Source organism: Bos indicus x Bos taurus, chromosome 11 (genome assembly GCF_003369695.1).
Source record: "Bos indicus x Bos taurus breed Angus x Brahman F1 hybrid chromosome 11, Bos_hybrid_MaternalHap_v2.0, whole genome shotgun sequence".
Taxonomy (NCBI): domain Eukaryota; kingdom Metazoa; phylum Chordata; class Mammalia; order Artiodactyla; family Bovidae; genus Bos; species Bos indicus x Bos taurus.
The window spans coordinates 45887152-45950750 of NC_040086.1; the positions used below are offsets into that span (position 1 = coordinate 45887152).

The 63599-nt window shown below is 43.4% G+C and overlaps 2 protein-coding genes across 2 annotated transcripts in view; both read left to right on the forward strand.

The window, feature by feature from the left end:
• Window positions 1-367: 367 nt before the first annotated feature.
• On the forward strand, window positions 368-36077 carry TTL (tubulin tyrosine ligase). Its single transcript, XM_027555450.1, has 7 exons — window positions 368-618; window positions 4618-4696; window positions 11819-12051; window positions 18701-18836; window positions 20474-20743; window positions 25217-25360; window positions 32405-36077. Exons 1-7 carry the CDS (start codon window positions 462-464, stop codon window positions 32517-32519), a joined length of 1134 nt encoding a protein of 377 aa, XP_027411251.1. The 5' UTR covers window positions 368-461; the 3' UTR covers window positions 32520-36077.
• A 6237-nt stretch (window positions 36078-42314) lies between these two features.
• The window catches only part of POLR1B (RNA polymerase I subunit B), a 22565-nt gene continuing 1280 nt past the window's right edge, over window positions 42315-63599 (forward strand). Inside the window, exons 1-15 of the mRNA XM_027555451.1 lie at window positions 42315-43093; window positions 44746-44913; window positions 45360-45506; window positions 47144-47276; window positions 48106-48242; window positions 49365-49588; window positions 50274-50445; window positions 52369-52540; window positions 53652-53933; window positions 54981-55114; window positions 57615-57785; window positions 58339-58495; window positions 61513-61709; window positions 62310-62563; window positions 63463-63599. The exon at window positions 63463-63599 is cut by the window's right edge and continues 1280 nt beyond it. Of these exons, the coding sequence (XP_027411252.1) occupies window positions 42917-43093; window positions 44746-44913; window positions 45360-45506; window positions 47144-47276; window positions 48106-48242; window positions 49365-49588; window positions 50274-50445; window positions 52369-52540; window positions 53652-53933; window positions 54981-55114; window positions 57615-57785; window positions 58339-58495; window positions 61513-61709; window positions 62310-62563; window positions 63463-63599 (2662 nt within the window). The 5' untranslated portion in view covers window positions 42315-42916. The remainder of the gene's footprint in view (window positions 43094-44745; window positions 44914-45359; window positions 45507-47143; window positions 47277-48105; window positions 48243-49364; window positions 49589-50273; window positions 50446-52368; window positions 52541-53651; window positions 53934-54980; window positions 55115-57614; window positions 57786-58338; window positions 58496-61512; window positions 61710-62309; window positions 62564-63462) is intronic.

Below are 63599 nucleotides of genomic sequence, written 5' to 3' on the forward strand. Positions count from 1 at the left end.
GGCCCGCTCCCGCCGCCGCGCTCCCCCTCCTCCAGCCAGCCCCCGCACCCTCAGGCTCAGGGAGCCGGCCCGAGGAGGGTGCCGGGCGAGCCTATGGGTACAATCCTCCACCGCGTAGCCAGCCGCAGGGCCGGCCGCACGGAATCACGGGGCGGAGGCGGGGCCACGCCGGTGGTGGGAGTGGCCGCACCAAGGATGGGCGGGGCCGCGCCGGGGGTGGGCGCGGCGTCCCGGCTGCGCTCGCGGCTCCAGCAGAGGCCCAGGCCCTCAACCTCGGGCATTCCTCCCGGACCCGGGAGTCGCTGGGGGAGGGCGTGGGGGCGCGGTCGGAGCGTGCGGGGCGGGGCCGGAGCGGGGCGGGAGCGCGGCTGGCGCCCGGGCTGGTCCCTAGTTGAGCCGCCGCCCGACCGGCTGGTCCCTGCGGCGGCTGCCGGGGCGGCCCGGGCGCGCGGCCTTTCGCCATGTACACCTTCGTGGTGCGCGACGAGAACAGCAGCGTCTACGCCGAGGTGTCCCGGCTGCTGCTCGCCACCGGCCACTGGAAGCGGCTGCGGCGGGACAACCCCAGGTTCAACCTGATGCTGGGAGAAAGGAACCGGCTGCCCTTCGGGAGACTGGGTGAGAGTCCCCGTTTTGCGCCCTCCTGCTCCTTCCCTCTACCCGTAGGACGAGAGCTTTTGTTTAAGGTCGGAAACCTTTTCCCCTCCTCTCGTCCCTCGGTCATATCGAAAACTGCATCCGTAGAGGGCCAGGCGCAGCGTCTATCTTGTCTTCTCGTGCCCTCGATCGAATTTGGGGCGGGAGTGGCTGTGCGGGCCCCCGGGACGGCAGCTGCCTCCTGACAATGACCGGTCCCCGCAGCCCCCTCCCCGCGGGGGCGTCGGTCTCTCCGGGGGTGGGGAGCCGAGAACGCTTGTTCCCCGGATTCTCCAGGGCCCGACACCCCCAAAACGGGCAGGTCGGCTGGGCGGATCGCCGGGGGGTGCGAGGCTCCGCGAGCCGGGGACGGCTGTCTGGCTGGAGTCCTCTTGCATATTTCCTCCTCCGAGGATTCCGTCCTGCCTGTGTGGGCTCGGGAGGGGTGCTTGCGTGTGTTGAAAGCCCTGAGGATTGAGCTCCCCAAGACTCAAATAAACTGTCAGGGGATTTGGAAAAGACCTCTGAATTCCAAAACTAGTGAACCCAGCCCGGCGAAGGGCGGAAGGGTGTCTGATTTTGGACCATTCCTTAGACCACCAAAGAACACGTTTCCACAGTTGCGTGTTGAATGCAGATTTTTCGTGACACTGGATTCTCTGCCCTGCTCTCTCCGAGGGAGTTCCCTTAGCGCCCATGGTTGCTGCAGGCAGCACCACATCTCCATATCCGCCTGTAGGAAGGGGCTGGGGAAGGAGAGGACCAGCGGCTCCTTTTTAGATGACGTAATCCAGAAGTTGTGCGGATCACTTCCTTTCACATCTCATTAACCTGAGCATAGTCTCACGGCCACTCCTCACTGCACAGTCATCCGGGAATTGCAGCCTCACTCGAGGTCGCCAGTGCGCCCTGCCAAAATTCCCCTGGGTTTGGGACCCCAACATATTGCCAAAGAATGGAAGGGGAGGACTGATAATGAGAAAAAGTCATCTGTGCCTTGGAGGGCGTCCCAAAGAGGGCACTGTCCTACCTCCAGTAGAGGAGACCATTTTTAGAAATAGGTGTGGTCAGAGGGTGGAGAGATGGAAGAGGCAAAGAATGAAAATAGCCATTTGAAACTGACTTGTCCTTGCTAAGGGCTTCCCTGGTGGCTCAGCAGTGAAGAATCCACCTGCCAATGCAGGAGACATGGGTTCAGTCCCAAGATGGAGAAGATCCCCTGGAGAAGGAAATGGCAACCCTCTCCAGCATTCTTGCCTGGAGGATCCCATAGACAGAGAAGCCTGGCGGCCTAGAATCCATGGGATTGCAAAGAATCAGACACAACTTATCGACCAAACAATAAGCCCTTGATGAGCTTACAGAGAGAGCACAGTTGGGTGGGGGCGTGTAGAATTGTAATGATCTGAGCAATGAAGGGGGTTCACCCTATCCTTACTGAAATTTCATTAAAATGGGACCACGAACAACTTTTTATTCTTACACAAATTTCTAATGTATGATGGGGACTCCATGGAAGAGCTGATTCCAACCCCCAGAAATTCTGGAATATAGAGAATGTGCCTGGAGATGGCCTTTTGTTAAACTGTCTCCCCAGGAAGCCCTCAGCAAGAAGAATGCCTTCCTTGAAAGAAAAAGACCTGCTTGTTGTTGAGAATGTTTAATTTCCTCCTTACTCTCTCTGCTTCCCTGCCTGACAGACTTTCTTCTTTGGACTGGATGGTGTCTAGCTGAAAGAGCTGAAATTGGAATCCTAAAATTAAAAACTGACAACAATCCTTCAATAAAAAATAAATAAATTAGAAAAAAGCAACTGATAACAGTGGCTCAGCGGTGGTGGAAGCAGGGGCCATCAGCACTGCTGTGGGGCTCAGCACTAGGCTGTTGAAGCAGAATTCTAAAAGGTCCAAGACCTACACTGGTACCATGAAGTCAGCAGTTGCTCAGTAAACATTTGGTTTTTATGAGAAAGCTGAGGGCTTCCTGGGGAGATAAAAGGCAATCTCTGGGCACATTCTCTTATTCTAAGATTTCTGGGGGTTGGAATCAGTCCTTCGATGGAGTCCCCATGATACATCAGAAACTTGTATAACTTTAACTCCCAAGTATCCTGATTGGGAGTTTGATATTAGCAGGTGCAAACTATTCTATATATGTATAACTGAATCACTTCACTGTATAACCGGAAATAACAACTGTGTGCACACGCGCTAAGTCTCTTCAGTTATGTCCAGCTCTTTGCAACCCTATGGACTGTAGCCCACCCAGGCTCCTCTGTCCATGAGATTCTCCAGGCAAGAATACTGGACTGGGCTGCAATGCCCTCCTCTAGGGGATCATCCCTACCAAGGGATTGAACCTGCAACTCCTGCATTGTAGGTGGATTCTTTACCACTGAGCCACCAGGGAAGCCCCAATTCAACTCTAGTCCAATATAAAATAAAAATTAAAAAAAGAAATTCTAAAAAAGTGTCAGCCAAAAAATAAAACAAACCCTTATACTTCAATAAAAAAATTTTTTTAAAGGTTAGCTTCTTAAAAGCAAGCCAAAAAAAAAAAGCAAAACAGCATCCCACAGCCAGGTCATTATATGACTTCATTGTTAGGGGTATTTATCTTTTGTACACAGTGCAAAACCCAAGGAGATGGCCCAGCTGGATAAAGGCCCAAGAATGCTGGTGCCATGGAGATGAGAAGGTGGGCAGTTTAGGTGTGAACCAGTCCACCTGTCTTAGGGAGATAATAAGAGCTAGTTAGCACCTGAAACTTATTTGATTATATGCTGTTGTCAGATGAATTATTCTTACATCTGGCATCTTCAATTCAAACTCCCTTTGTTTCATTCTACTTTTGTGTGGCTGAAAACTCAGTGCATTTTGTTAGGATGTTAAATATACATTGAGGCTTTTGTAGAGATTATCATATTGCGTGAAATAAGTCACACAGAGAAAGACAAATACGTATCACCTATATGTGGAATCTAAAAAAAATAGTACAAATGAATTTATTTACAAAACAGAAACTGACTCACAGACATAGAAAAGAAACTTATGGTTACCAAAGGGGAGGGAGGGGAAGGGAAAAATTAGGCCTATGAGATTAACCAATCCACACTACTATTTATAAAATAGATGAAAAAGAAGAGTTTATTGTATAGCACAGGGAATTATATTCAATATCTTATAATGGGTATGATTATTAAATACTTATAGTGGAAAAGAATCTGAAATATATATAGAGATATGTATAACTGAATCACTGCTGTACATCTGAAACTAACACAATATTGTAAATCAACTACTTCAATAAAAAATTTTTAATTGAGGCTTTTGTTTTTATTTGTATCCTTCTGCTTTAGTTTTATAGAGGAGGGGACATGCAGTGCAACCTACTGAAATGAGTTTCCCTGTGGGAGTATGCACAGAAGAATATTCTCAGGTCTTCTGAATTTATAGACACGACCTCTCCACCGTCCCCCCTAAGCTAGTTAGTGGTTCTCCTAGAAGCTTGCAGAGGTAGGCATGCTTGCAAATAGCAGGACCTTAGCTCTACTGCCTTCCTCGATGGCTGTCGAGAGCAAGGGTAGCAACATCAGAAGTCTGACCATTTGAGTCTTTACTGTATAGAGATTATTAAATCCATGTGTTAAGCCACGAGTGGGGTACAGTGGGAATCCAGGAGAGGTAAAATAGAAAATACTTGTCCACCCTAGGAACAAAGGCAGCAGTGGTCCTTGGCAGACCTATGATACTGGTATATTCTCCACTCTGGGAAGGGGGAGAATTGCCAGCCGAAAACTGAGCAAAGGGGCATTGAGGCGCAGGGCAACAGAATCCCTGTCTTTCCAACACCCAGTCTGATAACGGGGGAAAGACGAGCTAGGCATGACACGCTGCTCTCTGTCCTGTATGCGGGTGCTGACATTGTTTTCCATTGGAGAAACGGTCTGTTTCCTTTCTGAACCTCCTCTCTGCTTCACAGGTCATGAGCCTGGGCTGATGCAGTTGGTGAATTACTACAGAGGGGCCGACAAACTGTGTCGCAAAGCATCTTTAGTGAAGTAAGTGTTCTTTAAGACCCAGTGTTTTCCATTGTCACCTAAATGTGAGCTTTCATCCTGAAGCACTTAAGCAGAATGTGGAATTGTCTTTTAAGAGTGAAAATACTTTCATTTAGAAAGCAATCAAAGATCAGTTTTGGTGTGTGTGTGTGTGTGTGTGTGTGTTGCCACATTGCTGGAATCTTAGTTCCCTGACCAGGGATCAAACCTGTGCCTCCTGCATTGGAAACTAGGAGTCTTAACCACTGGACTGCCAGGGAAGTCCCCAAATATTAGTTTTGATTGTTATCCAAACTTTGCTGTTTGTGTCTGGTAAAGCCTGTCTGTCTCTTACATGAGGAGCTTCCCTGGTGGCTCAGTGGTAAAAAATCTGTCTGCTAATCCACAGGTTCAATCCCTGGGTCGGGACTATTCCCCAGGAATGGCAACCACTCCAGTATGAGAATCCCATGGACAGAGGAGCCTGACGGGCTATAGTCCATGGGGTCGCAAAGAGTCAGACAGGACTTAGCGACTCAACAACAGTAATAACTCTTAGGTGAGGATCCCTTGAAGCAGAGTCTGAGACAGGGCTTCTCATGGCAGTGATTAATGAGGAGCGGGCTCGCAGGAGAAACTCACTGAGAACCAGGGAAGCCCGGGAAGCAGCCAAGCCAAGAGGTGGTTTCAGCTGAAATCTCAGCTCAGCCTGATTCCATGGAAATTGGGAGCAAACTGCCCCTTGATAGTCTAGACTCTGATGTTGGTCAACCATGGGCTATGGGAGGACGCACCTTTCCAGCATTTCTAGGCAGCAGCTGGTCCCTAGAGAAGGGGTTCACATATGCTTATAGCAGTCAACTCTCAGCAGCCAGGGGCCCCTCAGAAGGGACACCTGGGGAGAATATACTGGTATCTACCACACTGCCCATCTCTGAGCAGTTCGCTCATGGCTTGCTGCCAAAAGAACAGCATCATGGGACTTCCTTGATGGTCCAGTGGTTAAGACTCAAAGTGATTAAGTCAGTCCAGTGTCCGACTCTTTGTGACCTATGTACTGTAGCCCGCCAGGCTCCTCTGTCCATGGGAATCTCCAGGCAAGAATACTGGAATGGGTTGCCATTTCCTCCTCAATGCAGGGAGCATGAGTTCCATCCCTGGTCAGGGAACTAAGATCTCATATGCCTTGCTGTGTGACAGAACAAAACAAAAAAAGAAGAGTGGTATCATAAGGTGGAAGGGAGCAGCCTGAGTCAGTGATTAAGATCTAGGATCAGCAGCTTGGGTTTTAATTTCAACTCTTCTTAACAGCTTAGGCAAAGTTTCTAACCCCTCTAGGCCTCAGTGCATCCTTCACAAAGAGGTTGTAATGTACGTAATGTCTGTAACAGTGGCACACACTGAGCATTTGACCCTATGCCTTAGTTTCCTTTTCTGGAAAATGAGGGTAATAATAGCAACTACCTCAGGGTTGTTGTAAGGATTAGTTGAATTAATTTATGTCAAGTCTTGGACTCATTCGAGGGTCAGAGTCCATACTGTATAAATGAAAGAGGGGTGGGGCCCCTAAAACCAGGTCTCCAGAATTCCCTCTACAGTGACTAGTGTGAATGCGTATGTAGCCAAACACATCACTTACATAAGACAACACTAAAAGGCGTAACTCAATGAAAATACTCTTTTCCCCAGTCATACTGCTTTGCAGGCTCTAGATATTTACTAACTTGTGTTGATAGGAATATTTCCACCTTTTGGCTCAGACTCACTGCCCCTCAGTAACTTACGTATCATCCTCTCCCTGTGATGGATTTTCATGATTTGTCAGCTACTTCTAAAGAACAAAGCTTCATAAAGTCTTCTTTTTACATATATTCATATTTATTTGTTTTTTAACATTTATTTACTTGACTACATCGGATCTTAGTTGTGACATGGAATCTTTGTTGCATCATTCAAGATCTTTAGTTGTAGCGCATGGATTCTCTAGTTATGGTGCACGGGCTTAGCTATTCCACAGCCTTTGGAATCTTAGTTCCCTGACCAGGGATCAAACCCACGTCCCCTGCATTGCAAGGTGGATTCTTAACCACTGGACCACCAGAGATGTCCCCTTATTTACATATTTAGAACTCAGAAGTTTGTTTCACAAGAGCTAGGAGTAGAAGTGGGATTGTTTATTGAGGTTATTCATTTAGAAATTTTGATAAAATGCTTGTTCATTCTATGATTTTTTCCCTAAAGATAAAGGTAGGATTTTAAAAAAAAAAAAACAGAGGATACTGTGAAAAGTAATGTTCTCTATGTTTGCATACTTGGTAGCTAAGATAAGATGGAGAGAGTTCAGAACTAGAGGCATGAGTAGATCTGAGTAAGTGTCTGGATCTCTGTGGCCTTGGACAGTGCCACTCAGAATCCCCATCTCCCATCTGTGGGGATGTCGGGGATCATGCCCGCTTTTTGCCTCCCCATGGCATGTGACGTGGTCTGTTACGGCATGCTATACGTGGCAACCTGACTTACTCGGGCTGGGGGTTATCGTCATCCTCTAAACTTCCTTCATTCTCTCAGGCGTCCTGTGAAGGACTGCGGTCATTCCCTTTGTCCCAAAGTGAAAGTAAAAGTGTTAGTTGCTCAGTCGTGTCCAACTCTTTGCGACTCCATGGACTGTAGCCCACCAGGGTCCTCTCCATGGGATTTTCCAGGCAGGATACTAGAGTGGATTGCCATGCCTTTCTCCAGGGGTTCTTCCTGACCCAGGGGTTGAACCCAGGTTCCCTGCGTTGCTGGCAGATTCAAAGTAAAGTAAATAGAGTGCTAGCTGCATGTATCATTTAAATTGCCTAGTAGCCCCGTTAAAATGAGTACAAAGATGGCTTCCCTGGTGGCTCAGTGGTAAAGAATCTGCCTGCCAGTGCAGGAGACTCGGTTTCCGTACCTGATGCAAGATCCCACGGGCCTCAGAACAACTAAGCCCATGTACCGCAAGTACTGAGCCTGTGCTCTAGAGCGTGGGAGCCACAACTACTGAGCCCACAGGCCCTATAGCCCTTGCCCTGCAACAAGAGAAGCCACCACAACGAGAAGCCTGCGCTCCACCACTAGAGAGTAGCCTCCACTCACCACAACTAGGGAAAAGCCCGCGCAGTAATGAAGGCCCAGACAGCCCCCCAAACTAATTATTTTTTTAAATGAGTACAAAGACATTGTACAATTTATTTTAGTAATATATTTTATTTAACCAAATAATTCTAAAATGTCAGTTTGACATGTAATTAATATAAAAAACAACTAATGAGATATATTATTTTTGTATTCAAGTCTTCAGAATCTGGTGTGTATTTTATATTTATAGTACATCTAAACTCAAACATTAAATTTTCATTGGTGTACTTCCCAGGAGTTGTAGTGGTTAAGACTCTGCTCTTCCACTGCAAGGGGGCACAGGTTCGATCCCTGGTTGGGAATTAAGATCCTGCATGCCTTGGGGTGTGGGGGAAAAAAAAAGAAGAAAGACATATGCAGCATGGATATAGGTGAAAAAGTATAAATCACAAGGCCATTTTTTATCTTTGATTATTGAGTGAAATAATAGTTGAAAAGAATGATTTGGTAAGCATTCCTCTTAAGAAAATGTGAATTGGAGTTAACAGTACAAGAATCCTGGTAAAATTCGCCTATCTCTCACTCAGGGGCATTGGTAAAGAACATAGTATCATTACACTCATCATCTTGTGTTTCTTCCATCCTTCATTGTATCATTTGCAAGTATGTACTGAACCATTTTAACAATTTATCCATACTGAGTACAAATGTTTTTAGTATGTGTCGATATGTATCATGCAATAGAATGTAGCAATAAAGCAAAAAAAAACAAAAACAAAAAAACCAAGCAAACATCAGTCTATTAAATCCCAGTAAATCCAGACTTTAACGCAGGTTAGCTGAAGTAATGTCTGTTATGATAGAAACTATTTTTTCACATATAGATGAAATTCATCTGACAAATATAAAAGATTAGAAAATATCTTTACCATGAGTTTCTATTTTAGGCTGCAATTTGACAATATTTTTTCATATATTTGGAAATCTTGAGGCAAAACATACAAATTATTAATTGGGCAGCTTCTAGCACCCAACTCATCTAAAGCTAAGGAAAAATATTTCAAAATTTTCAAATTTTGATTCAATCTTTGATATTGTTAGAAATGCTTTGTACTCTCTGGGCAGTTATTGATGGCTTAACTAAAGACCATTCACTTTTTGTAAAATATTTTTTTAGGCTTTCCTCAAAATTCTTTTACTACATTTCCATCTAAAATGACACTGTTTTTTTTGTGTAAGAATCCAAGCCATTTCATAGCTGAACAAAATTACAAACTCAGATCGTATTAAAAATGTTCTAAGTTTTTTTTCTGTTGAATTTTTAATTCTGATTTTAGCCACTAATTTCATTGTTTGTTTTTTGACTGTTGAAAGGTGAACACTTATCGAATTCCTTATGTTTCTTGAAAATGTCCCCTTTATACAACAAACTTCATTTTTCCTTCCACTGCTGCTGCTGCTAAGTTGCTTCAGTCATGTCCGACTCTGTGCAACCCCATAGACGGCAGCCCACCAGGCTCCCCCGTCCCTGGGATTCTCCAGGCAAGAATACTGGAGTGGGTTGCCATTTCCTTCTCCGATGCATGAAAGTGAAAAGTGACAGTGAAGTCGCTCAGCCGTGTCGGACTCTTAGCGACCCCATGGACTGCAGCCCACCAGGCTCCTCCATCCATGGGATTTTCCAGGCAAGAGTACTGGAGTGGGTTGCCATTGCCTTCTCCTAAACACAGCAGATTTTAATTGCCGTCCATGGTGAAATTTGTGACACACATTTGAATGTCTTCTAGTGCTTATTTTTCCTTTATTGTGTGGTTATGGCTCTAGCTTCTGCATCTCCACTCAATTTTATATCCGTAGTATACCTTTGTTTTAAATTGAAGAACTTGTCTGTACACATTTTTTTTTAATTAAAAAAACAATTATGCTTGTTTACCAATTATGATTACCTAGCTATTACTAGGGCTTCCCAGGTGGCTTAGTGGCAAAGAATCACCTACAGAAAATACAGGTTCAATCCCTGGTTCGGGAAAATCCCCTGAAGAAGGAAATGGCAACCCACTTCAGTATTCTTGCCTGGGAAATTTCATGGACAGAGGAACCTGGAGGGCCACAGTCCATGGGGTCATAAAGAGCTGGACACAACTTACTGAGTAAGCAACAACAACAAGGCTACTACTATAACTTGTGCTATGAGCATAATAAGCATGTTATAATGTTTCATCAGTGCCTGGAAAACAATTCACATGAATCCATCTATTGTCCACAAGTAGAACAGTGACGCTTTTATGTTTAATACCAGAAGCAGCATGTGCCCCCGACACACAGGCCACCCTCCAACAACAGCGTCTTAGGTCATCCAGTGATCAAAGGGGAACATCATCTTGCCAAAGCAGTACTGTTGTGCTTCATGGAAACATATCTTACTATGCTTCAACTTTTAAATTAAAACTAGACACAATTGGAAATTCAGTTCCTGAGTTGCATTGGCCACTTTTCAAGTGCTGCGAAGCACTTGAAAGTTCCATGTGGCTCATGGCCACCATATTGGACAGTGCAGATAGAGCCAAATGGTCTGTGAGTAGAGATGTATGGTGGGTTTTGTTTGTTTGTTTGTTTGTTTTGAGTTCTTTAAATTCCATTGCCTCTGACTTAAAAAGAAAGTGAAAGTGAAAGTCACTCAGTCGTTCTTTGTGACCCCTATAGTCCATGCAATTTTCCAGGCCAGAATACTGGAGTGGGTAGCCTTTCCCTTTCTCCAGGGGATTTTCCCAACCTAGGGATCGAACCCAAATCTCCCACATTGCAGGCAGATGCTTTACCAGCTGAGCCACAAGGGAAGCCCAAGAATACTGGAATGGGTAGCCTGTCCCTTCTCCAGCGGATCTTCCTGACCCAGGAATTGAACCGGGGTCTCCTGCATTGCAGGTGGATTCCTTACTGAGCTACCAGAGAAGAGCTTTATTTAAAAATCTCAAATTATAGTTTCTTTTCATTATTTCTGCTGTTGGCTCACCAGCTGAGTTTTGCTGATTACAGACCAGGCTCTGGCATTTCTATTTTAGAGAGACCAGGAAGTGCAGCTCAGGGGACACTTGTGAGTGTCTTTGGGTAGGTTCTTCCCTCCTCTGATTCCTGGGGACCAAGGATGGTTTTAGAGTTAGGACTTGGCAACAATTCAGGGCTTGCATCCTGCCTGTTCCTCTCTACCTTTATGATATTGGGAAATTCACTTCTCTGTGACCCAGTACCTCATCCATGAAAGGTGATGCTGGAGCCTCCCCTTAGGGATCTCACTGGGAAGGAGATGCCGAGGGAAGCCCTTGTGTTTATTAAGTGCCTGACATTATATCCCCCTTGTTATGTTATTTGGGAGGCAGGAGATGTGTTTAGTTATGACCACCAGAGTCCTGTGTTTCATTAGAAAGACTCTTCCTAGGAATTCCCTGGCAGTCAAGTGACACAGGTCGATCCCCTGGTCTGGGAACTAAGATCCTGCAAGCTATATGGGGCTGCCCCTCCCCCCACCAAAAAAAGATTCCTACTCTGCCACTGAAACCAGGCTGAGCTAAAAGTATTTTAATACTTTTTTAAATTAAATTCCAAAGTATTAAGCTTTTCTCTCCAGAGTTGGGGCAAGGTAGTATTTTGCTAGTAATCCAGATAGTTTCCTCAGTTCTCCACTTGGTTTTGTTAGTTCGGGTCTAGCTTGGCTATGGCATATTTGTTGGAAATATGTTGTTTTGGGATCACTGCAAATTAAGTTTCCTTGGTGATGCATTTTAAGAGGAGTTAAAGTTCTGGACATTAAGCCCCTTTGGAATTCCATGGAGTGTGCTTGTAAGGTCGTGTGTAACAGCTGTGTGCTGCTCTGTGGTCCATTGGAGGTCTGCCCAGTGAGGCCAAGAGTGAGGTGTGGGATAAGGAGACCAGCTCCGGGCCCTGGCCATGCCTCCTTGGAGAGCTGTGGGCGAAGCACTGGCTTTTCTGAATAGAGGGAGAGACTGTCCTCAGAAGAGAGACTGACCTTCTATCGTCTGCCAGGCTCATCAAAACCAGCCCAGAACTGGCTGAGTCCTGCACATGGTTCCCCGAGTCCTACGTGATTTACCCAACCAACCTCAAGACCCCAGTTGCTCCAGCTCAAAATGGAATCCATCCACCACTCCATAGTTCAAGGACAGACGAGAGAGAATTTTTCCTGGCTTCATATAACAGAAAGAAAGAGGAGGGAGAGGGCAACGTTTGGATTGCAAAGTCATCAGCCGGAGCCAAAGGTGAGTTGGCATCACTGCCCCTTCTCCTTTCCCTGCGGGGGTGCTTGATATGCTTTGTTAGATTCAACTGATGTCTTTAGGTGAGTGACTATTCTAATCTGAATCCTCAAGGATAGAGACCACATCTAGTTACACAATTTAAAATATCTAGGTTCTGATGACCTAGAAATGTGTATCTCCAAATCACTTACAGTAAATCCTCCATGTTCGAATTTGTTCCATTCTGAGAGCACATTCATAAGCCCAATTTGTTTGTGTGTGTGCTTAGTCACTCAATCGTGTCCAACTATCGGCAGCCCCATGGAAAGGCTCCTCTGTCCATGGGACTCTCCAGGCAAGAATACTGGAGTGAATAGCCATTCCTTTCTCCAGGGGATCTTCCCATAGGTACCCAACTAACACAATCAGCCATATAGTACTGTACTGTAATAGATTTATAATACTTTCCACACAAATAAGACATAAAAAAAAATAAACACTTTTCATCTCACAGTACAGTACCTCGAAAAGTACAGTAGTATAGTGCAAGAGCTGGCACCAGGGGCTGGCATCGAGTGAACAGGCAAGAAGAGTTACTGATGGAGGAGGGAGAGGAGGTGGGAGATGGTACAGCTGAAGGGTCATCAGCAGTAGGAGACGAAGGACAAGCTGCAGAGCCACCTGTAGGGGACGCAGCCTGTGACATTGTACTCCAGACACGTGAACTGCCTTGCATGATTTTGACATACAAACGCACGTTCTCATCTTTGAAAGTTTGCAACTTGAAGGTTTGTATGTAGGGGACTTACTGTATACTAAAGTAAAGTAAAATAAAATAAGCAAAAGTGTCTCTAGCTGAGGGCTTTCTCTTTAAGCCCAAACCCAATGGTAAGCATTTTCAACTTAATATGTCTGATGTAGAACCTTTCGTTTCCTTCCGAACTATACCCACCCCAGCTTGCTCCTCTTTCTGCCTGCTCATGGAGTACATGATCCCACTTTCCACCCGGCCTCTGAACCCCAAACCTGGGAGTCCTTCTTGCCTGCTCTTTGCTTTACAGTCAGTCTCTAACACATCAGCAAGTCTTGTTCACTCTACCTTTAAAATAAAGTCTCCAATAGAACTTTTCTTGCCATTTCCACTGTTCTCACTGGACATCAAAGCTCCTGTTCTCTCTAACCTGGGTAATTACAATGCCTTTTCATAGCAGTTCTCCTGCTTTCGGGCCCAGTGATGTTTTAAAAATGGAAACATGATCATATTACTCCCCACTCAAGATGTACCAGCTGCCTCCCCGAGGCAACTAGAATAAACTCAAGTCCTGCTGGAAGTCGACACCACTTGATATTTGCCCGTATCTCTGATCTCACCCCCTATCCTTGGCCTTGCTCCCTGTACTGTAGCCAGGAAGCCTGCCTAGAGTCCCTCAAATCCTTTAAATTCATCTCTGTACCTGGAACGCGCTTCCATGGGCTGTTTTTCGTTTCTCAGCTCAGATGGTGCCTTGTCAGAAAGGCTTTTCTGATCTAAAATAGCCTCTATGTCCATTGCTTTCTATCCTTTCCCCTGCTTTAATTTTCCATCCCTGCACTAACTTTTTCCAGCACTCTATTACTTATTAGTTTATCTCTTCATCTCCTCCATAATCCTGCAAGCTTCATGTAAACACAGACTTTGTGTATTCTTCATCTCTGTACCTTCCCCTCAGGCACTTAATAAATGTGTGTGAGTGAATGCACTAAAGGCAGAAGGTATGTCATAACTCAGGCTTAAAGTAAGGCAGTTGCCAATGTAATCAGAGAAGGCAATGGCACCCCACTCCAGTACTCTTTCCTGGAAAATCCCATGGACGGAGGAGCCTGGTGGGCTGCAGTCCATGGGGTCGCTAGGAGTCCGGCACGACTGAGCGACTTGACTTTCACTTTTCACTTTCATGCATTGAAGAAGGAAATGGCAACCCACTCCAGTGTTCTTGCCTGGAGAATCCCAGGGACGGGGGAGCCTGGTGGGCTGCCGTCTATGGGGTGGCACAGAGTCGGACACGACTGAAGCGACTTAGCAGCAGCAGCCAATGTAATGATCACATAGACATGGTCCCTCTCTATAACTATTATTATATGCTATCTTAAAAACCATTCCATTTTGAACTTACACTTCTTTGATTGCCTTGAAAAACCATCTGGCCATTGGTACTCATTTTTTTTTTTTTTGAGTCAAAATCAACTTCATTATTATTTCCAACCTCATTTCTGATCTTATAAATAATAAGGGTTCATTATAGAAAGTTAGAGTGTACAGATACTATTATTCCTCTATTACAAATTAAAACACCTATTATCATCATTTTGGTAATTATCTCTTTTTTAAAAAAACTTTTTATTCTGTATTGGGGTATAGCTGATTAACAGTGTTGTGATTTTCTAGTTTAGATAAACAACTAAAGGACTCAGCCATACAGACACATATATCCATTCTCCCCCAAACTCCCCTCCTGTCCAGGCTGCCACATAACATTGAATCGAGTTCGCTGTGCTGTATAGTAGGTCCTTGTTAGTTATCCATTTAAAACACAGCAGTGTGTACATGTCCATCCCAAATTCCCTAGCTGTCCCTTCCCCCCCATCCTTCTCCCTGACACATTGGTACTTATTTTTATCCCAGGTCCAGTGGACCTCACCTTCTTTTTCACCACTTGTGAGACAGAAGGGCATCACCTAGAATCTTCATGTGCCTCACCTACCTCTCCCTCCCCTCCTGTGAATTCTTCTGCAGAACTGTCCCCTAGCTTTGTTCCAATAGTAAATGGGGGAATTGGAAGAGGAAATAATCGTCTACAGTATTCCAGATTCCTCCTGTGGGTGGAGACTGGAGTCAGGTGGCCACCAAGAGGACATCTTACATCCTTATGTCATGGACTTGACTGGCATGAAACGAGGAGTGAGGCAGGCCTTGGGCAGAAGGACACGTCAGGTCATGGTGGTGATCCCACCTGGGTGGTCCCTGGACCCTCCCCAACACAAGACAGAGAGTGATGCTCAGCAGCAGACAGAGGTACAGAGAGAATTAATGCCAAACAGAGAAGACATTTTGCTTTAGGAGCTGAGGAGATTAGTGGTGTGGATTTGTTTTATTGGAGAATTACAAAATGAAATGAATAGCTGAATGAATGAATTGTATTCTTGTTAAACAAACATGTAGTACCTAGCATTCTGGGTGTAGTTGGCGTAACTTTACACTATATTCAGAGCAAGCCACTGTTTACCGTCTCCACTGCCCATCTTGGATCTGAGTCACCTTCACCGTCACCTGGAGCATTGCCCCCTGTCCTCCTATTCTTGGCCATTCTCCCGAGTCTCCACGCAGTACAGTAGACAGAGATCCTATTAGAGCAGGGTCAGACCATGTCATATTTGTACTCAGCACTGTCTCTGGGACCAGGATCAGATCAGATCAGTCGCTCAGTCGTGTCCGACTCTTTGTGACCCCATGAATCGCAGCACACCAGGCCTCCCTGTCTATCACCAACTCCCGGAGTTCACTCAGACTCATGTCCATCGAGTCAGTGATGCCATCCAGCCATCTCATCCTCTGTCGTCCCCTTCTCCTCCTGCCCCCAATCCCTCCCAGCATCAGAGTCTTTTCCAGTGAGTCAACACTTCGCATGAGGTGGCCAAAGTACTGGAGTTTCAGCTTTAGCATCATTCCTTCCAAAGAAATCCCAGGGCTGATCTCCTTCAGAATGGACTGGTTGGATCTCCTTGCAGTCCAAGGGACTCTCAAGAGTCTTCTCCAACACCACACTTCAAAAGCATCAGTTCTTCGGTGCTCAGCCTTCTTCACAGTCCAACTCTCACATCCATACATGACCACAGGAAAAACCATAGCCTTGACTAGACGAACCTTTGTTGGCAAAGTAATGTCTCTGCTTTTGAACATGCTATCTAGGTTGGTCATAACTTTCCTTCCAAGGAGTAAGCGTCTTTTAATTTCATGGCTGCAGTCACCATCTGCAGTGATTTTGGAGCCCCCCAAAATAAAGTCTGACACTGTTTCCACTGTTTCCCCATCTATTTCCCATGAAGTGGTGGGACCGGATGCCATGATCTTCGTTTTCTGAATGTTGAGCTTTAAGCCAACTTTTTCACTCTCCTCTTTCACTTTCATCAAGAGGCTTTTTAGTTCCTCTTCACTTTCTGCCATAAGGGTGGTGTCATCTGCATATCTGAGGTTATTGATATTTCTCCCGGCAATCTTGATTCCAGTTTGTGTTTCTTCCAGTCCAGCGTTTCTCATGATGTACTCTGCATAGAAGTTAAATAAACAGGGTGACAATATACAGCCTTGATGAACTCCTTTTCCTATTTGGACCAGGATAGCACCTGACAATCAACAGAGGATCAGTATATATATTGAGTGAATGAATGAATGTATAGATGGATGGGTGAATAAGAGAAATAATGAACATTTGGAGATAGAGATAAATGAGACAGACATGGTTCTCTTGCGCTCATGGACCCACAGTCTAGTCAGAAAGAAGGCTAATGATGCTAATTTCCAAAAGAGATGGAAACATTTTTCAAAAGTTTTTGAAAACAAAAACTATGATAAAATCTCCATAGCACCTTTATAAGACCCAAAGATATATGTATATGTATAACCGAATCAACTCTGCTATACCCCTGAAACTAACATAACATTGAAAATCAACTATACTTCAATATAAAATAGAAGTTTTTTAAAAAGCCAAACAACAGTGGATACAACCCAAATGTCCATTGATTGATCAATTGAAAAAAATGTGATGTAGCCATCCACACAGTGGAATATTTAGTCATAGAAAGGTGGAAAGGCATATTGACACATGCTGCAATATGGATGAAGCTTGAAAAAAACTATGTTAATGAAAGAAGCTAGACCAAAAAAGACCCCTTACTATTTATTTCCATTTATATGAAGTCTCTAGATTCAGCAAACCTATGGAGATAGATAGTAGGTTAGTGGTCATCAGAGGCTTGGGTGAGGAAGGAATGGGTATAAGTGCTTAGTGGGTATGAAGTTTGTAGGGAGGTGATGAAAACATTCTAAAATTAGATTGTAGTAATGGTTGCAAACCTCTCGAATATACTAAAGATCATGGCACCTGGTCCCATCACTTCATGGCAAATAGATGGGGAAATAATGGAAACAGTGAGAGATTTTACACTTTAAAAGGGTGAATTTTATAGTATGTAAAATATCTCAAAGCTCTTTTAAAATATTGCATCATTTATTTAATGTTGAGGGACACTTTTTATTGGAGTATAGTTGATTTACAATGTGTTAGTTTCAGGTGTACAGCAAAGTGAGTTGGTTATACATAAACATATATCCACTCTTTTTAGATTGTTTTCCCATATAGGTTATTATCAAGTATTGAGTAGAGTTCCCTGTGCTATACAGTAAGTCCTTAGTATCTGTTTTATATGTAGGAGTTCAGTTCAGTTCAGTCGCTCAGTCATGTCCAACTCTTTGCGACCCCATGAATCGCAGCACACCAGGCCTCCCTGTTCATCACCAACTCCCGGAGTTTACTCAAACTCATATGCATTGAGTCGGTGATGCCATCCAGCCATCTCATCCTCTGTCATCCCCTTCTCCTGCCCCCAATCCCTCCCAGCATCAGGGTCTTTTCCAATGAGTCAACTCTTCGCATGAAGTGGCCAAAGTATTGGAGTTTCAGCTTTAGCATCAGTCCTTCCAATGAACACCCAGGACTGATCTCCTTTAGAATGGACCAGATGCCATGATCTTAGTTTTCTGAATGTTTAGCTTTAAGCCAACTTTTTCACTCTCCTCTTTCACTTTCATCTAGAGGCTCTTTAGTTCCTCTTCACTTTCTGCCATAAGGGTGGTGTCATCTGCATATCTGAGGTTATTGATATTTCTCCCGGCAGTCTTCATTCCAGCTTGTGCTTCTTCCAATATGTAGGAGTATGTACAGGTAAATCCCAATCTCCCAGTTTATCCCCCTCCCCTTTCACCCCTGGTAACCATAAGATTGTTTTCTACATCTGTGACTCTATTTCTGTTTTGCAAATAAGTTCATTTGCACCTTTTTTTTTTTTAATTTCACGTATTAGTGGTATCCTATGATATTTGTCTTTTTCTGTCTGACTTCACTCAGTATGATTATCTCTCAGTTGATGGACACTTTGAATGTATCCAGTGTTTTCTATTACAGTGCTGCAAGAATGTTCTATTACATTTGTCTTCATGCCGTAACCTTACTGATGTTTCTGTAAAATATAGTGTTTCCAGTGGGTTTATTGGTTATAAGCAACACACAACCTTTATCGTGACACCAGTGACCAAGAGTAGTGGCCTGTATTCAGAGCGCTCAGATTTTGAATATCCATCAAAATGAAATTTCATGGTTGTAGCCTGCCATGATGGTGTTTACAATCCTACGTAAATAGAGAGTGGGATTGGATAATGCAGGTGCTTTTGTAGGGAGACAGAAGAGTGAGAGATGGAAGGAGGGAAGGGATGGAGAAGAAAAGTGAGCTGGCCAATAGCAGCCTCCTGTCGGCTTTTTCCTGCTGTCAGCATTTCCCTTCTGGCTTTGCGGAGAGTTTTCTTTTTCCTCTTGGGATGAACCGGACTGATCTGGCTTTGCTTTTGCCCTGTTAGGTGAAGGCATCCTCATCTCCTCAGACGCTACAGAACTGTTGGATTTCATAGACAACCAAGGCCAGGTGCACGTGATCCAGAAATACCTGGAGCGCCCGCTGCTCCTGGAGCCTGGTCATCGCAAGTTTGACATCCGGTAACGCATCCACGTCTGGAGTTTTTGTTTTTCGAATCTGGGAAAAATGCAATCGTGTGTGGTGAGCAGTGTGATCTGGAGTGTGAGAAAGTATTGGACTGCATTCAGTGTCACCCAAGTTGGGCTTCCCTGGTGGCTCAGACAGTAAAGAATCTTCCTGCAGTGCATTGATCCCTGGGTGGGGAAGATCCCCTGGAGAAGGGAATGGCAACCCACTCCAGTATTCTGCCTGGAGAATCCCATGGACAGAGGAGTTTGGCAGGCTACAGTCCATGGGGTCGCACAGAGTTGGATACGACTGAGTGACTAGCACTTTCAAGTTGAGTGGCTGAATGGGACTCAGTTTCTATACTTCATTTTCTGTTTTTCTTTCACTCTTTCTCTTGTCTCTCTATAAAATGTTACTAAGATGATGAATTTCCTCTCTCTCTTTTTCTTTTAGTATTCTCTCTTCTAAAAACTATCTATTTATGGCTGCACTGGGTCTTTGTTGCTGCACACATCCTTTCTCTAGTTGTCTCGAGTTGTGGTGCGCAGGCTTCTCACTGCAGTGGCCTCTCTTGTGGAGCACAAGAGGCTCTAGTTGTAGGGCTTTTGGGCGTCAGTAGTTGTGGCACATGGGCTTAGTTGCCCCATGGCATGTGAGATCTTCCCAGACCAGGGATTGAACCCATGTTCCTGCGTTGGTGGGATTCTAAACCACTGGTCCACCAGGGAAGTCCCTTTAATATTCTTTTTACTGGAGATGACTAGTGGATCCAAAAGGAAGGGCATCAGTGTGTGGGGCTTGCTTATGAAAGAAGCAAAGAGATATACACGGAACACATAGTCAGACACAGCAGATCACATGACCCTGCTAAAGGCTGTGTCCTCCCTCTGTTAACACACCTTAGGGTTTTGGACTTTATGTTTCCAAGAAAGGACATGGCAAGGAGAAAGAGGTTGTGGGTGCTTTCAAAAGCTGAATGGCCCTGGCCCCAGCTTGCTCTGGGCCTTGCTGTCATCACCCAACCAGGACTCTCTCACCTTCATGCCTTCACTTTGCTTACTGCTTCTTAAACACCAGCCTGATCAGACCAGCTTCAGTGGGAACAGTCTTCTTAAGATTACTAAACGAGCAAACTTGGCAACTGGGGGTTTCATATTAACTGCAAAAACCAGCCCGCTCAGATCTCTTCAAAATACTTTATCTTTTGAATGGACCAAAGTCTCCTTGTCAGTTATGGTGAAATGTTTTCTTTGCCTCATCACGTGATAATTCGCTCTTTTGGCTAATTGTCATGGCTTGCCTCATATAATTTTATTTATTTATTTTAATGTTTGTTTATTTATTTTTGGATGCACTGGGTCTTCCTTGCAGTGCATGGGCTTCTCTCTAGTTGTGGTGTGCAGGCTCAGTTGCCCCACGGCATGTGAGATCTTAGCTCTCCGACCAGGGATCAAACCTGCGTCCCCTGCATTGCAAGGCGGCTTCTTAACCACTGGATCACCAGGGAAGTTTGTAACCTCGTATAATTTTAGAAACTACCTCCTTCCTCTGTTTCCTCCCAGAATAGTCAAGGTGTGGGGATGATAAATAGAACATGGAGAAGCTTTGGATAACTTGAATAAAATAGTGTTTTTTTTTGACTTTGCAGAAGCTGGGTCTTGGTGGATCATCAGTTTAATATCTACCTCTATAGAGAGGGTGTCCTTCGGACTGCTTCAGAACCATATCATATGGATAATTTCCAAGATAAAACCTGCCACTTGACCAATCACTGCATTCAGAAGGAGTACTCAAAGAACTATGGGAAGTATGAAGAAGGGAACGAAATGTTCTTTGAGGCGTTCAATCAGTACCTAACAAGTGCTTTGAACATCACCCTGGAAAGTAGTATCTTACTACAAATCAAACATATAATCAGGTAACTAATCCTTTCTCTTTTGGTTAAATATGTCTTGAAGGAGCTTTGGGAGTTTGTGCCTTTCAAGGAATTGTTCCATTTCAGTTGTCTAATTTAAGGACGAAAGTTATTTGTTATATCCCTTTATTATCCTTTTAATATCTATATGATCTGTGGTGATGAAGCTTTTTAAAATCCTTATGCTTAATCCTTCGATTACCTTATGTTGGTAATTTATATCTTCTCTCTTGCACTTGGGCAGATTGGGTAGAGGCTTATCAGTTTTATTAATCTCTTCTAAAAGTCAGCATTTGGCTTTAAGATTTTCTCTGTCGTTTTTGTTTTCAATTTCTTCATGTTCTTTGTTATTTTTATTCTTCTGCTTTTGAGGGGTTTGCTTTTCTCTTCTTTTTCTAGTTTCCTTAAAGTATAAGGTCAGATCACTGATTTGAGATACTTCATTTTTTAAAAAATATAAGCAGTTAATGCCATCAGCTTTCCTATAAGAGCTCGTTAGCTGCATCCCACAGATTTTGCCATCATGTTTTTGTTTTCATTTTATTAAAATGCCTTCTAGTTTCCCTTGTGACTTCATCTTTGACTTGTGTGTTATTTAGCAATTTTTGCTGAATTCCCAAATATTTGGGATTCTCAAGGAATTTTCATTTCATTATGGTCAGAGAACATACTCTGTATGGTTTTAAATTTGTTAAAGTTTGTTTCATGGTCCAGGATATGGTCTATCTTTACTTATTTAAAATTTTTTCTTAATATGGTCCATCTTAGTGAATGTTCCACATGTACTAAAAATAATGTTTATCCTGCTGTAGTTGAGTAGGGTGTTGTATAAATGCCCATTAGGGGAAGGCAGTTGGTAGGGTCATTCAAGTCTTTTGTATTCTTGCTGATTTTCTGTTCTACTTGTTCTGTCCATTATTGAGAGGTAAAACTTTGGAAGTCTCCAAGTATAATTATGGACCTGTCTATGTCTCCTTTTAGTTTTATTTGTTTTTTGCTTTGTATATTTTGAAGATCTGTTGTCAGGTGCATATACATTTAGAATTGTTATTTCTTTGGGAAGAATTGACCTCTTTATCATTATGTAGTTCCTGTCTTTATCTCTGGTAATATTTCTTATTTTGAAGTCTATTTTGTCTGATATTAATATAGTCACTCCAGCTTTTGATTAATAATTTGTATCTTTTCATCCCTTTACTCTTCCTCTCTATTGTATAATTAAAATGGGCTTCTGATAGACATGTCATTGGATTTTGTTTTGTTTTGCTTTTAATCCAGTGAATCATCCGTTTTTCAATCGTTGTGTTTATACCATTCAAATTTTAAGTAACTACTGGCTTGATGCAATTTACATCTACCATGTTATCATTCATTGTCCATTTGTCCCCTCTTTTTTGTTTTTTTTTCATTTCCTTGTTTCTTGCCTTCTTCTGAATTGTTTGAACTTTTTTAGAGTTCCCTTGAGTATCTGGCTGTATCTCTTTGTATCTTTGTTTGTTTGTTTTAATGGTTAACATCCAGGGGTTATGATGTACATAAACCTAATATGTAACAGATTATCTTGTTGGATTAAAAAAAGACCAAACTGTATCCTGTTTACAAGAAACCCACTTTAAATACAAAAGAGGGAAATACTCTTTTACCTTTACCCAGATATTTGCTGTTTCCTTTGCTCTTGCTTCAGCCCTAAAATTCCAAGTTTCATGTCCCTTCAGACTTCAGCATTTCTTTTAGAGCAGTTCTGCTAGTCATAAGTCCTCTTGCTTTTCCATCATCTTAGAATGTCTTGGTTTATCCTTATTCCTGAAGGATTTTATCACTAGAGTTACCCAAATATAATGTCAAGCAAAAAATTATGAACTGGCCCTGTTCATATAAATTGAAAAACAAGCAAAGCTAAGTAATACACATATGGTACATGTGTACACAAAATGTACATATATGGTAAAAATCTAGTGAATTTTAAATTATGCATACATTCATCTAGTCATAATGCAAGTCAGGATATAAAACATTTAAGGCATCCTAAAAGATACCCTTGAACTCCCTCAAAATATATACTCTCTGCCAGAGATAGCCACTCTCTGACTTTTATCACCATAGATACCTGTTGCTTGTTCTTAAACTTTATATAAGTGGAATTATACTGTAATTCTTGCTTTGTGTTCCGATTTTTTCAATATTGTTTCTGTGTCATATTCCATTGTGTGAATGCTCCATGGTTTATCCTTTCTGGATTTGATGGACCTCTGGGTTTTCTCTCATATTTTAGACCTGTAATCTCTCTGAATTGTTTTATGTTAAGTGTCGTGTTTTTCTAGAAATATATCCTGTTGACCCAGGCTCACCTGTACATATGACTGTCCCTTCCGGAGCACGTTTTGGTGTCCCTTTCTGTTATAAATCAGGTGGCCATCTATGCGAGAATCTATTCCTGGGATCTCTATTCTGTTCTGTGGTCTGTTTTATCCGCCCTGTTGCTGCCACCCTGTCATGATGACTGAACCTTTTTCCTTAATGTGTTCTTACACTGGGCTTCCCTGATGGCTCAGTGGTAAAGAATCTGCCTGCCAACGCAGGGGATGCATGGGGTTTAATCCCTGGGTTGGGAATATCCCCTGGAGAAGAAAATGGCAACCCACTCCATTGTTCTTACCTGGAGAATCCCCATGGACAGAGGAACCTGGCGGGCTACAGTCCATGGGGTCACAAAGAGTCAGACACAACTGAGCAACTAAACAATAAAAATAACAATAATAATTCTTACATAGAGTCCAGCAGAATAATTACAAGGCTGAGAGTTCCATTTCTTCAGGGATTATATGTGCTTAGAATTCTGACACCAGATAAATCAAATATACTGAAGAAAGAATTCCTATTTTAGGCAAAAGATGTATTTGATGTTTGCTATCCCCCTCCTTCCCATTGTTCTGTGCCACTCAGACAGTGCTCCTACTCAAGTGCTATAAATGCTCCTCCTGGATCTCATGTTCTTTTTTTTCTCCCCCAGCTAACATCCCCCAGACTTCCTACTCCAGCTAAAAAAAAAATTAGAAACACTATATTTTAAAAAAATTCTTCTAAAGTGATTTATTAACTTGAACTTCCAACAAATAAAAAATATTTTGTTTTGATTTGGTTCTGACTTCTGATTTTTCCTATAAGTGCTGGAGTGTAATGTTTCTTTCACTTTTTATCCTTTATCCTTTAGTATTGTTTTTTTATTTAAGAAAAATTTTTAAATGTAATAAACTTTTTATCATGAGAACCCATTAAATTTTAAATTTTTTCTTAATTATAATATTGTAAAGGGCATTTTAATTACAGAAGTCAAGAGTATTCTCTCATAGAGATGAAATACAGAAAATGCAGAATACAGAAGCCCCAGTTCTTCTTTAAAGTCATAAGCCAAAACCTACTTATAAGACACATCTTTTTCCTTCTATATATACAGCTGAGCAGAAGGACAGCTGTCTCTGATATCCTTAGAGTCATCCTGACATACTGTGTTTACTAAGATAAATATTTTGCCCCAACATCCAGTTGAGGGAAAAACCAGGGAAGAGTTTTATAAAATAGAAATGGCATAGACTTTCTGGGATGTACTGGATAAGATGTACTGGATGTACTGGATAAGAGTTCTTTTTCATTCATAAGTAATAGATTCATGACTATCCAAAATTAATGATAAATTAATAAAATATACTTGTTCACTAGTAACAACATTCATTAGATGCCTCCCAGCTTCCAGGAGCTATGACAAGTTCCTTAGGTAATTATATCATTGAACCATCTCAGCACTGGGAATATGTGTTATTTTTACCCCAGTTTCACAGACAGTGACGTCAACACTTGGTTTAAAGAGGTTAAAAAATTTGTCTGAGATTTTGGCTTCGGCAGCATGACCTCAGGCTTCATGTACTGTTTCATCATGGTTTCTAAGATTCACTTTCAACTTTTCCTTGTCACTAAAATCTTCTAATTTTTGCAAACAGTCGTTGATCCTAATAACAGTCCCATATTTCAATATCTTGTTTCAGCATATAAGGCTTTTAACTAAAAGCAGCAAACTGGAGCTTGTGAAAGAAATGAATGAGATCAGCCTTCTCCTTGCAAATTCTGTGTCACAAAATGGTGGGCCATTTTTTTTAATATGGCAAATATATATAGAAGTGTTTTGTTTATTATCAGCAAATGTGGTAGCAGCCCACCTGTTGGGGGAATCCACATTTAAAGCGTGATGACTCAGCGCTTGCTGGGAAAGCAGCCACTACTTGTCAGAATAAGGGTGATGGCAAAGTTTTCTAACAAGTTGCATCGCCTTGAATAATCTATTGGTAATACATTTAAAAGAGAGAATTAAGCCAAAGCCAGTTTTCATCGGCACATTGGATGTAAAATCATCCAAGCACCGCTCCCCTGGTCTTGCCGCCCAGACCACCCCATCCTCAGCAAGCTCTTCCCTGTGCCCCGCAGGAGCTGCCTCATGAGCGTGGAGCCCGCCATCAGCACCAAGCACCTCCCTTACCAGAGCTTTCAGCTCTTCGGCTTTGACTTCATGGTGGACGAGGAGCTGAAGGTCTGGCTTATCGAAGTCAACGGCGCCCCTGCTTGCGCTCAGTAAGTCTGAACACCACTGGGGGGTTTTTTGTGTGTGCGTGTTTTTATTGGGGTATAGTTACTTTACAATGTTGTGTTAGTTTCTGCTGTACAACGAAGTGAATCAGCTACATGTATAATATATCCCCGCCCTCTTGAACCTCCCTCCTACCCCCTCATCCCACCCCTCTAGGTCATCACAGAGCACCCAGCTGAGCTCACTGTGCTATATAGCAGCTTCCTGCTAGCTAGCTGTTTTACACTTGATAGTGTATATGTGTATCAGTGCTAATCTTCCCGTGTGTCTCACCCTCCCCTTCCCTCATGTGTCCACAGGTTCATTCTCTACATCTGCATTTGTCCTACCCTACAAATAGATTCGTCTGTTCCACTTTTCTAGATTCCACATATATGCATTAATGTGTGGTATTTGTTTTTCTCTTTCTGACTTCACTCTGTATGACAGACTCTAGGTCCATCCATGTCTCTACAAGTGACCCAATTTCATTCCTTTTTATGGCTGAGTAATACAGTCCACTGTATATATGCCACACCTTCTTTATCCATTTATCTGTCGATAGACATCTAGGTTGCTTCCATGTCCTGGCTATTGTAAATAGTGGTGCAGTGAACACTGGGATGCCTGTGTCTTTTTGAATGAGGTATCACCTCACACGGGTTAGAATGGCCATCATCAAAAAGTGTATAAACAATAAGTGCTGGAGAGGGTGTGGAGGAAAGGGAATCCTGTAGCACTGTTGTTTGGAATGTAAATTACTGCAGCCAGCATGGAGAACAGTATGAAGGTTCCTTAAAAAACTAAAAATGCAACTACCCCCACTGGATTTTAACAAGTGGAAATTTGGTTCCACGGGTGGGGTAGTCTGTCTTGACGCAGTGTGAGCTCCCATTTCAGGGGTGTCCAAGAATATGCATGTGTGCTTGATAAGTCCTTCAGCATGTCCAACAGCCCACTAGGTTCCTCTGCCCATGGGATTCTCCAGGGGATCTTCCCAGACCAGGAATCGAACCCATGTCTCTTGGGTCTCCTGCATTGGCAGGTGGGTTCTTTACCACTAGCACCCACCTGGGAAGCCCATTACTGGGTGTTCTCGCGTAGACCCTTTGAATGATGTCAAGGAGGATGTTCCAGTGATGGTAGTGCTTTGGTTGGACCCTGGCCAGCAGGGGGCCTTGTTGAGTCATTCCCTTTTCCATCTCCTTCCCATATGAGCTGAGCATTTAGCCTGTGCTGAGGTGGGTGGGGGATGCGGTCAAAATTCCAAACAAAGCCAGTAGTAGCAGCCGAGACCCTCTTGTGTGGCAAGGTGATGGGTCAGCAGGTCCCGTGAGCTGGGGAGATAGTGATGAGCAAGCATTTCAGGGGCTCCCTGGACAGGAGGTGGTCTGAGAAGGTGCCATGGACATGGTGGAGCTGAAGCTGGGTTGGAAAAGGAGAGAGTCACCTGTGCCAAGGGGAAAGGGACCCAGCCTCCAGCCGCACCTTGCTCTGGGCCAGGCTCTAGGGGAGATGTGCAAATGAACAGACCCTGCCCTCAGGGAGCTTCCAGTCCTCCTGGGAGGAGTCTGGCTGCAGCATGGTGTGAGTGTTGTGGGGTAAGAAAAGGTGAGGGTATAGGTGAGTTGGGGTCTACCTATGGGAAACCTTCCATGTAAAGGAGTCATTCGCACTTCATCCTCAAAGGTTGCAGCTTCATCCGTGCCGGCAGCTAACGGTACTTGTTAGGTCCCTGTCACCTGCCAGGCCCCAGACTGGGCTCTGGGTCTCAGCCTTTGTACCAAGAGACCTAGGCCCCACCCTTTGTAGAGGGGGACTGGGAAGGATCAAGGACAAGACAAATATAGATGACAGACTGGACACACGCTATCATAGAGTGAAAGATGTTAGAAGATAATAATATTGAGCACAAGATCCCCTTGGGAGGTGATGCTTGGGACTGAGATCTGGAGGAGGAGGAGAGTGAAGGGGGCTGGGGTGGAGGGGTATGGAACGTTTCACATTCCCCCTTCATCACATCCTTAGGGGTGCCCGCCTTCTCCGTCCTTCCTGTCAGCAGTACGTCCCTCCTTGTGCTCTGATGCAGTTCCCTCCCTCCAGGCAGGAGGGCAGGATGAGGATGCTGTGCTCAGCTACCTCTTTGCTGAATACTTCCCACCAGCATGTGGTACCCAGCAGATTTCCCCAGTGATTACAAAGAGCCCTCTTGGACTTCCCTGGTGGTCCAGTGGTTAAGACTCCATGCCTCTTATACAGAGGGCACAGGCTCAGTCCCTAGCCAGGGAACTAAGATCCCACACACCCACTGTGCAGTGAGGCCAAAAGGAAAAAAAAAGGCCCTCCTCTGATGCCCTGTCCTGCTCCCCTGACCACTCCCTCCCTGCCCCCTTCACAGCCACACTTGCTTTTTTTTTCGGCCACTCTGCATGGCGTGTAGGATCTTATTAGTTTCCCAACTCAGGATCGAACCTGCACCCCTTGCAATGGAAGCACAGTCTTAAACCCTGGACCACCAGAGAAATGCCCACAGCCACACATCTGGAGAAGCCACATCTGCACACACTATCTCCTCTTCCTCAGTCCCCATCCACACTGTGGTCCGCTCCAGGCTGACTTCCATCCACCCTCACAGAAACTGCTCTTTCCAGGTCTCCAGCCAAGTCCATCTTGCACTCCTGGATTTTAAAGCCAGCCAATTACATTGTATCCCTGAGTCCCAGGCCAGTGTCTGCACCTGTCTTCCTGGCATCCTGCGAGGAGCTATGTGGATGTCCATTGGGCGTCCCAAACCAGAGCTGCCCATCTCAGTGAATGTCCAACTCCCCTCTTTTGGGATCCTGAGCCAGAAACCCAACTAAGACCCAGCCTCCCCCTTTCCAGGACCCCCAAGGTTCTGTCCATCAGGCCTGGTCAATTCTGCCTCCAGCTTTGGCTCAAGGGTTGACCTCTAGTCTCTGGACAGGAAAAGGTGGATCTGCCTCTTTTATTCATGTAAGGATTGAAGGCTAGAGAGGGCAGAGAAACAGCAATTTCTCAGTTCACTTGGAGTGATGAGTAATATCCTTGACCTCTTTTTCCATCAGTGGCATCCACACACTGGCGAAGGCTCACTTGCTTGCTGAGATGCTCTGCAGGATCTGGTCATGCTGGAGCCTGACAGAGGCCTCTAGTGATAAGCCACTGGGCATCAGGGTTCGCTGTCTTCTCTGACTCCATCTCACTAGCGCCTCCAAGCTACTTCCCATCTGCTGGATCCCCTTTGCTCAGAGTCCTGATGAGAGCAGTGGAGTCTAACAGAAGAGTGGGGTTTTGAGAAACATGTAAAAATGAGCATCCTTAAAGAGTCCACTGGAGGAGTGAGCCAGACACTGCCCAGTTAATTATTGTATGAATTATTTTGAGTTACAGTTGCTGTCATAGAAAAGAAACAGATTCTATCTTCTAGAAGAACTGAAGTGAAAGTGTTAGTTACTCAGTCGTATCCGACTCTGCAACCCCATGTACTGTAGCTCTCCAGGCTCCTCTGTCCATGGGATTCTCCAGGGAAGAATACTAGAGTGGGTAGCCAACCACTTCTCCAGGGGACCTTCCTGGCCCAGCAATCGAACCCAGGTCTTCTGCATTGCAGGTGGATTCTATACCACCGAGCCACACGGGAAGCTCTTCTATCTTTTAGGTGTATAATTTTGAGTAGGGAGAGCTCTTGGAATGGGGGGCTTACTATGAGGTGGCTTGGAAAGCCCCAAGGGACCGAGGCCACACCATGAGGTGTATGGGTTCTGTTCTTATGCTGAAGGAAGTAAACTTTTTTTTTAATACAACAATGATATATGATTTTTCCTGATTTTTTATTTTGGCGGGGGGGCGGGGGGGGGGGCGCGGGGCGCAGAATCTTAGTTCCCCGACCATGGATCAAACCTGTGCCCTCTGCATTGGAAGGCAAAGTCTTAACCACTGGACCACCAGGGAAGTCCTTGAAGGAAATAAACTTTCAAATGCCTTTATCCTTGCTTCCTAAAGGACAAATGGGGAAGACAGTTGATAGAGATGATGATACAATGGCGTAGTCAAAGGAAAGTCTTTATTCAGGAAGCTCGGTTTCCATTGTTGTGCAGGTGTTAAAACAGGACTTACTTGTCTTGCTGTATGAACACAGCAGGATGTTCAAAAACCCACACTTGCTTGTATATTGGGCACCTCCTATGCCAGAAATACCGAAGTCGTTAGTTGACTTGACGAGGTTGAAGCTGTGTCCTCTCCCCCAGCCCCCAGCATCCCCTTCAGAAAATCTTTCCCAAGGTGGCTAATGACACGCTTCATGGAACACCAAACACTGTCTGTTTCAATGGTTTTGGCTCTTGGTGACTTGCCAAGACCCAAGACTACTAAGACCCAAGCTACCATCCCTCCCGTGCAGGCCTCCTGATCATTGTCCCTTCAGAAGGGGAAGGTTGAGTGGTGTAGCCTTGACCATGGGGCTTGATCCATGTAGACAGAAGAAGCAGGGGCTGGGGGATGGGGGGAGGGGAGGTGGGAAAGAGCAGACATCTCACAGGAGAAACGAAGGTCAGCCGGCAGTTAGGGCTTACCAAGACAGACAACAGAAGCATGGCTTTGCACGAGCTCTTTTCCCAGAGGGCCTTACAAAAGGTTAGGACATAGCAATTCCAGCCTCAAGGGCAGTAGAAGGGGATGAGGGGTGGGAGAAAGTTTCTATGATGAGGATAATAGCAGAGATTTGCCACTGGATCAGGAGGGACCAGAATTTGGTTGTGAAGATTTCCCACCTGGTGGAGATTGGGAGATAGCATCTTCAGGAAGTCAGGACAGTGAAGACCTCTGTTCCTCCAGGTTGGGCTGGCCTAGACTCGTGTCACCTGTATCCCAGCAGTCCTGAGCAAGTTAGGCACATAGCAAATAGGCACATCTGGCCCAGAGCATCGTCTCAGATGTGGGTTTTCTCTTTGAACCATATGTCTCTGGTTTTTCCCTGTGTTGACATGAGTTTGTGCTAAGTTGCTTCAGTCATGTCCAACTCTTTGCAACCCCATGGACTGTAGCCCAACAGGCTCCTCTGTCCATGGGGTTCTCCAGGCAAAAATACTGGAGTGGGTTGCCATGTCCTCCTCCAGGAGATCTTCCTGACCCAGGGATCAAACCTGAATCTCTTATATCTCCTACATTGGCAGGTAGGTTCTTTACCACTAGCACCACCTGGGAAGCCCTCCCTGTGTTGGAGCCAGTCCCAAAAGAGCTTGCCTCATACACTCTATGTGAAGCAGACAAAAATCCTGTAGGGAACAAGAGGGTGCGGAATTTGAGGGCCTCCTTATAGCTCTGGATGGGAGGTTTTCCTCCTTGGCTTTGGTGGTTCCTTGGCCTCTGGCTGAAGTCCAGGTGCCAGCACGTGATGTCAGGCCCCACCTTGTCCCCTGCCTCACACTGCGATGGTCCCGTTTCCCAGGTTTCCTGAGTTCTGTCTCCTTGGTGGGTGCCCCTCCCTATATTTGCATGGCCCTTCCTCTCTCTCACCCTCCTCTCTCTTTCTCCCTCCCCTCCTTTGTCTCTGTATCTCACCCTCGTTCTTTTTTATTATCTTTAATTTTTATTGGAGTATAGTTGCTCTACAACAAAGTGAATCAGCTATACAACAAAGTGAATTAGCTATGGAAGTGTTTGTCACTTGGTCCTGTCCGACTCTTTGTGACCCCATGGACTGTCGTCCGTCAGGCTCCTTTGTCCATGGGATTCTTCAGGCAAGAATACTGGAGAGGGTAGCCATTCCCTTCTTCAGGGGAATCTTCCCAACCCAGGGATCAAACCTGAGTCTCCTGCATTGCAGGCAGATTCTTTACCATCTGAGCCACCAGGGAAGTCCACGAATCAACTATACTTATACATATATGCCCTCTTTTTTAGAGTTCCTTCCCATTTAGCTCACCACAGAGCATTGAGTAGAGTTCCTTGTGCTATGCAGTAAGTTCTCATTAGTTATCTATTTTATATTAATGCATAGTATATATCTATCAATCCCAGTCTCTCAGTTCATCCCACTATCCCTTCCCGCTTTGATGTCCATACATTTGTTTCTACATCTGTCTCTCTATTTCTGCTTTCCAAATGAGAGGACTAGACAAAGAAGGTGTGGTGTGTGTCTATAGTGGAATATTACTCAGCCCTAAAAAGGAACAGAATTTTATCATTTGTAGAGACATGGATGGAACTAGAGAATGTCATACAGAGTGAAGTCAGTCAGAAACAGACAGAAATATTGTATATTAACACATATTTGTGGCCTCTAGAAAAATGATACTGATGATCTTATCACTCTCATTCTCTGTGTCTGACTCCCCTCTCCTTCCTCCTCTTTTCTGCCCTGTCATCCATTCTCTGTCCGATGTCACTCATTCTCCAGGTCTCAGCTGAGCTATTACTCTGAGGAGTCTTCCTTAAAGGCCCCTCAACCACACCACGTGGGTGCTTTCCTTGGGGAGAGCCTGTGTCTGCATGTGTACCCCTCCACAGACAGGCAAGATGGCCCTGTTCTCTTTGGAACTGCCTGTCTTCCCTGCAGTTAGTTAGAGTAGATGTTGCCTTGTCTCTTCACCTGCAAGACCTTCCAGAAATATCCATTGAGTGGATGCTTTATCTTCATGCAGTAGTACTTCCTGCAGTATTTGTATGGACAGCTGACACGTGTCTTATAAATACCAGGTGGAATTTTGGGGCAGATTCTGGTAAAAGAGCTTCCCAGGTGGTGCAGTGGTAAAGAATCCAGCTGCCAATGCAGGAGACACCAGAGACTCGGGTTCAATCCCTGGGTCAGGAAGATCCCCTGGAGAATGAAATAGCAACCCACTCCAGTATTCTTGCCTGGGAAATCCCATGGACAGAGGAGCCTGGCTGGCTATAGTCCATGGAGTTGGAAGAGAATTGGATAGGACCTAGCAACTAAACAATCCTAATTTTTTTAAAAAACCACCTTTGATTTTCTCACCGGCACTTTGATATGCATCCTCAATAATAGATCTCCGAACCCATTTCAGGAAGCTTTATGCAGAGCTGTGCCAGGGCATCGTGGACATAGCCATTGCCAGCGTCTTCCCACCCCCGGACGCGGAACAGCAGCCCCCCCAGCCGGCCACCTTCATCAAGCTGTGACCCAGGGAGGTGCGCAGAGATGCCTCAGAAGAAGCACGCGGGGGGCCCTGCCCCAGGGGAAGGAGATGTGTCTGAATTGCTGTCAAGCCAAAAGGGAAGAAGAGAGGCAACTCGGAGAGATGTGCTGGGAGAAAACAAAGGAGCTTCCCCCAGGGGTGATTGGTTGCCCAGAGGTCCCCGGGTGGAGCTCTCAGCCCTGCTACGGAGATTTGAAAACTGCAGCACATTTCTCAGACGGGAGAGCCAGATATTCTTTTAAGGGGCAAAAACAGGGATGTACTTACTTTACGCTCTCATTCTTTGAAAAGATCTGAATTATATCCTAAGGCAGCGCTCTGAGCAGCAGCGCCTCTCCCGCCCAGGGGTGGCAGCCGTCGGACCTGGTTGGTGACTGTCCACTGCTGCGTTAGTGCCTTAGCTCTGTGCCCAGGTGCAGCCTCCGGTCTGGGGTGGGGACGGGATGTGAGACCACTCAGGAGGTGGGCGATGGGTCCCCCCAGCTCGTCCCAGTCACTCCCCCAACCGTCTGCTCACCATCTGTCCCTGGGGCCTGGCTGTGCGGGAGCCGCCTCGCCGCCAGGGGGCGTGCTCATCCCGATCCTGATGGTGTCTGGCCGGTCACCGGTCCGGGCTGGCGTGGACTGGACGCCGAACGCTGCTCTCAGTCTGCTCTCTGCATGTTTTAGAAACCAAGCAGCAAAGTTTGCTGTGAACCCATAAGCATTCAATAAGCATGAGAGAGGAAAAAACACGATGTCTTGCTTTACATAATAGCTGGGTGTGTGTGGGTGGTGGGGTGGGTCTTTGAAATATGACGATTATGGTGATTCTCAAATCTCCTTGTTTTAACCAGAATTCTACATGCCCTTTGGACAGGTTCCCTTTTGTTCATTTTTTGGAGGATTTAACTTTTGTTAGAATGCTCTCCAGGAGAGGAGAATTCCCCTCCCCCCACCCCACCCCAGGGGGCTCTTCCCCATTTTGTTTTTCTTGCTCCTTCAACACCTTTAGGAGTTGGAAGGTTAGGTTTTGTTCCAGGGAAGATTTTTCGTCTCCTTGTTCCTCTCAACGTCCGGGAGAGGCTGTGGATCAGTGTGTGTCTCACCCGAATGAGGGAATCTCTTGAAATGGAAAAGGTGTAGTTTCAGAGCGGCACATGGCACCCTGTCAATCAGCAAATGTTAGCAGTGTCCCCTTAGGTGTAGTTTCTACTACCCACGGCTTGGATGAATATTCTACAGACTTTCCGGGAGGCCATGTCGCTAGCAAGAAGGAGCCCCCACATGCCACTTGTGTCCAGTGTGAGCTGAGTGCACAGTGCATGGGGATCCCCGCAGACCCGCTGAACAGGCATGCACCCTCCACCCCAGGACTTTGGGCCGGGTTGGGGGATGGGGAAATGGGGGGTGGGGGAGATGCGGGTGCAAGCCTACTCTCTAGCACATGTGCCCTCCCTCATTCATCTCCACTTGTCATCAGAAAAGAGTTCTGCTGCCAGGGGAGACTTTTTTTACAAAGCAAAGAAAAAGCAACCTCAAATATGATGAGATGTGGGAGCTGATGGTAAAAAAAGGAATGATGGCAATGATTTCATGGATGCAGCAGTGGGTGTGGGATGTGAACGTACTGTGTCTCAGTGAAGTGGAGGAAGGCCCAGCCGGCTGGGCTCACCCTGCAGTTTGGAATTAAAAAATAAACATGCCAGTGGTTACCCAGAATATATAGATGATGAAGTTTGCATCCAGAGCAAAATAAAACAAGTGTTACTGGAATCCTAGAGGCCCAGAGCAGCTGATGGGTTAGTGTTTGGGGAGATTCTGAGTAGATTGTGGGCAGGTGCGCACCCATGGAGAAAGTGTAGGGTTCTGGGGCTTGGGAAGTCTGTGTGGGCCTGTGATGGGACAAGTAGGGAGGTTTTTGGGACTTCCCTGGCCGTTCAGTGGTTAAGACCCCACACTTGCACTAGAGGGGGCTCAGGTTCAATCCCTGGTTGGGGAACTAAGATCCTGCATGCTGCCCAGTGCAGCCAAAAAACAAGAGGAAAAAAAAAGCAGGGAGAATTCTGTAGTCCCGTCACAAGCAAATGCAGATTTGTAATGATCTTTTGGACCTAAATTACAGGGACATTTGGGAATTTTCCAGTGTCTCTTTCAGTGACAACTAAGAATCCAGGTGTTAGGAAGTCTGTGGATTTTGATGGATTTTCTAAGAAAACAGAATTGATAGCAATATATGTAAGGGAAGGCTTTAAAGAGGAAATTATGCTTCATTCCTCGTGTGGTTTCAAATAAGTATCTGTTTTGTGCATTTATGTCTGATCAGGGAGAGCAGCTGGCACAGAAACTCTTCCATACCCTTCAGTGATATCCGTGGCACAGATGGTCATGCCTCGCCCCCAGTCAGTCTTCATCTGTGTAGTCTGTGTTCATGTCGCCAGTTGCTAGGGAAGGAGGTGGTGGTGTTATTTGGGAGATGTTAATTTCAGTCTTGACTCATTGGCTGCGCATCATCAGAGAAACCCATGAACCTCTGTGCCTTAGTTTCTTATCTTGTGGAAGAACTTGTTGTCTGATCCAAGGACTACCTCAAGGGCATTCAGTGAGGACACATGAGATTAGGACAGCTGGAGAACCCTGAGAACCAAGGTTCTCGATGCCGATAATTTGCTGGAGTCACTGGGGAAGCTTTAAAGAATGTTGGTGTCCACACCTCCGTCCTCCCTGACCCCTGGCCTGTTAGGTTTGAACCTCAGGCGTCAGATGGATTGAGATGCCTCGAACCACTGCTGGAGAAGGAAGGACAGATAACATTATTACCTTGGAAGAATCCAATAAGGGTTAGAGATTTTTTGAAAATTCCTTTTGGAAGGCCAGGCATTTAAGGATGACCAGATGCTGACGTGATATACAGCGTATTCCATCCAAACAAGTTCTCTCTCTCCGCTCCCCGTCATAGCCTTTGGAAACTCAGCCGTGCTTTCATCTACTTAAATCTGCTTTCATCTACTTAGTGAAGCCTTGTTGTCAAATGTAACCAGACATGAATTTATAAATCTGCTAAATATGTGTTAGGGTTACAAATGAATTATTGAGAGGAAAGCCCCTTCTGTCTCACTGGACTCCTATAATGACTGTAAACTCTGTTTCCCCAGGACATGAAAGTGCCTCAGTGTCTGTCTGTTATAGTGGAGCAGGTGCTGGTGGACTTAACCAGCTAATGTGGTGTTTCATGAGCGCCTCAGGGTGATGGTCCCAGACTTGGGATGTCTGGTTGTGCTGGAAGCGGACGGACCCACAAGCTGTGGTAACCCTACAAAGGGTGTTTCCTTAAGTGGAGGTTGTGTCAAGCAGGGGTGCATCCAGCCTTGCCATGGGTCGTGGGAACTCTACCAGAGAAGACAAAGTGCTGGAGTGGGTCCCCACAGCACTAGTGGGTGCCGTGGAGAAAACTGTCTCTGCTCCTGGACACAGAATCTGTACCTAAGAGGAAATGACTTCTGAAACAAGGCAATTCTATGAATGTTTGAATGCCTGGAGCATTAAAGGAATCGTATTCAAGTGTTTTTGTCCCCTTTGGTTCTCTCATCTTACTGTGGGTGTTGACTGTCCTCCGATATGCCTGGTTATTGGAATTCGTGATTCTGTTAAACTAGAGGCAGGCAGACTTTTTCTATAAAGGGCTGCTGCTGCTAAGTTGCTTCAGTCATGTCCGACTCTGTGCGACCCCATAGACGGCAGCCCATCAGGCTCCCCCGTCCCTGGGATTCTCCAAGCAAGAACACTGGAGTGGGTTGCCATTTCCTTCTCCAATGCATGAAAGTGAAAAGTGAAAGTGAAGTTGCTCAGTCGTGTCCGACTCTTAGCGACCCCATGGACTGCAGCCCACCAGGCTCCTCCGTCCATGGGATTTTCCAGGCAAGAGTACTGGAGTGGGGTGCCATTGCCTTCGCCAATAAAGGGCTAGGTAGTAAATATTCTAAGCTTTGCAAGCCCAACTGGTTCTCTCTTGCATATTCTTCTTTTTTTCCTTAACTCTTAAAAAATATTAAAAAAACAAAACTTAGCTCATGGGCCATGCAAAAATAAGCACATACATGGCCATTGTTTGTTGACCTAAGAATGTTGGTATGTAAGCCAATAGACTTGTCCTTTAAAACTGTGAGCTGCTCCAGGATGATGCACTGAAACAATTTCAGCTATCAAAATCTAGCCCATCATGTTTTACATGACGTGAATTATCTGAATCATGCTGCAGATTGTGTGCTTTAAAGTGAGGCTCCTTCTCCAATTAGCCAGAAGTCCAAGAAGTCCTTCTTAAGACTTTACTAAGGCCATATAAATACCAGCAGGCATATCCTAGGGGCTTCCCTTGTAGCTCAGTTGGTAAAGAATCTGCCTGCAATGCAAGAGACCTGGGTTTGATTCCTGGGTCAGGAAGATCCCCTGAAGAAGGGAATGGCAACCCACTCCAGTATTCTTACCTGAAGAATCCTATGGACAGAGGAGCCTGGCAGGCTAAGTCCAGGCTTAGCCTCGACTATTGTCGAGGCTTAGCCTGGACGATTGTGTCACAAGAATTGGACACAGTTTAGCAACTAAACCACCACCACCATATCAGTACCTACTGGTCTCACCTCAGACCCTTAGTCACATGCCTAGAAAGGGCTTCAGTTATGTAAACTGAAATTAAACTTGTAACTTGTGGACAAGTCATCCAACTGAGGCTGGATGCTTTGAACTCTAGCTTTCACACCAGAAACCTTGGCTTAAACACCCCACTCCAAACAAGTTTCTGATGTGACATGACACATACCCACTGGATTCAGTGGGGACTGCACGGGTAGGGTGCAGAGATCAGTAGACAAGCATGGACCCAGGCAGGTGGCTACTTAGAATCCTGAAAGTGGACAGGTTCAAAGGACTTCTTTAAGAGTCTGGTCCCATTTGCTGTTAGTAGCTGCCCCTTCCCCTTAAACTGATACTCTCCCATGGCCTAAAAGTTCTAGTAATACTCTAAAGAGGTTTTCCCCAAAGCATCCCTAAAGACAAAGGAAAATTAGTCCCTGTCCATGGGATACTTGGTGGCACAACTTGAAGATTGCTACAATCAAAATTCCTTTTCAAAATTCACAGGTGAAGACATCAGGGGGAATAGTAGAGTAAGAGCCTCTGAAAATCCCATCTTGCATAAAAGCAATGAGAACAGTGGCAAATTAGCCAAAAGCTTGCAACAATCCAGGAAGCATTTATTAAAGAAAAATGTTTGCATATTGATAAGAACAGCAAGTTTGGTGATGTTTTAACTTGTCCCATTTTCATCGCCCTTATATCATCTCTGTGATATCATCTTTATATCATCTCTGTGATAGCCTTGGAAACCAAGAGCCCCAGAGTCATGGTGAAACCCCAGCAGCCTAGCAGCCATTACAGGGTTCAGAATGGTGCTGAGCTCACCCAAAGCTCCATTCCTAATGAGGTGTTCTTATTTGGCCTGACTGGCAGTTTCCTGTAAGTCCTCATCTTGGAGTTTATTTTATTTGATCTGTCTTAGAGTGTGCCCACTGTGAGCAGCCTATCCCTGGGTGCATTTGTTAAAAATAATCAGCACCAACTGTTTAACACCTCAACTTGCTGAGATGGTTTTAACAGCTGGAAGAACAACAAAAAACTTAGAAGGGAAAGATAGGGAATGAGATGTTCATACGTTTTGGAAAATGTCAGTATATTCCTAAAAATACAAGTATAGGCTGTGTATGTGCCCAGAGGAGAATTGAATTCTCTCAGCCTTCACCTCTGTCTGACTAGAAGGATATTCACAGGCAGGAAGTGAAGACTAAGGCAGGGATGTAAACTGCCTGCCTGAGCATGAAGGCATACCTTTCATACACACACAAACATACACACACAGTCCTGTGCCAAAGACTGGGAGATGTACTTGTCCCGAGGGTCTAAGGAAATCTCTGTATAATCATTAGTTGACCACTAAGCTAATAGAGCAGACACTTCAGTGGCCATACATCAAAAAATACAGGCTTGACAGAATTAGTTCAGGAAAGTCACTAAAAAAAAATGATAAACCCTGAAGAGGGAACAGTAGTTTTCCAAAATTGCCCCATAGTATTATCAACATTTTCATCACAAGTTATGGGACATGCAAAGAAAAAGAAAGCATGCCCCACAGAGGGAACAGTCAATAGGAATCATCCCTGAAGAAGTGCAGGCATTGAACTTAACTACATAAACACTTTAATTCAGCTATTTAAAATATGTTTAAAGAAATAAAAGAGAGAATGATGTGTCACCAAAGACACAATATCATTAAAGAAATAGAAATTGTTTTCTGAATAAAGCAAAGTAGAAATTTTGGCATTGGAAAGTATGATAAAGCAAATGAAAAATTTAATAGAGGTGTTCAAAAGCAGGTTTGAGCTGGCAAAAGAAGAAGAAATCAGTGAATCTGAATTCAGGTGAGGTCATCTAGTCTGAGGAATAGAAAGAAAAAAGAATGAGGAAAAAATGAACAGGCTCCAGAAGTATATATGTACACCAACATAGATATAACAGGAATCCTAGAAGAAAGGCGAGAGAGAGGGTGGCAGAAAACATACTGGAAGAAGAAGTGGCCAAAAGCGTTCCCTCTTTGATGAAAACCATTAAAATGCATTCAAGAGGTTCAATGAACTCGAAATAGAATAGATTCAAAGAGATCCACCCCAAGACACATTAACCACTAAGAAAATGACTTTATATAGTAAAAAGGGACATGGGAACTAAAATATTACACTGTGCTGCTTAGTCACTCAGTCGTGTCCGCCCCTTTGTGACCCCATGGACTGTAGCCCACCAGGCTCCTCTGTCCATGGGGATTCTCCAGGCAAGAATACTAGAATGGGTTGCCATGCCCTCCTCCAGGGTATCTTCCCAACCCAGGGATCGAACCCAGGTCTCCCACACTGCAGACAGATTCCTTACCATCTGAGCCACCAGAGAATGCCTGGTGGAAAATATTACACTAGAAAATATTTAACAAAAGAAAAGGCAGTAATGAAGGAATGGGGGGAGGTAGGAGGCATATACAAAGCAAATAGCAAAATGTAGACATAAATTCCTATCTTATCAGTAATTTCATTAAATGCAAATAGATTAAAGACTCCAATTAAAAGGCAGAGACTGGCAAAATGGGTAAAAAACCAAAACAACCACAATCTAGCTCTATGCTGGCTACAAGAGATGGTCTTTAGATTCAAAGACACAAGAGGTGAAGGTATGAGAAAAAATATACCATGCAAACAGTAACTCAGAGACAGCTTAGATGGCCATACAAATATTAGACATAATAGGCTTTAAGAAAAAAATTGTCACTACAGGCAAAGAAGGAGATTTTATAATAATAAAAAGATCAGTCCATCAGGAGATACAACAATTATAAACACATGCACCTAACAAAAGAGTCCCAAGATACATGAGGCAAGAAATGGCAGGACTGAAGACAGAAATAGATATTCAATAACAAGAGTTGGAGTTTTCAATTTCCCATTTTCAATAATGTCTAGAAATCAACAGTGAAATGAAAAACAATATAAACTAGCCAGATCTAACAAGTATTATAGAACACTCTACCCAACTATATAGTTAATATATTTGTATAGCAAATATACATTTTTTTCAAGTACACATGGAACATTCTCAGGAATAAACCATATGGTACACCATAAAGCCTCATTGAATTATTGAAATAATACTACATATGTTCTCTGACCACAATGAAATAAAACTAGAAACCATTAACAAATCTGGGAAAATCACAAATCTATGAATATTAAAAAGCAGAGTCCTAAATAGCCAATGGATTGAAGAAAGAAGTCACAAGGGAAAATAGAAAGAACTTTGAGATAAATGAAAATGAAAACACAACATATCAAAACTTCTGAGGTGCAGTTAAAGCCATGCCTAAAGGAAATTTTATATTTTTAAATGACTATTTTTAAGAAAGATCTCAAATCAATAACCTAACCTCCCATCTTAGGAAATTAGAAGAATAATCTAAATTCAAAGGGAGTAGAAAGAAACAATAAAGGTGTATGGAAATAAATGAATTAGAGAATAGAAAAACAATAGATAAAATCAATGAGTCCAAAAGTTGGCGCTTCAAAAAAGATCAACAAAATTGAGAAATCTTTAGCTAGACTGGTGAAGAAAAAATATAAAGAACTCAGATTACTAAAATAAGGAGTGAAAGAGGGATATTACTACAAATAAAAGGATTATAGGGGAATCCTATGAACAACTGTAGGCCAGCAAATTAGATACCATGGGCATATTCCTAGAAAGACATTTAAACTAATGAAACTGACTTAAGAAGATAAATGCTGAATAGACCTAAAAAGAGACTGAAAAATGGACCAAGTATCTAAACAGACATTTCTCCAAAGAAAATATGCAAGTGGTCAGTAACACATGAAAATGTGCTCAATATCACTAGTCATTAGAGAAATACAGAAATCACGAATAGATACTACCTCACATGTACTTAGGTGGATATAATTTTTAAAACACAGAGGGTAAATAATGGTGAAGACAGGAGAAAGTGAAACCCTCATACATTGCTAGTGGGAATGTAAAATTGTACAGCTGCTTTTGGAAAAAAAATTGGCAGTACCTCAAAAAGTTAGTTACCATATGTCCCATAAACAGCTGTAGTACCCAAGAGAATTGAAAACATATGTCTGTACAAAAACTTGCACATGGATGTTTCTAGCAGCATTACTCCAAACAGTCAAAGGCGGAAACAATCCAAATGTCCATCAACAGGTGAACAGATTAACAAAATGGGTCTCCATACAATGGGTTCTTAATCAGCTGTGAAAAGAATGAAGAATTAAATATGCTGAGACATGGATGAAACTTGAAAGCAGTAGAGAGACAGGAATGATGATCAACCTTTTTAAGATCTGTGTTCTAGAGGGGACAAGAAAGAGATCAGTGAGTTGTTTTTTGTCTAACAGCTTTTCCAGCAAGTTTGTATGTTGATGGAAATGATTGCACCTGTCATAATCCCCTCATTCTCCTGCCTTCCTGAACAAGGGAGAGGGAATAGAGGAAGACAGTTTTTCTTAAAAGGAGCAGTCGCTGTAAAGGAAAAGAAGGCAGAATTTAGGTCACAACTGCACACATCTTGGGAGATTTGATGGTGTAAACATAAAGAAACAGAAGATTTTTTTTAAATTGATATAGGAATGAGAATTACCACCTGACCTAGGTAAAGGTGGAATTGGGTCAGGTGGACATTTCTCTAAGTGGTGAATGAATTCATTATCTTAATTGTGATGATAGCTTCATCACGGAAGCCCAGGGTGTATACACCTAGGTCAAAACTTACCAGCAAGTACCCTTTAAATGGGTGTAGTTTATTGTGTGTTATAACGCAGTACACAATAGAGCTGTTAAACGCACATACACAGGAAAGATTACGCTGAAAGACAGCTGCAGACAGCCTCCGATAAATTGTTTTCTGGGGAGGTGAATGGAGTATAGGATTTAGAGACTCAAAGGCTCCCTGGAGGTCCAGTGGTTAAGAGTCTGCATTTCCACTGCAGGGGGCACAGGTTTGATCCCTGGTCAGGGAACTAAGATCCCCGGATCCCTGGGTTGGGGAAGATCCCCTGGAGAAGGGAATGGCAACCCACTCCAGTGTTCTTGCCCGGGCAATCCCATGGACAGAGGAGCCTAGCGGGCTAGAGTCCATGGGGTCGCAAGGAGTTGAACATGACTTAGCGACTAAATAACTAAAGGATCTTAGGGCCAGGACGCCCGCCTGCACACAAGTCGCCGGCTCCTGCTCAAGACTCGAGTCTAGACGACGCGGGGAGGGGCTAATGCGGGGAGGACCACCGCTAGACAGTCCCAGAGATGAACCTTCCCGACTTCACAGTTGGGCAGAGAGCAGTCGGTTTGGCGCCCAACTGCTTTTTCCTTGAAGCCAGAACCCTGATTGGCTGTCATCCCGAGAGTATTGAATCGCAAAGTGGTCAAGGAAAGAGAAGGAAATCATTGAACACCACTCTCCGCCGGTCCTAAACCGCAAATGAAAAATGGAGATTTCACACGCGGAATTGGCCCTGGAGCGGATTTCCGCTTTCTGAGTGGAGAGCGGAGATCTACAGGGGTGGACGCCGGAAGAGAGGAGACGGGGCCGATCCGCCGCTCTCCGACTCTGCAGGATTTTGAGCCGGCCCATTTGCTCCACAGTATTAATTTCTAGTCGACCCTGTAAAATCGGAGGACCCAGGGCAGGCAGACCAAGAGGAACTACACTTCCCAGCAGGTTGTGGGTGCTGGGCGCCGGGCGGTGTTTCCGGCGCGTGTGCAGTCGCTGGCGCCCGGTGTGCAGGCAAACTCATGGATCCCGGCGGCCGGTGGCGAAACCTGCCCAGTGGGCCCAGCCTAAAGCACTTGACCGACCCCTCTTACGGGATCCCGCGGGAACAGCAAAAGCCAGCGTTGCAGGAGCTGACGCGGGCGCATGTCGAGTCTTTCAACTACGCTGTGCGCGAAGGGCTCAGCCACGCGGTGCAGGTGAGCTTGGCGTCCTCCCAGGCGCTCCTCAATTCTGGGTTCTCTGGCGCCGCTAGCCCCTGCTACAGGCGGATGGAGCAAAGGGACCTGGCGGCGGATGGGGTGCGGGTTGTGTGAGGCGCTGGAGAAGGAAGAGGGAGAGGTGAGTGAGGCTGGGGGCCTGGAAGAGGGAGCGGGAGATCCAGGAGACGGGGGAGTGGGGCACAGGCCCAGCGCCGGGCTATGTCGAAGAAGGGGCCAGTGAGGCATTAAAGCGAGATTCAGTGGGAAACCTTTGGCCCTCCTTAAGAGACTGGTAACATTATTAGGTAACATTTACTCCAAACTAAAGTGATTGGTCTAGAGGGTGATGGTAGCAGGCTTCAGGTGAAAATAATGGGGTAGGGTCTCATTTAGTAAGCATCCTGATGTCTCCGGGCACTTGACTCTGACAGTGAGGGAGAAGCAGACCTGTGTAAGAGACAGTTCTTGCTTGCGATCTTGTTTTGGGTGGAGGTAGTGGAGCTGTGATGGAGAAGGAAATGGCAACCCACTCCAGTATTCTTGCCTGGAGAATCCCAGGGACGGAGGAGCCTGGTGGGCTGCCGTCTATGGGATCGCACAGAGTCGGACACGACTGAAGCGACTTAGCAGCAGCAGCACCAGGTGGAGCTGTGAAAGCAGGGGGGCACAGAGGAGGGAGGTGCAGCTAACCCAGGGCAGGACCTCATGAATCCAGGAGAAGAGTGCGTTCCCTCCAGGTGAAGTGCAAGAGCAGAGCTCAGGGGTCTCCACCCTATGCTTTTGTTGGATAGGACTTGTTCTGCAGGAGGGGTGGAGAGAATGTTGAAAGTTGAGCCAGTCTCTGATGCTTGAACTCTCTTCTGCAAATAATGGGGGAACCATCGAGGCTTCTTCGAAGATTAATCCTGCTGCTTCACCCATTTGCAAAAGATGAGATATTTTTGTCTGATGGGAAATAATTTCTATCATGCCTGGACTCATTGTATCATGTCTATGAGAAAAATTGTAAATCTGCATATAAGTTAATTGACCCTGGGATTTATTAAAACAATGAAAAAGAGTCCAGCGTTGAGATGATCAAGGAACGTTTGCGCTAAAATGGGTTCTCTGGTAGCTATATGGTAAAGAATCTGCCTGCAATGCAGGAGACCCAGGTTCAATCCCTGGGACAGGAAGATCCCCTGGAGGAGGGAATGGCAACCCACTCCAGTATTCTTGAGGAAGAGCTTGACGGGACTACAATCCATGGGGTCGCAAAGAGTTGGACACTGCTTAGCAACTGAATAACAACATACGCGCACAGAGGGTACAAAGTAAAAATGTGGAGCAGAGATAAGTTAGGAGTTTGGGATTAACATATACACACTACTGAAGTCAGGTACTTGGTTCAGAGGACAGCTTTGTCCCGTAAACAGCTGTATCCCTAGAACCTATTATAGAATCCAACAGTCAGTAGACCAAAAAAATCTGCTTAATGCTGTTTTAGGTACTTAGGATATGAGTATACCGGATGTCGTGTTAGCTCTTTTTAGATGTGTTGCATTGGCATGATAGCCATCAGTGCTTGTAGAACGCTTGAGATTTGAAAGAGTCTTCGAGAGAGAGTGCCTTAAAAGTGCAAGTGGTTGACTGTCTCAACTGTATTTCAGGCCGTCCCTCCCTTTGAATTTGCTTTCAAAGATGAGCGGATCTGTCTCACCATTGTGGATGCCGTCATCAGCCCTCCAGCCGTTCCCAAAGGGAGCATCTGCAAAGAGCTCAACGTTTATCCAGCAGAGTGCCGAGGCCGGAGGAGCACCTACCGGGGAAAGCTGACAGTGAGTATGAGTGACAGCATGCAACTCACACACTGTACATTTTTTTGAATAAGCTCAGTGCCTAATACGGTTTATACCAGAGTTTGGCTTTCTCAGTGCTGTCATCTGAGCGATCCCATCTTTTAAACCTAAAGCATAGAATCATTTAGTTTATGGTCCTCTGCCTTAATCTTTTAAAATACTCATCTATTCTTTTTTTATATACATTTTTTTTTCAGTATTCTATTGTGCTTTATCACAGGATATCGAATATAGTTCCCTGTGCTATGGAGTAGGACCTTGTTGTTTATCCATTCTAAATGTAATAGTTTGCATCTACCAACCCCAAAGTCCCAGTCCATCCCTCTGTCTCCCTCCTCTAGAATACTCATTTATTCCTATAGATCTAGATAGTCCCCCCTTTTTTCTTTTTTTTTTTTTAACTTTTCTCTCTCATTTTCACTTAGGCCGATATCAGCTGGTCAGTGAATGGAATCTCAAAAGGAGTCATTAAGCAGTTTCTGGGCTACGTTCCCATCATGGTGAAATCCAAGCTTTGCAACTTATACAACCTTCCTCCAAAAGCCCTCATTGAGCACCATGAGGAAGCAGAGGTACCTGCAGGGGAGCCGTGCCCTGAAAGACCCAGTGACAGTAGAAAGGGCCAGAACTGGGAGTGCGAGAACAGAAAGCTTGTCAGGGAGTTCAGTTTTCTTTCTCTGCTTTAATTTCTAGATAACAGGGGCCTTGATGTCTTGTCTGTGCTCTGTGTAGGCTTCATAACGAGTCTCAGATGAGACAGTGTATGAAAAAGAACACTCTAGGGGCTTCCCTGGTGGTCCAGTGGTTAAGACTTCATGCTTCCACTGCAAGGGGTGCAGATTCAATCCCTGGTGGGAGAAGTAAGTCCCACATGCTGTGTGGCATCAGCAGAAAAAGGAAAAAGAGGAGGAGCAAATGGCAACCCACTCCAGTATTCTTGCCTGGGAAATCCCATGGCCAGGGGAGCCTGGCTGGCTACAATCCATGGGGTCACAGAGTTGGACATGTCTTAACATTTAAACAACAACAAGATAGATTTGTCAGTTTCTGTTATGTGAGTACTATAAGAAGCTAAATACTTAAAAGCATTATTTGTGATTTAAAAAAAAAAAAGAACTCTCCAGTTAGAGAATATTACTATTTGTGGGGGATAATTGGTAGGTTTTTCCCTAATTTTCTGAATGATACATATTTAGAGATGTATTTGAATTTTTACAGCTCTCTCAACATTTTAACCCACAAAATGTGTCTAATATGTCTGCTTTACCTACAGTCGAACTCTGTGGATGTATTAAATGCTTCATATACCCTCCCTTCAGCATTTCCTTCAGCTCTGTTAGGTGGCTTGGGTTGAAGTAATCAAGATGTGCAGACTCTGCCTACAACAGGGAGACTGTATGTGGTGGGAAGAGGCCTTTGGTGGCAGATCTGGGTTTGACAGCCAGCTGTTCAACTTTCCCCTTGTGCATCTTTGCAAAGTTTAATCTCCCTGAGGCTCAGTTTTCTCTTTTGAAAATGGCATGTAGTTGTCCCACTTGTGCTGACATAGAGCACCCAGCATGATATACCTGCTGTGTGTATGTGTGTGTGTGTGCACACATGCGCAGGCTCAGTTGTGTCTGACTCTTGCAACCACATGAACTGTAGCCCACCAGGCTCCTCTGTCCATGGGATTTTCCAGGCAAAAATACTGGAGCCGGTTGCCATTTCCTTCTCTAGGGGATATTCCCAACCCAGGGATCAAACCCACGTCGTCTTGTGTCTCCTGCATTGGCAGGTGGTTTCTTTACCACTGAGCCACCAGGGAAGCCCATGCTGGGTTCACGAGAAACCATACTTGTGTGGAAGCAAAACCATTACTGTTTTCAACTTTAGACTTGAGTAAATTGTTTTTGGTTTTTAATGTCATTGAAAAGTGCAGTCATTTTAGGGATAAGAATGTGGCAGGTTATGTCCAACTTGTCTGGTCAAAGGAAGTACCATGATTTCCTTCCATACATTTCTCCCAAGTCTCTACAGCCTTTTTAATGTGCTTGAGAAGATTTAATTAAGTCGGCAGTTTCCCAGGGACCCGCAGGTCCTCTTGCTTAAGGGCACTTCTTGTGCACATCTGGTTAGGAATGAGGGTGATACTGGCCCTTAGTCAGTATCATGTTTGCAGGTACTTATGTGTCTTTGTTTAAAAATTTTTAATTCATCTCTTTGGCAGGAAATGGGAGGCTATTTTATCATCAATGGCATTGAAAAAGTCATCCGAATGTTGATTATGCCTCGCAGAAATTTCCCCATTGCAATGGTAAGACCAAAGTGGAAAAGCAGAGGGCCTGGCTACACTCAGTATGGTAAGTTGCAGGGATGTTTGGAATGTTCTTTCAGAAATATTTAAGCTGTTTTATTAAAAGTAGATGTATGCATGTAGAGTCTGATATTTTTCTCTCATATATATAATTTTTGGTTTGTTTTTCTGTTAAGCAATTCTGTGCTATAAATTCATAGTGGAACACCTAGTTTCTACTGTGTTCAATTTTTTTTTTCAAACTGAATGAACTTTTTTTTTTTTTAAGAAATAATTTTATTTATTTATTATTGTTCTGGGTCTTCGTTGCTGCACAGGCTTTTCTCTAGTTGCAGCGAGTGGGGGATACTCTCTAGTTGCAGTGCATGGGGTTCTTGTTTCAGTGACTCTGCATGGGCTCTTAGGGTGCGTGGCTTCAATAGTTACTGCATGTGGGCTCAATAGCTGTGGCTCATGGGCTTAGTTACTCTATGGCATGTGGGATCTTTCCAGATCTCAGGGGTCAAACCCATCTCCTCCATTGGCAGGTGGATTCTTCACCACCATCAGGGAAGCCCCTGAACATGGGTTTTTATGTTATTGCTTATGATACTGAAGGCTGGCTGACTTGGCCAGAGGTGGGTCTGGGCCTCTGAATTCTTCCAGTTCAGGGGGCATGGCATTCGCCTTGTCTCTGATAGCAACCTGACCTCTGTTTGATCACTGTCCATGACAGGGCCTGGTTTCTCAAGATAGCATTTTGCAGTCTGGAATCCTATAGTTAAACAGTTCATTCTTACAATTGAGCTAAAAATCTGTCTCTAATTATACCCGTGGATACTGCTTAATGGTAGTGTTGCTGAGTTTCTGATTATTTGCTCTGTTTGTTTCAATAGGAGTTTCAATGCACTGTGTGAGAGAGGAACATTCCGCTGTCAATATGAACCTTCACTACTTGGAAAATGGCACGGTTATGTTGAACTTTATTTACCGGAAAGAACTGTTTTTCCTTCCTTTGGGATTTGCACTTAAGGTGTGACTTACTGAATATACTTCTTTTGTTAGGAAGCGAATCGTTGGAAGTGCAAAATGGATAGGTCGTCCTCATCAGCGTTCATGCTATGCTAATATCCACTGCTCCATAACAAGTTACCTCAAAATGCAGTGGTTAAAACATGACTAAATATTTCTATTTCTGTGGTCAGAAATATGGAAGTAGCTCCTGATGTGGGCAGTTCTGGCCAGGGTCTCAGGAGGTTGCCATGAGATGTCAGTGGGGGCTGCTGTTGTGTAGAAGGGTTGCCCAGGGCTGGCGAATCCCCTTCTGAGGTCGACTGAGCTTGGCTGCCAAGTCAATGCAGGCTCTTGGCAGGAGGTCTCAGTTCCTCTTCACAGGCCTTTCCACAGGCTTCTTGAGGCACCTGTCTTCCCCAGAGAGTTCACCAGGAGAATGAGGCTGCAGCTGCAGTGCCCGTCACAACCCAGCCTTGAGAGTCACACTTCAGCTTCTCTGCCATACTCCCTTGGTCACACAGGCCAGCCCTGTTCAAGGCAGAGGAGACCAAGATTGTGGGTACCAAGTGGGAAGGGTCATTGGGACATCTTGGTGTCTCCCATACAAGTGTGACCCTTATTTTGAAGAGCTTGCTTAGATTCAGCAGTAGTAGAGGCCTGATTTTTCTTGGGTTTTAAAAAGAAGTAGGAGAGAACTATTACTAAATGATGGTTAACAATTTTGAAAAAAAAAACTGTTTTTTGCATATATATGGAATTTTAAAAGATGGTAATGATGACCCTATATGTGAGACAACAAAAGAGACACAGATATAAAAAACAGACTTTTGGATTCTCTGGGAGATGACGAAGATAGGATGATTTGAGACAATAGCATTGAAATATGAATATTACCATATATGAAATAGATGACCAGTCCAAGTTTGATGTGTGAAACAAGGCACTCAGAGCCAGTGCACTGGGACAACCCAGAGGGTTGGGATGGGGAGGGAGGTAGGAGGGGGGTTTGGAATGGGGGGACACATGTACACCCGTGACTGATTCATGTCAATGTATGGCAAAAACCACCACAATATTGTAAATTAATTAACCTCCAATTAAAATTAATTAATTAAATAATCTTTTTTTCTTTCTTTTCTAGGCACTCGTCAGCTTTTCCGATTATCAGATTTTTCAGGAGCTCATCAAAGGAAAGGAGGATGACTCTTTCTTTAGGAACTCGGTTTCTCAGATGTTAAGGATCGTAATGGAAGAGGGATGTTCCACACAAAAACAGGTCCTTAACTATCTGGGGGAGCGCTTCAGAGTGAAACTCAGCCTTCCTGACTGGTACCCGAACGAACAAGCTGCAGAGTTTCTGTTCAAGTACGTGAAACTGTTTCTTAGGGTTGGGCAGTGTCTGTGGTTACCAGTAAGGATATACATGGGGCTGGTGAGTCGTCTGGAAATCAGAATAGCCCTGGGGGTGGGATTCTGGTGTAGGGAGATAGGGGCTAACTTTGTTCCTGCAGCCATCCTCACCTTTCTCTTCCTGCTAGCTTCCTATTTTATATTGTACTTTTAAGGTTTTATGTTGAAATAACTTCAGACTTCCAACTCACCAGTTTATTAACATCTTTCTTACTTTCTCTGCATATACATCGTTTTTCTTTCTGCATTATCTGAAAGCTGCAGGTATCAAGTCCCTTTATTTCCCTAAGGCTGGGACTCTGTCTTCTGTATCCACTGTGTAATTGTTAAGGGAGCCCTGCTGTAGTCCTCCACTGAGCAATCTGTAGCCACAAGCCACATTCAGGGCCATTTCAACTGAGAAAACGAGTTGTTTTTTTTTTAATTGATTTAAATTTAAATATCCACTTATGGCCTGTCCCTACAGTCCTAGATTTTGTGAGTCTGTTCTGTTCTTTTGCTAATGTTGCCAGCAAAAGTGAAAAGCAGTTTTTGGAAAATGACTGAAGACGTCTAGGGTAAATGTGGATTGGGGACCTTGGTTAGCAGGACATGGGATAGTATCAGTAGCTGGATTGTTTTAAGCTTTCTCTTTTGGCAGCCAGTGTATCTGTATCCACCTGAAATCCAACACTGAGAAGTTCTATATGCTTTGTCTCATGACCCGGAAGCTCTTTGCTTTAGCCAAAGGAGAGTGCATGGAGGAGAATCCTGACAGTTTAATGAACCAAGAGGTTCTAACTCCTGGTCAGCTCTTCCTCATGTTTCTGAAGGTAGGTGCAGGCTGTTTCACCCTGGAGCATCGTTACCTCTTGTGGGATGGTGTGGCCATATTCAGCAGTATTGTTTCTTGCATGCTTATAATTTCTAGTTTGAGCATTTTTTTTTGTAGGTTTGTGTTTTTTTTTTCCCTTCTATTTTTTGTTTGTTTAGCAGTAAGGGACTTAATCAGAGGCATTAGCTTATGGCAGGTTCAGGACTTTAGTATCTTCATAAACGCTAAATAAAAACTGTCAAATCTTGGTCATAACATTAATGATGAAGTGTAAATGGCCAATATACTCACTTATAGTCAGTCCCCATTATTTACAGATTCTGTACTATTAAATTCAACTACTCATTAACATTTATTTTTAACTCAGCAATATCAGTACTTGCGGCACACTCCTGGTCATTTGCAGACATGTACAGAGTGCTGAAAAGTTATTCTTCTGAGGCACAAGGCCCAGCTCAGTTCTGATGAGCAGTAAACGAGTGTCTCCTCAATGCCATGTTTTTCACATTTTTCTGCTTTTTCTTGGTGATTTTGCTGTTTAAAATGGCCCCCATGCTCAGTGCTGAAGTTCCTTTCCGTGGTCCTAGCTCAAGAAGGCTGCATTGTGCCTGCCTTATAGAGGAAACACTTACGTTAGACACATTTTGTGCAGGCGTTGAGTTATGATGCTGTTTGCTCTGAGCTCAGTGGTAAAGAATCAACAGTGTAAACTAAGTGTTCACAAACACAGAAAACAAGGTCATGTGTTGATCAGTTGACAAAGATGTCAGTAAATAAAAACTCACTGACATCTGACCCTGCATTTCCTCTGGGAGCAGGGGTTTTGTGCAGTGTTCACACAGATGTTGTAGGACATGATTATCGTAAATAATGAGAACTCTGTGTGTCTGTGTGTGTCTAGGGAGAGAATGTTATAATAATTTTATAAGAAAGTTGATTGGATAGCATTTTATATTTTTAATATTATCCCTAAAAAGAATTTAAGATGGAGAAGGAAATGGCAACCCACTCTAGTGTTCTTGCCTGGAGAATCCCAGGGATGGGGGAGCCTGGTGGGCTGCCATCTCTGGGATCGCACAGAATCAGACACAACTGAAGTGACTTAGCAGCAGGAGCAGCAGCAGGCATAACAAGCCCTCAATCAAAGTTAGGTATTTCTCTCCATAGCTTTTCCATGGGATGAGGAAAGCTTTCCTAGGAGCATTCTGAACAGACTTGCCCACATTCCTCATTGGCCAGACCTGGGTGTGCCTTCTCCTGACCAATCACCAGCAAAGGAAATGCAGTTATGTTAATTATCATGTCAATTCTCCAGCAGTTTCCCTGAGGCTCATGCTACATATAGGGAGTTGGGATGGTGGGGGAAAGATACCTGCACAAAATCAAATTCTGAGAGGGAGGAGTAGTGGGAAAAAGTACAGAGGAAGAGAACTGCAGAAACTCCCTCAATAGCTTGCTAACTGCAGACAGGTGAGGGTGGCTATCCTAGATTGCCCAGCCATCAGTTGACCCTCCAGCTGACTGAAAATGCAGAGTTCAGTTAGGTTGACCCAGACCAGAAAATTTCCCCAACTGACCCACAGGATCAGGGGCTAAATAAAATGATGATTGTTTAAAAAAAAAAAAAAAAGAATTTAAGAGATAACATAATGACAGGAAAGATGGAGAGGACTGAAGTAAAAATCTCCAAATTCATTATCAATAATTAGGGCTTCCCAGGTGATGCAGTGGTAAAGAATGCGCCTGCCAATGCAGGAGGTACACGAGACAGAGGTTCAATCTCTGGGTAGGGAAGATCCCCTGGAGAAGGAAGTGGCAACCCACTCTAGTATTCTTGCCTGGAAAATTCCATAGACTGAGTAAATATGAAATTTGTGGTTAATTAAAACACCTAAAAATTAAACTGTTTTTCTTACTTCAGGAAAAATTGGAAGCTTGGTTAGTGTCTATTAAAATAGCTATAGACAAGAAGTCTCAGAAGACCAATGTGTCCTTAAACAGTGAAAATTTGATGAAGATTTTTAGTCTGGGAATAGACCTTACAAAACCATTTGAATACCTTCTTGCTACTGGAAATCTACGTTCTAAAACAGGTGAAATTAAATAAATGGGCTTCATTTTGTTACAATTTTCAGATTATTTGCTTAATGTCAGTTTGCATATTGCTATGAGAGATGTTTTTTTGTTTTGTTTTGGTTTGGTTTTTTGGCCACACCACATGACACATCAGTTCTTAGTTCCCTGACCAGGGGTCAAACCTGTGCCCTCTGCAGTGGAAGCTTGGAGTCTTAACCCCTGGACTGCCAGGGAAGTCCCGGGAGAGGTTCTTTTTAAAAGTGAGCTGCTCACTCATTAAAGACCGATTTCAGGTTGTGAATTTTGACAGGTGTATATTGGGCTGAAGGGCTTTAGACAGGTTGTCTGTATAGTTTAAATCTGATTTTAATGAACAAATGCATTTCCCATACCTCCTTCTAGAAAACCGGAAACTGCTTAGATTTCTGAGGATAGGTTAACTAGGTGGTAGTCTGAGAGGGTTTTTAGACATACCCATCCCTAAACCAGTCATATCAGAACACCTGGAAAACTTTACTAAGTGGTTATTGAAGGGCCAGAAGTCTTTTTTTTTTTAAAGGAGATGATACTGATGCAAATTCCTTAAGGGCTAACAAGTGCTTGTGTGTTATACAACTCTCTCTCGGGTGAATCCCGTTTAATTATTTGCTGTTTTGTAACTCACTTATGTTTCTCCATAGAGATCATGTGGAAGAGATGGGGAAACAATTAAGGCTAATAGTTTGTGAAATCTGGGGATTTTTACTGTATTTTTTTCCTTTGTAAACTCTTCCCCTCCCCACAGCTGAATAAACTTTGTGATAACCCACTCTGTGATCGCTAGTGTGGGCTTCCCAGGTGGCTCAGTGATGAAGAACCTGCCTGCTGATGCCTGAGTCGGGAAGATCCCCTGACAAAGAAATGGCAACCTACTCCAGTATTCTTACCTGGGAAATCCTATGGACAGAGGAGCTTGGCAGGCTACTGTCCACAGGGTCCCAAAGAGTTAGACACAATTTAGCAACTGAGCATGCATGATCTCAAATGTGTTCTGAGGTTTTATTATCTTTTCAGAGCCTCAAATAAAAAGAGGCTTTTTCTTTTTTTTTTCAGTTTATTCTATTTTTCAATGATGTCTGTTTTATTAAGGTCTTGGCTTCCTGCAAGATTCTGGACTTTGTGTCGTGGCTGACAAGCTGAACTTCATACGCTATCTCTCCCATTTCCGCTGTGTGCACAGAGGGGCTGATTTTGCTAAAATGCGGACCACCACTGTGCGCAGGCTGCTGCCGGAGTCCTGGGGCTTCCTTTGTCCCGTGCACACCCCTGACGGGGAGCCCTGTGGACTGATGAACCACTTAACCGCCATCTGTGAGGTCGTCACACAGTCTGTGTACACAGCATCTATTCCGGCTCTACTCTGCAACTTGGGTAGGTGGTTCGCAGCAGTCAGCAGTCTGTCTTGTTTGCTTGTGTGGGTTTTACAGGTGCAAAGCTATTCAGTTGTGCTTCTCTGGGGTTTGAGCAGAGAATTCATATAAGGGTGATGGTGTCACACTGTGGATAACCTGTGCCATTTTGTAAAGCACCTTTACAGAGGTTGTTGACAGCTCATGGATGAGTGTTCTTACTTAGCTAGAGTAGATTCTTGTTATTTGCAGTACTTCTCTAAGTCACCACTGGCACTGAATTAGCAGACACTGAGTCATTGGTCCTAGGGAAGAAAAGGTTAGGTTCCTGCATACCTCTCGTAACAGCATTTTCATCGGCTGCTGGGTCCATAGCCTTGCTTTATGCATGCTTCTGTTTAAAGATGCCTTATTTAATATATATTGTTGATTCATTAATACTGAGCTTTCAGCTAACTACACTGTAACTATAAGCTCATCAGAGCCCTGTGCTTAGGGGCCAGCACTTTGGCACTGTGCTTGAAGGCCATTTTAAACAGCAAAAGCACATACAGCACTGAACAGTGCAGAAAGGACCCTTATTTGCAGTATGAGCTGAAACTGCATCCCCTTGTGTGACCTCAGCCGGAAACATGCTTCTGGTGACTCAAAATTTTCACTAGATGTCCTCAAATGACACGAGAGGAGCCACTAGTATTGATGCTGGGGTTACAGATACATTTTAGCAAGTTGGCAAATTTGTAATGTGTGAATAATGAGCAAATGTAATTAGATTTTGGAGGGGGAAAATATGTTTACCTGGCTCAGAAACAAAAATATAAAAGGTATACAAAAAAAAAGCCTCCTTTATACCCCTGTCCACCTGCTACTCTGCTCAAAGCCAGAGACCCTAGACCTGGGGGTCCTTGCTGAAAGACTTAAATGTTTCCTCAAGCCATATAAAAACATTCTGGTCTAGAGACAAGGTGACTAGATGTCTGGAAAGGTAAAGCCATTGTTGAGTCTGGAGGGAAATTTAAATGTTGGGAAAGCATCCTGATGAGATCATTCCATTTGTTCACTTCACCAGGGGTCACTCCAGTTGACGGAACTCCACATCGGCCGTACAGTGAGTGCTACCCTGTCCTGCTGGACGGTGTCATGATTGGCTGGGCCGATAAGGAGATTGCCCCTGGCATTGCCGATTCTCTCCGACATTTTAAGGTGATCTTGAGTCTCTGTGAATTGTTTTGTCCCTCCATCTTAGGTTTTCATGTCTTTTCTAATTGTTGAGGTAGCCCTAGGGTATTATTGAGTGTGAAGGGGTTGGAGGTCAGAAGCTAATTCTGGAATTGCCCATATGGTCCTTCTGGTGGCAGCATCTTGCCTTACACTGACCTCATTGGTTAGGGTCAGTGACAGGTATTTGAGCTACATGCTTTTTTTTTTTTTTTGGTTTGTTTCATTGAGGCCCTAGTCTACTATTTTAACACATTTTTAACTTTTTTTTTTCCCTTTGTAAATACTAATGGCAGATAGGGGATCTCAAAATATGGCCTTATATTTCAAGTAATACTGAAGTTAATCAAGATAGCAGTCATAACTGGTTGCCTTCTGTTTCTTGAAATACTTTTTTAAAAAGTCAAATAGAATAACATTCTTTGAATAACTAAACTTTAGAATTCTCTCTGGGAAAGAGTCTTTGTTGCTTAGATAATGGCCAGGAGTTTGGCAGTAGGATGAATTTATAGTTTATGCTCTGTCCTGTTTAGTTGGGTTTTTTGTTTGTTTTTCAGCTTTTTCATTGCTTTACTTTGATAGTTTTACACTGAAAGCATGTTTGAGCAGCATAGAGAGCTCTCATATGCCCATTACCGAGATATACCAGTTGTTAGGTTTTCCCCCACGTGCTTTCTCATTTGTATGCTCTATAAATACTGTGTACATTTTACTTCCAAACCATTTGAAGACAGTGTACAGACATGTCCCCTTTTCCATGAAGATTTCAGTGTATATTTTCTAAGAACAAGGATTTTCTTTTTATTAACCACAGTGCACTTAAAAAATCTCAGGTGGGTGAAGTCTATAGCTGATATTCAGATTTTTTTGTCTGGGACCCAGTCCAGAATCCCATGTTACGTGTGATTGGCGTGTTTCTTCAGTCTCCCTTAATCTGGGACAGTTCCTCAGCCTTTAATGTCTCACTTTTTTGTTTTTAAAGAGTATAGACCAAATTGTGTACATTGTCTCTTGATATATGTAGCTTTCTTATGATGAGACTCAGAATATCATTTCAGGAGGAACTTAATGTAGGCTGGTCTCCTGGCTGCTGACGTTAACTGTGATCACTTTAAGATTGTGTTCTTTAGTCCCCACACACAATTCTTTTGCTTGTATACTTCACCTATGGAGAAAAAAGTTGTGAGATTTTCTCCTTAGACATATTAAAAGTATTATATTCATTCCCTGACAAAGATCATTCTTTATTAATAAAGATGAATAACAAATCTTCCATTCCTGGAATAAATCCCACTTGGTTATTATTTTAATACCTAATAAATACGGATACTTTCTCAGTTTTATTTAAGATTTTTTAAAAAATCGACAGTCACAAATTTCTGCTTGATAAAAAGCATTAGAAAGTTTTCCTTGGTGTTCAGTGCTCTGGAGCAGTCTGCGCAGCAGTGAGTCCTCTGGTCTTAGGTCTTCTGGAATTCACCTGTGAGGCCGTCCAGCACTAGTGCTGTCTTTGGGGCAGCTCCTTGATACCTTTATGTCTAATACAGAAGTTGGTCTTGAAGCTTTTTACCTCTGCTGAGGTCTGTTCTGGTCACCAGCATTTTATCCATTTCATCTTGGTTTCAGAGATATGCAAAGCAGCCTCATGGTTTTAAAATTTTGTTTCTATGCTCTTCCCCCCTTTGCCTTTTTTTACTCAGTATATTCATACCCTTGGTTTCCCCACAAGGAAAAAGAATACCCATCCCTTTCTCAATTACATCAAAAGAACTAAAAATGTTTTATTAGTTTGAACCTTTTTCTGTTCTCTGCTTCTTTAATTTCAGATTTTATCTTTGATTTCTTATACTTTGTTTTACCTTTTGGGCTAAGAATTAATTCATTTATTTTTATTCTTTCATTTTACTAATAATATATTTAACTGTAAATCTATAAGTTCTACTTATATATTATATATTCAAGTATTATATATACTTAAATATATGTTATACTTATTGCCATAAGTTCTACCATACAGATTTCATTTTTTTTCCCCACATTTCTGTAATTTTAGTATTTCTCCTTTCACCCAAGTGTTCATAGATTTTTTTGTTTGTTTTTTTAATTGCCAAGTGGAAGGGCTTTTTCATTGAATCCATTTTAAAATAACACCAGTAATCTTATATTTTAGACATCAGCCAACAGAATTGCATATACTGTGTTTACCCACACATTCTTGGTTTACCTTTTGCTCAGTCTCAGTTGTTACTAGTTTGCCTCATAGTGAGATTGAGTCCCCAAGAAAGTAGGGCTTTTGCCAGCTCTCAGTGTGGGGTGAATAGCTACCTGTGGGGGGCTGAGGCTGGCAGGGTACTAGATGTGTTACCTGCGAAACTTTCAAGGTGTTGCTTTTCATGTTAGATCTCCTCCTCCGTACCCACCTCCTAGGTGGCAGAGGGATAGACGTCACTTATTCTTCACGGAACTCTCTTTTTATTGAAAACAGGTGTTGAGAGAAAAAAGAATTCCTCCCTGGATGGAGGTGGCCCTGATCCCCATGACAGGAAAACCAAGTCTGTACCCAGGATTGTACCTTTTTACCACTCCTTGTCGACTGGTGCGGCCTGTGCAGAACTTGGAACTAGGCAAAGAAGAACTGATTGGAACTATGGAACAGGTACATAGACCCCTGTGATGATATGATATACAGCTTTCAGAGACTCAGTTAACTGTTAAAGTGTTACAGTGATCATGACAGTCAGGCATTTGAAAGAAAGTCACAACTTATTTTCTGCCTCCTCTGTGATCAGCATGAAGCAGTTTTCATGCTTATCAAACCTGAGAGGGTTGGTGTTCACCTTAGCTGCCTTTCCCATCCCACTCAGCTCCCCAAGTTTCTTTGCACCTGGCTCTGCCTTGGGTGGTGAGACTGGAACATTCTGCTAAAATCACTCACAATCTTTGCTTACATCTCTGTAGTTGCAAAACTCTAGGCTTTGTGCTACTGATAAAAATTTTTCCTCCTTCCTATCCCCCTTCATAGTTGGACCAGGGTAGATTTAGAATGAAATGTTTAAGATGTGCTATTTCTTACTGTGCATCCCTGCAGTGTTCATGATACTGGGTGGGTGGGAAGGTTTTCTTAAACTCTGATCAATAGTAAGAGCTAATATGTGTTAGCAGTCACAGTTACATTGTGCCTTGAACTTCCTGGTCCTTCCTCTTTCCAGATCTTCATGAATGTTGCCATCTTCGAGGATGAGGTTCTGGCTGGGGTCACCACGCACCAGGAGCTCTTCCCTCACAGCCTGCTGAGTGTGATCGCCAACTTCATCCCTTTCTCAGATCACAACCAGAGTCCGAGAAATATGTACCAGTGCCAAATGGGTAAGACAGAGCATAGAGTGGTGGTGGTCACAAAAGAAAACAGACTGCAATTTTTAACTCTGAGATAACTTCAAACTCAAGAGAAAAGCTAAAAGTTATAAGAATAGTACAAAGAACTTCCATAGACCCTTTACCTAGATTTTGCCTCATTTGCAGTTTCCTCTTGGAAAGTGAGCTGCTCCTTTACCCCCTGAACATCCTGCTATGTATTTCCTAACAACAGGGCGGTCTACTTACATAATCAAGGACAATTACTAAAATCGGGAAATTTAAGAATACATTATTTTATAGCATAATAAAGTTTGTGGAAGTTTTTCCCTGGGTAGCACCTAGTCCAAGACCATATGTTGTATTCAGTTCTCTTGTCTCTTTAGTTCTTTAAGTTAGATCTTTAGCCTTAAATGTCTGTCTTACCTTATTTTTAAGAAAAAGATAAATTTATCTTGTAGAATGTCCATCAGCTTGGTTTTGCCTAAGGTCCTGTGATTAGATTTGTTAACAGTACAAGCCGTGTGGTCACCCGTCATTATCATCTCTAGTGCTTTCTTTCATTCGTGCCTGGTGATTCAAGTTTTCATGGAGGGTCATTTCAGCCTGGAATTTTCAGCCTGAACAGCTTCTCTTTAACATTTTTTTATAGCTAGCTGCAGGTTGCTGGCTGCAAATTCTCTTAGTTTTCATTTATCTGAGGATGTCTTTATTTCATCTTCACTTGCAGAAACTGGATATATAATTCTGATTTGACAGGACTTTCGGGTTCCCCCCTCCCTGAGCACTTAAAAGATGTTGTTATGCTCTGTTTTTTATCTTTGTCATTTCTAATTAGAAGTCAGTGGTTATGTGTATTATTGTTTGCTTGATTCTAGTGTTATTTATTTTTCTTCTGTCCTTAAGATTTTCCCATTATGTTTGGTATGTAAGCTGATTGACTGTGATATGCCTAAATATGTTGCTGTTTGTATTTATCTTGCTTGGATATTCCTAAACCTGTTATTTTGCTGATATTCCTAAACCTGTTTTTAAAAATTAAGTCAAATCTATAAGATATTCTGTCATTATTTCTAGAAATAATGAGACTGTTCTGTCTCATGTCCTGAGATGTCTGTTATGCATCATATATGTTAAGCCTTTTAACACGTTATTGACCGGAGGACTTTTGCAGAAACTAAGGCTTGTGGCCGATGATTTGTTATGTAAGTTAATGTTGAAATGTCTCTGGTAAATAACATTTGGGTAACAAAAGACATACTAATACATCTCCAGTCAATAAGTTGTTAATATTGTCCCATAAGCCATTGAATTTTCTGTTCTCTTTTTTTTTCTTTCTTTCTCCTTCAGATTGGGACATTTTATTGATCTGTCATATTCACTGACTTTTCTGTCATTACTGAATTTTTATTTCAGACACTTAATTTTTTAGCCTAGAGCTTCCATTTGTTTCATTTTTATAGTTCCTGTTTTATCTGAGATTCTGATCTCCATTCATGGTGGACGTATTTTCCATTACATTTTGAGCACAGTTGTAACAGGTATTTTAAAGTCATTACCTCCCAATTCCAACATTTGGATCGTCTCAGGATCAGTCTCCACTGATTGCATCTTTCTTGAGTCTAGGTCACATTTTCCTGTTTCTCTGTATGTGTAGTAATACTGGATTGTATTGTAGATGGAAAATATGTGGTAAAGACTGGAATTTCATGGTGGTCCAATGGTTAGGACCCAGTGCCTTCACTTCTGGGGCCCAGGTTCAATCCCTAGTTGAAGAGCTAAGACCCTGCAAGCTGTGTAGTCAAAACAAAAAAAAATGGATTCTATTCTGTTCCTCTGGCGAGGGCTGGTTTTCAGATTTCTGGAAGCAAGCTTCCAGTGGTTGATATGTGCTCTTTAGTCTTAGCTGGACTGCTTATGTCTGTCCCACCGTGCATAGTTCTAGAGTCCACCAAAGATTTGGACTGCTGTTCTGACTGGGCCATCAGACAAAACATAAAAAACAAAACATCCAAAACTGAGAAAACTGGAAATTCATTCAGCGCAGTTCCTTTTGTCCAAGTGTTAATCCCTCTCTAGTTTGTAACTTCCTGTGGTTACATTCCAGTGCTTTCAGCTAGTATGTGTATGTATGTAATTGGCTTTTGTTTTTCTTCTGGATCTTTTACTTATACATGTTGAGAGTGATATTGTAGGAGTGGCCCTCTCTTACTGGAAGCTGCAAATCTCCCTTTCTGTTTTTTAAAAGTTCCCCTATGTATATATTTATCTATTTTAGTTTTTAAAATCATTTTGTTTTGAATTGATTCTCTGTACTGTAGGGAAGTACAAAAAAGAAACTTCTCTATCCTGTACCTGACTACCCAGAGTTAACAAATACTGACATTTTGTTCTGTATGTGTGTGTGGGTAGGTGGATGTCTGTGTAAGAAAGTAGTCTAGGGACTTCCCTGATGGCCCAGTGGCTAAAGCGGCATGCTCCTAGTGCTGGGGGCCCAGGTTTGATCCCTGGTCAGGGAACTAGATCCCACATGCAGCAACAAAGATCAAAGATCCTGCATGCCTCAACTAAGACCCAGTGCAGCCAAATAAATAAAATTAAAAAAAAAAAAAAGAAAGTCGTCTAATTAGACAATAGTTACTATCACTCCTCTCCCACCAGTAATAGTAATGTCCCGTAGTTTTGTATGTATCCTTTAAATCCTCTTTTTATGCTTTTTTTACATTACACATTTCCATAAACTAGGTCTAGAACTATTCGGATTGTGTGGCAAATCTACACGAATATATCCTAGTAAATGTCATTCCCTACTTTTTCTCACACAGCATTGTTTTCATGGTTGGGTCATGTTCATACACATTTGTCTACTTCATTTTCACACCAGGTATTAGTCTGTAGTAAACGTAACCAGCATGACTTACTCATTTATTCATCCCCTTATGATGAATATTTGGTTTCCAATTTTATATGTTATCTTTGACATCAACAGGGAAAAAAACAAAATGTTAATGTTTTTTTTCCCTTTGTAGGTAAGCAGACCATGGGCTTTCCACTTCTCACTTTTCAAGATCGATCAGATAATAAACTGTATCGTCTTCAGACTCCACAGAGCCCTTTAGTAAGACCGTACATGTATGATTATTATGACATGGATAACTACCCAATTGGGACAAATGCCATTGTCGCTGTTATCTCTTACACTGGCTACGACATGGAAGATGCCATGGTAAGTGCTGCTAAGAGGTGTACTTCCACCCTTTCTCATTTTTAACTTTTCTGTTTACCATCAGATCACTGAAGGAGTATTTCTTATGTGCCCAAGTACCTAATATTTGATGCATGAATGTTCTATTAATTAATTCCTGGTCTAAGTTAAAAGTGACAAGGGGACTTCCCTGGCAGTTCAATGGTTAAGACTCTGTCCTCCCAGTGTTGGGGGCACAGGTTCCGTCCCTGGTTGGGGACCTAAGATCCTATATGCTGCTCAGTAAGGCCTCCCACCCCGCAAAAAAGTGTCAAACTTTGAGGGATATCACTAGATATTTCATATGCATATAGCCTGCGTATTTGAGTGCACAGTGCAAGTAGATGTCAAATGAATGTAAAGTAATCTTAGAAACATCTACTTTTTGTATTTATGCATGATTGGGTTCTCAGCCATCTATATGTGTCTGGATTTTAATAGTTAGCATAGGTGATTTGGGAGATGTGGAGTTTTAAAATCAAATGCCAGTTATCCTAAACCAGTTATAATGCTAACCAGCTTTATTTTGAAAACCCTTATTTGGCCTCAGTCTGTTAAATTAATGATCCTCTGACTTCACAGATTGTGAATAAGGCCTCTTGGGAACGAGGCTTTGCCCATGGGAGTGTCTACAAGTCTGAATTCATAGATCTGTCTGAAAGAATTAAACAAGGAGATGATAGTCTGGTCTTTGGAGTCAAACCTGGAGACCCACGGGTTCTGCAGAAGTTGGACAATGATGGATTGCCATTTATTGGAGCACAACTGAAGTATGGAGATCCATATTACAGCTACCTAAACCTCAACACCGGGGAAGGCTTTGTGATGTACTATAAGTAAGTTTGCATACCCGGAGCTATTTTTTATGGGCTATTTCTCAGTGAAATCTCTGGAAGTCAGTGAATGTTATTTTTCAACAGAATTTTTGGAGTAATACTAGGGGTAGCTTAGTCATTAACTGAATGGACATTTCTTATATGAGATGAAGTTCTGTGGTCTGTTGTACTGTTTTGTTTTCCTACTTTTCTTGTCAGTCTGTTAAATCTGATGAGTTATATCTGGGATTTATTTTACAACTGTTATTATTCAGACTTGATCATCTCTCTCAGACATGTTAATAATGTGTCTTAGCTAAAAAGTGGAATTCATTATCCCTGTTACTAAAACTGGATTTTTTAGGTCTTAGCTGCCTTTCTTGCTACTGTTCTTCCAATCACAGTTCTGTAGTGAATGTAATCAATACCCCTGTCCATAAGTATTTTTAGGGATACCAGCTCTATTTGTAGTGAAGAATAGAGATAAGAATAATTTTTGCAAATATCCATTATAAAACACTAAATACTAATATATCAATAAAAGTATCTCTAGACATTTATTTATTAAACAACAAAAATTTATTTTTTCACAGTTTGGAGGGTCAGAGTCCCAGATCAAGGTGAAGGCAGGTTTGGTTTCCCGAGGCCTCTTGGCTTGCAGGTGGCCACCTTCTCCTTGTCGCACATGGTATTTTTTCCTGTGCACGTGTGCCTCTCTTGTCTCTCCTTGTATCCAAATTTCCTCTTCTTATGGTGATGCCAGTTATTAGATTGCATTCAGGAGGGACCGGCCTAATGGTCTCGTTATTAACTTCTATTACCTTTTTAAAGCTCCGATGTCCAAATACAGCCACATTCTAAGGCACCCTCTATTCATTTTAACAAATATTTGACATTCTGCCCTGTTTACTTTTTCCTAGGAGTAAAGAAAACTGTATTGTGGATAACATTAAAGTGTGCAGTAATGATACCGGCACTGGCAAGTTCAAGTGTGTGTGCATCACGATGCGAGTGCCCCGGAACCCAACAATTGGAGATAAGTTCGCCAGTCGTCACG

What these genes read in the sequence shown, in the direction of transcription:
- TTL (XM_027555450.1), top strand. Translation starts at nt 462, where the DNA reads ATGTACACCTTCGTGGTGCGCGACGAGAACAGCAGCGTCTACGCCGAG. An exon ending in GCTGCCCTTCGGGAGACTGG is followed by an intron (nt 619 to 4,617) that starts GTGAGAGTCCCC and finishes TCTGCTTCACAG; the next exon opens with GTCATGAGCCTGGGCTGATG. An exon ending in CAAATCAAACATATAATCAG is followed by an intron (nt 20,744 to 25,216) that starts GTAACTAATCCT and finishes TGTGCCCCGCAG; the next exon opens with GAGCTGCCTCATGAGCGTGG.